At 44.7% G+C, this 72,089-nt stretch overlaps 2 long non-coding RNA genes and 1 pseudogene across 2 annotated transcripts; 1 reads left to right on the top strand and 2 right to left on the bottom strand.

Moving 5' to 3' along the window:
* Positions 1-34,555: 34,555 nt before the first annotated feature.
* On the bottom strand, positions 34,556-45,245 carry LOC138843717 (uncharacterized). The gene is made up of 3 exons (XR_011378679.1): positions 45,182-45,245; positions 44,751-44,828; positions 34,556-35,895 (listed from the first exon to the last, which is right to left on the bottom strand). It is a non-coding gene; the product is annotated as an uncharacterized lncRNA (long non-coding RNA).
* On the top strand, positions 39,268-53,943 carry LOC138843718 (uncharacterized). Its single transcript, XR_011378680.1, has 3 exons — positions 39,268-48,408; positions 52,864-52,956; positions 53,571-53,943. It is a non-coding gene; the product is annotated as an uncharacterized lncRNA (long non-coding RNA).
* A 3,323-nt stretch (positions 53,944-57,266) lies between these two features.
* On the bottom strand, positions 57,267-58,113 carry LOC100358352 (magnesium transporter protein 1 pseudogene; annotated as a pseudogene).
* Between the last annotated feature and the right edge of the window lie 13,976 nt (positions 58,114-72,089).

The following is a 72,089-nucleotide window of genomic DNA, read 5'->3' as shown; positions in this document are numbered from 1 at the left end:
GAAAGGTCAAGGCTTTTTTGAAAAAAAAAAAGTTGGAGTACAATACTAACCATTTCAAGAAATAATTTAAAGCTGCATTAATTAAATATATTTATGATACGGTCAATGAATTTTTGACAAAAAATAAGGTAATTGCCAAGGCAACCCTATATGGAAAGGATAAACAGCATTTGAACAATAAGATATCCACATAGAGAAATGAAAACTTCAATCTGTATTTCATAGCACATACTAAAATTAACTGAAAATACATCATATATCTATATAGAAAAGCAAGAGAGTATATGACTCTAAAAAAAGAGGAATTATATTGTTTGCCTGTGGGCTAAGCAAAGCTTTCCTAGATGTGACAAAAAAGGCATGAAAAAGAGAAGTTAATAAATTGAGGTTATTGAAATTAAAATTCTTTGTTTTTAAAAAAGGATGATAAAGTAGGCAAGCTACAAACTCATTGAGGCATTTAAAAAACATATATATCATACTAGTAAACTTCAAAACATTCATTGACAATGAAATGAAGGGGCCAGTGCTGTGGCGTAAATGGTTGAGTCTCCACCTGAGGTACTGGTGTCCCATGTGGGTACCAGTTCAAGTCCCAGCTGCTCCACTTCTGATCCAGCTCCCTGCAGTGCACCTGGGAAAGCAGTGAAAAACAGCCAAAGTACTTGGGTCCTGCACCCATGTGAGAAACCCACAGGAAACTCCTGGCTCCTGGCTTTAGCCTGGCCCAGCCTCAGCCACTGAGGGCATTTGGGGAGCAAGCCAGCAGAAGGAAGATCACTCTCTGTCTCCCTCTATCTCTCCTTCTCTCTCTATTTCTTCCTTTCAAATAAATAAATAAATCTTAAAAAAGATAAAATGAAAAAGTAAGTTTACTTTGGTGCAAAATATTTGATATCCATGCATACAAGGAACTTTCAAAAGGTTCATGGAAAATGCATATTATGAAAAACTGTGAATGATTTCAACATGTTTGCACCAAAATAAGTTTATTTTAATTGCATTTTTCCATGGACCTTTGAAATACTCTCAGATATTCAGAGTATAAGAACCATGGAAGAAGTCTTATAAGTCATTGAAAAGAAGACAAACATCCCAATTAAAAATATCAGCAAGAACACTGTACACCTATTAAACCAGCTAAAACTTAAACAAAAAAGACAATACTTAATTCTAACAAGAACACAGATAAATGGTTTCTTATTTGCTTGTCTGTTTGTGCTGGGCATGTAAAATGGTACAGCCATTGTGGAAAACTGTTTGACAATTTCTTATCATATTAAACATGCACTTGCCATTCAACCCAGCCATCCCTTTTCTATGCATTTATCAAAAGGAAATAAAAATCTGTGTTCACATAACAGCCTGTGAAAACAACCTGAATGAATCTCGGGGCATTATGCTGAGTGAAAAAGCCAATCAAAAAAGACTGCATATTATATGAATCTATTTCTGTGTTATCCTCAAAATGGTAAAAGTTTAGGGTTAGGGAACAGATATAGCATGAGACAAAGGCTAGGGTAGGAGGCATGCTTACAAAGTACATGAGGAGTTATTTTGGGATAATAGAAGAGCTGTGTATCTGGTGATTACACAAATCTATGTGTGGGATAAAATTACAGAGAACCCCACACACACATATCCACATACCAAAAAAATAAATAAATTCATCAAAATTGAAAATTATAGTACTTGAAATGAAAATGTCTTGGTTTTTATAATGCACGGCTGCTATCTAAGATGTCACCTTTGGAAAACCAGGTGGATGATACATGGAACTTGACTGTTTTTGAAACTTACTATGAACCTATAGTTACTTCAAAATTTAAAAACCTGTTATAAAAAGGATTTGAACTGATACTTCTTCGATTAATACATATACATGGCACATAAGCACTTGACAAAATGCTTGGCATCATTAAGTATTGGGAAAATGCAAATTAAACGATGGTGAGACACCACTACACACGTACCAGGCTGGCTAAAATTAAAAAGAGTTATAATACCTGTGTTAATAAGGATGTGTGTGCAACTGGATCTTGCATGCGTTGCTGGAGGTACAACCACTTTGGAAAAACAGTTTGGCAGTTTCTTGTAAAGTTAAACAAACATACTCTTACCGTATGACCCAGCAGTCCGTCTCTGATGTATTTACTCAAGAGAAATGAAAACATATGTCTGCACAAAGAATTGCGTGTGACAAGTTTATAGCAGCTTTATTGCCAAAAGCCAAAACTGGGAAACAGTTCAAGTATGCATTAACAGGCGAGTGAATTAACAAATCCTGGTATACCCATACAAGGAAATAAACGCATGCATGTCACAAACAGTATCCTGAACAAAAGAATACGGGCCCCAGAGCCTCCATGCTGGATACTTCCATCTGTATGAAGGCAAAGGAAAGCAAACTTCACCTACAGGGACAAAAGGAAAATGAGTGTTTGCCTAGGACGAGGGTGGGAATAGCAGGGACCAGACTGGGAGGGAACACAAGGTTCCTGAACGATGGAAATGTGCTGCATCTCGACTGTGTGGATGGTCACACAGCTATACGTGTATTCACAACCCTTTGTGCATAGCAAATATAAGCATATATGGTTAGAATGTATGCTTCAAAAAAGTTGTCTTTTAAAAGAATACAAGTTTGTGTGTGTGTGTGTGTGTGTTTTAAGTTTCTGGATTTGTAGGAACAGTAGTGAGAAGCGAGTCAAAGACAATGGTTTTTAAACTTAAGGGATAAGTTGCTATTCACAGACAAGGACCTTTTAGGAATCCCAAACTCAACAGGATCAAAATTCAGTGACAGATCTCTGTCGCCCTCCCCCAGCAAAGCCAGCTCTTCCTTGGGTGCTTCTGTCTGAGTAAGCGGTGTCTCAGACACACAAGCCGGGATGCTTCCCTGGCCCCTTCACTCCACATCTGGTCAAGCACCAGCCTGGCAGCTGGGTAAGAGTACTTCAAAAAGGTCATAGAAAACATAGTTAAAAGGTTAGTTGATTTTGATGCAAAAAAAATATTGAAATCCATGCATGTAAGAAATCCTCCAAGAGTTCACAGAAAATGTGTTTTATGAAAAAACTGTGCAGGGATTTCAACTCTTCAATGTACCAAAATAAACTTATTTTTAATTTTGTTTTTTCCATGAACTTTTTGAAGTGCCCCAGTATCTCCTGAATAGATTTTAAATGTGTCAATTTCTCTCCGGCTGCATCGTGACCACATTAGACCAAGCCATCATCATCTCTTAACTGCATAGTGGCCTACAAGATCAGTCTCCCTGCATCTCTTCTTACCCCAGTACTGTCCTGGACTTGGGTTGCAAGCGACAGAAATTCTATTCAAACTAGATTAATTTTTTAAAGTAAGGAAATTATGTCATCAAGAAGTGAACTAACCATGACTGCATCTATGCATCCTCGTCTCGGTCTCCTAGTTGCTCTTCCCTCAGCTTCCCCCAGATGAAGGGACAGCTCTCTGATCTTGCCTGACCGGCCATGGTCCTTACAGAGTGACAGGCATTACTGGTCTCCTCCCTGGGAGTTTGGACAGATTCCTGGAGCGGGTGTTGAGTTGTCTAACTTGGGTCATGTGCCCAACACTGAACTAATGAAGCAGACCAGGAGAAGGGAGAACTCCAAGAGGTGTGCCCTGGATTGCGTGCCCATCCTGTGATGGGAGAAGACGGCTCCCGAGACTTGTGCTGGGGGGGGGGGGGGAGGGCAGGGATGCAGGATGAACCAAAAGCCTGACTACCCACGTCTGCGTCCATCCATATAGAAGCCAAGGGTATTTTACTTTGTTCTTTTTCAGTTTAAATCTGATGCCATAGCATCCCTGGCTTCAAATCTTTGAACAGTTTTCTGTTGCTCTTAGAATAAAACCCACCCTCCCTCAGATGGCCTCAGGCCCTCGTGGGCCGAGCCACGCCTGCCTTCCCCAATTCAGTTGGAGTCCCTCTCTGCTCGCTGGCTTCTCCCGTCACCCCAGCTGTTCCTCAGTAGCACATGTCACATTTCCTGTCCTCCGCCTGTGTCCCTGGACGCACCGTATGAACCCCCATCCGGGGACCCAGTCATTAAGCGCTTCCCTAAGACACTGTTTCCTCAGTGGAGCTGTCCTGCCTCTCCGGTTTCAGTCCAATCCCCTCCCCAGGTAAACTCACTCATCACACCTGTGCATTTCCTTCATTTTTTTTTTTTTTTTTAAGATCTGATTTTATTTGTTGAAAAGGCAGGGCAACAGAAAGAGAGATAGATCAATCTTCCATCCTCTGGTTCACTCCCCAGATAGCTGCTATAGTGATGGGGACTGAACAAGGCAGAAGCCAGGAACTAGGAATTCTAACTGGGTCTTCTACATGAGCGGCATGGGTCCGAGCACCAGGGCCACATTCTGCTGCCTTCCCAGGCGCATTAGCAGGGAGCTGGATCAGAAGCAGAGCAGCTGGAACTCAAACCTTGCGGATGCTACGTCCCAGGCAGCAGCCTAACCCACTGCGCCACCATGCCGGCCCCTGCGTCTCCTTTGTAGAAGCCACCTCAACTGTAATCGTACAGTCACGAGGGTAATGCTTGTTTGACCTCTGAAGCCACGCTTTAGTACATGGCTGTGCAAGGGCTGGAACTGTACCCACCTCATTCATCTCTGTTGTTAGCACCTCGCCCAGTGCCTGGCACAAAGAAAATGTCCAGTTTTCTCCCAGTGAGTGAATACATTTGGTGGGGACCAGAGTGTGAGGACTGATCAGTTTGGCTTTAGCTAGGTTAAACTAGACATCATTAGAAGGCCCAAGTTGGAATATTTATAATAGACAGTTGGGAATATGGAATATGGAAATATCAGGATACTGTGTAATGTTCCATGGAATTACTACCTTTCAAAAAAGAGCAAATGTCAAAACATCAAGAATATCATGTGGGTGCCCGTGTGGGTGTTGTGCGCTGAGCCCATCCGGGAAGTCCTCCCAGTCTGCACTGTGCTGTTTGGAGAGCCTGACCCAGACAGCACTGCCAACCGTGGGCCCAAAAGGAGGAAAAAAACACTTCATTCAGAAATCTGAGGTCATGCTAGCTGTATTTACACAGGTTGTTCACCTCCGATGCTGCCGTCAAGTGGGGAGATTCCAGTAACGCCAGGAACGGGTCTGTTGTCTACCAGGCTTCCGCTGGGTAAACGGCTTTCGGAGACTCTGAAATCACAAAAGTGACTTCTGGGAAGCCAGTGTTCTCTGACTTTCTCAGCGTTCTCTCTCTCCTCCACACCCACTCTCTGCTGAACATGAAGCTGCGGCTTGTGTGCAGCTAATCCTGAGCCCCAAAGACTTCACAAGCCAGGGATGTGAAGGCTACTTCTGTTTTCTCCTTCCAGGAGTGTGTGCGTGGGAAAAGAGAAGGAAACACTACGACTGGCATTCAAGACAGGCCAGCAGTCGCCTTGCTGCTTCTGTGTTTTTCTTAATAATATTTAACAGACTGATGAGAGGCGGGCATGCTACAGCCTACGGGCATGTGCGTTCTTTAATAATGACAAATGAGGGTCTTGTTTTTGGAAACCACCTTTGGTTGTCAGAGATGTGTGTGTATGTTTGTGTGTGTGTGCATTTGTAAAATTTATTTAAATATTGCATGCTCAAATTTCAGATTTATTTATTTATTTGAAAGAGATACAAAGAGAGAGAAGGAGAGGCAGAGAGAGAGGGAAAAAAAATAAAAAATTAAAAAAAAGAAGAAGAAGGGAGTGCAGTGGAGGATGGCCCAAATGCTTGGGCCCTGCACCCCATGGGAGACCAGGAAAAGCACCTGGCTCCTGCCATCGGATCAGCGCGGTGTGCCGGCCGCAGCTAGCCAGCCGCGGTGGCCATTGGAGGGTGAACCAACGGCAAAGGAAGACCTTTCTCTCTGTCTCTCTCTCTTTCTCACTGTCCACTCTGCCTGTCCAAAAAAAAAAAAAAAAAAGAGAGAGAGAGAGAGAAAGAGGTCTTCCATCCACTGGTTGGTTCACTCCCCAATTAGCCACAACTGCTAAAGGCTGCACCAATCCAAAGCCAGGAGCCAGAGGCTTTCTCTGGATCTCGTATGCAAGTTCAGGGGCCCGAGGACCTGGGCCATCCTCCACTGCTTTCCCAGGCCACAGCAGAGAGCTGGATTGGAAGAGGAGCAGCCAGGACTCGAACTGGCGCCCATATGGGATGCCAGCACTGCAGGTGGCGACCTCACCTGCTGTGTCACTGTGCTGGCCCCATAAGCTATGTTTTTAATCTCCTATGGATCAGAAGTGGATCAGCAGGGACTCACACTAGAGTCCATATGGGATGCCAGCCCCACAGGTGGATTAATCTGAGCCACAGCGCCAGCCCCTATAGCTGATTGTTTTTATAATCTGTTTTTCACAAAATGAGTCTGCCGAGTTTGTGAGGCTGGAGAGTAAAGGAGCAGGGGACTTTGTGAAGGGCCGAGAGAGAAAGTGTAGGAAAGTCGGGATGGGCATCAAGAAGATCACGCTCTGGTGATCCCTGAGCCTAAGACGGGCTGGGACCAGCTTTGTAGTCCTCTTATCTCTCTGGTCTTTGTCTCTGCTACTGCACTTGCAGGATGGATATAGTACGTGGTGGAGCTATCCTCTAAGATGTTTATGAGCCGGTAACACCCCATTTACACAGGATCGAGATGGAAGTGTCCAGGTGGTACAGTAAGTGCGGAGAAGTGACTTCCATCAGAATCTCTAACTCCAACCCCAATGCCCTTAAAGATAAATTTAACCTAATTTCACACATTAAAGTCATGTTAATGTGGCTAATTTGTCTGTGTTCATAGACATACTAACACGTATGATATACATACTAACACTAATATCATATTTACACTATGAGTCATAAATTGTATCCATCCTACAGAAATAATGTGTCTAAAGCTATATGTATAGGAACATTGATTTTAGCAATTTGTAGCAGCAAAAATTTGGAACAACATTGTGTTACTTTCTGAGAACAGCCATAGGGGCCAGCGCTGTGGCACAGCAGGTTAACGCCCTGGCCTGAAGTGCCAGCATCCCATATTGATGCCGGTTCTAGTCCCGGCTGCTCCTCTTCCGATCCAGCTCTCTGCTGTAGCCTGGGATAGCAGTAGAAGATGACCCAAGTCCTTGGATCCCTGCACCCGCGTGGGAGACTGAAGGAAGTTGCTGGCTCCTGGCTTCGGATTGTTGCAGCTCCAGCTGTTGCAGCCAATTGGGGAGTGAACCAGCGGATCGAAGACCTCTGTCTCTCTCTCTCTCTGCCTCTCTCTCTGTGTAACTCTTTCAAATAAATAAATAAATCTTAAAAAAAAAAAAAAAAAGAACTGCCATAACAACCAGGTGGCTTAAAACAAACGAAATGTGTGGTCTCCCATTTCTGCAAGCTAGAAATCCTGAATCAAAGTGTTTGCAAAGCCATGCCACATCTGAAACCATAGGGATATCCTACCATAGCGGGTGGCACTCTTCGATGGTCTTTGGCTTCTAGGTGGATCATTTAGAAAGTTGTTGTCCCTTCATCTTGCTTCTGTGTATGTCTGTCTCTATATCTAAATTTTTTTCCTTTTTATAGGTCATAATCATATTAGAGGAGGGCCCACCTCTAATAACCTCTTTTTAACTTGGTCACCTGGTAAAGACCCTATTTCCAAATAAGGTCACATTCTAAGATGCTAAGGATTACAACTGCAGGATAGCTTTTTATGAAGGACACAACTCAATTTAGAAAGAACTGGAGAGTCCATCCTCAGGGGATCAGAAAGGGACTGCTCCACGATGGACCACACTCTCAAGCAAGGGAGGGGTGAGAGGCACTGAGCTGGGAAGTTGTCTGGGACATACTGTTCAATGGAAAAGGTGAATGTTTCAGGCAAGAGCATGTTGTGGGTTCTAAAAGACTTTATGGAATGCTGACCTCAAATCTGTATTTTGTCCAACCACACCATTTGGAACAAAGCTCACCAAAAAGTTTTAGAGTTCTTTAAACTGTGGAGAAGGCAGGATTGGAGGGTGGAAATGGCACTTTCACTTTTTAAATACTACACTTTTCATTTGGAGGTCATTGTAGATTCACATTCAGTTGAAAAAAAAAAAATACAGACTGATTCCGTGTGCTCTTACCAGGTTCTTCCAGTAGTAACATCTTACTAAACCATAGCACAGTGTCACAGCCAGGATACTGACATGGGAACACTCCCGTCACCCCAGATCCCTCACATTCTCTGCCACTCCCACTCCCAGTCACTAATCATTTGTCCATTCCTTTAATTCCATCACTTCAGGAATGTTATATAAATGCAGTCACACAATACGTAACCTTTGGGGGCTGCCTCTGTTAACCACGTGATAGAGATTCATCTAGGCAGTTGCATGGATCAGCAATGCACCCTTTTTACTGCTGCCCGGTCCTTCCTATTCCATGGTCTGCATTGTCACAGTTGACTCAAGCATTCACCCGTGAAAGACCACTGTGGGTTGTTGCTGACTTGGGGCCATCACAAATAAACTGCTATAAACACTAATGTATAGGCTTGTGTGTAAAAATAAGTCTGATTCATAAGCAAAGGATGAACCTAAGCATGGACTAGGTTGTGTGGTACTTGCGTGTTTATTTTGTGAAAAACTCCCATACTGACTTCAGAGCAATTATACCACTAGCATTATAGGAGTGATCCAGTTACAATGCATTTGATGTTACCGATTTTCATTGCAGGCATTCTTACAATTGAGGAAGGATATCATACACTGATTTGAATTTTCATTTCCCCAATGGCAAATGATGTTGAATAATTATCTGTGTTTGTCATTTGTATATCCTCTTGGGTAAAATGTTTCTTCATGACTTTTGCCCAGTTTTCTAATTGATGGGTTTGTTGACTTTTTTTTTTTTTTTTTTTTTTTTTTGACAGGCAGAGTGGACAGTGAGAGAGAGAGACAGAGAGAAAGGTCTTCCTTTGCCATTGGTTCACCCTCCAATGGCCGCTGCGGCTGGCGCGCTGTGGCCAGCACACCACGCTGACCTGAAGCCAGGAGCCAGGTGCTTCTCCTGGTCTCCCATGGGGTGCAGGGCCCAAGCGCTTGGGCCATCCTCCACTGCACTCCTGGGCCACAGCAGAGAGCTGGCCTGGAAGAGGGGCAACCGGGACAGAGTCTGGCGCCCCGACTGGGACTAGAACCCGGTGTGCCGGCGCCGCAGGCAGAGGATTAGCTTACTGAGCCATGGCGCTGGCCAGGTTTGTTGACTTTTTAAACTATCACTATATATTCTAGAAACTAGGCCTTTTTGCATGCCTCATTTGCAAGCATATTCTCACACTGTGCAACTTGTCATTTCATTGTATTTACAGTGTTTCACAGAACAAAAGTTTTAATTTTATGTGTTGTAATATAATCAATTTTTCTTTTTATGGATCACGTTTTTGCTGTCTTCTAAAACATTTTCTATAATTTTTAAAATTGTTATAACTTTATATTTTGCATTTAACTCCATGATCCATTCGGAGCTAATTTTTGAGTCAAGTGTGGGACTGTTGTCAAGAGTCTTGTTTGTTTGTTTTGCCTATGGCTGTTCACTTGCTTCAGTAGCATTTGTTGAAAAGGAGATTTTTCTTCATTGACATGATTTTGCACCTTGATAACAAGTCAGTTGGACATATTGATATGGAGGAATTTCTGGGTTCCCTGTTTTCCATGGGTCTGAACCACTGTAGCCACAAAATAAGTCTTAAAATCAAGTAGACTAATTCTTCCCGATTTACTCCTCTTTTTTTAAAACTGTTCATGCTAATAACCTTGCACATATCTGTAAGACAATTTTCAGGAATTTTTATAGGGATGGCATTAAACTAACGTATGACTTCGGAGAAATTGATAATATTTTCTATGTTGAGTCTTCCAGTTTACTTCTCCTATGATTGCCTTCATCATGCTAATCAGCCTTTTCGAAAAGTTGTTTATTTTTATTGGAAAGGCAGAGCAATAGAGACAGAGCAAGAAAGTGACAGATATCTTTCATTTGATGCTTTACTCCCCAAATTATGGATGGAAAAACTGAAGTGAGGAGCCAGCAACTCCATGCGGGTCTCACACATGAATGGCAGGGACCAACCTACTTAGACTTTACCTGCCTCCCAGGGCACACATTAGCATGAAGGTGGATGGGACATGCAGGCCGGACTTGATCCCTGGCACTCTAGTTTGGGATGCAGCCATCTGAAGCAGTGGTTTACCCCACTGTGTCACAACACCCTCCCCTGTATGCAGTCTTTAGCTTGCAAGGCCTATACGTATTCTGTTAGATTTACATCTAAGTATTTCCTCTTTTTTGAGTCATCAGCAATGGCACTGATTTTTAATTTTGGTATTTAATGAGTCTATTCATTATATGTGAAATGTAATTGATTTTCATATATTTATTGTATATCCTGTGACCTTGTTGAACTCAGTTCTAGGAGACATTTTTTGTAGATTCCTTGGGATTTTTAGTGTCAGCAATCATGTCATCGGCAAATACAGACAATTCTGTTCATTCCAGTCTACAAGCCTTTTGCTTCTTTTTCATGCTCTATTGCATTATTTTGAGTTAGAGTTTTTCCCCATTCTAAGAGTGAAGCATTGATCTCTTACCTATGAAGTGTAAGGTTAGCTATAGTTTTTGTCTGCATACTCCTTATACAGTTGAAGAAGTTTCTGTCTTTACCTGTGTGAGAGTTTTCATCACAATTGGGTGTTGAATTTTGTCACATGGATTTTCTGCATCAATGGATATGATCTGACTTTTGTTTTCAGGACTGTTAATGTGGTAGATTAGATAACATTGATTTTTTTAAATATTGAACCAGCCTTGCATTCCCAGAAATAAACATACCCAGCATATAACTTGTTTTATAGATTGTTGCATTCTTTTGGCTAATATTTTGTTAAGGATTTTTACACTGTATTCATGAGGGATACTGGTCAATCATTTCCATTTGTGTGTGTGTCGTCTTTGCTTAGTTTTGGTATCAGTTCCATAATGGTTTCATGACATGAGCTGGACAGCATCCCTTCCTTCCTCTTTTGTTTTTTCAGAGACATTATGTAGAATTAGTGTTTAATTCTTTAAGGAATTCATATAATTTCCAGTAAAACCATGTGGGTCTGGATATTTCTTTGCTTGAAGTTTTTAAACTACAGATCTAATTTTCTTAAAACTGTTAGGGATATTCAAATTATTTTGTTAGGGGTGAGTTGTGGTAGTTTGTGGGTTTTTTTTTTTTTTTTTTGAGGTATTGGTCCGTTTCTTCTAAGCCCTCAAATTTATCTGTGTCTAGTTGTTCAAGGTATTCCCTTATCTTCCTGATGTCTGCAGGGTCTATACGGATACCCCCGGGTTGTTTCCGACCTTGGTGAATTGTGTCTCTTCTTTGTTAGTCCTGCTGGAGGTTTGTCAAATTTACTGGCCTTTACCAAGAACCTGATCTTTGTTTCATTTATTTTCCTCTATTGCTTTTGTTTTCAACTTTAAGGATTTCTGCTCTTCATTATTTCTGTCTTTCTGCTTACTTTGGATTTATTCTGCTTTTCTTTCTACAGGTTTTGTAGCTGAGACCTCCATTATCAATTTGAGACTTTACCTGTTTTCTGAAGTTGGTTAGCGCTGTCATTGTCTCCGCCAGCACTGCTTTAACCGTGTGCAACAGATTTTTGACATTGCATTTGCAAGAGCAGGAGCCTCCTTCCTGTGCTGAGCAGGGTGGAAGTTGTGGCTGTCCACAGTAGCAAGGTCTCATTACTGCTGGGTGACGGTTTGTCTAAGTTCTGACTCTCTTCCAGGCCACCTCTAACTCAGTGGAAGGGGTAGGGGTCCCTTCTCTGCCTGGGGGGAGTAGACTGCTTCTTCAGTGTCCCAGCACGGTTGCACTTTGCAGCCACCAGGTTCCTCCTCTTGGCCTTTGCTGTTCTGAGAGAGGGTGGGTGCCACAGTTTCCTCACTGGAGTTTGGCAGTTCTACAGTGAGAAGTTTTTTGAGAAGTTTTCTTTGTCGACTCTTTCCTAGTCCTTTGGCTGAAGAATGCAGCCCTTTGTTGGTTTGTCTGTTTGTGAGGTTTTTTAATTTGTTTTTGTTGATACCAGTTGCATTTCTGGGCAGCCAGCTACTTGAACCCCACATTCAGGACACTAGAGGTGAAGAGGAAAAGCGAAAGCTGTCATCGCGCTGGTGTTTGTCAGATGGAAGGTTCCTGGCCAGTCTGATTTCTTCCCTCCACCCTCCGGAGTTGTCTGGTGTTTGTTTTATATATGCTGTCAATGACTTTTAGCTCTTCGCAGTAGGAAGGACCAAGAAAAGTACATGGACTCCATCTTCCTGGAAATGGAAGCTGTACTTTTATTTTTTATCTTTTACAATAAGTATTCTCTGAAAATGGGGAGAGTTGAATGATAAGCTTTAACCTTTTCTCTCCTGCTTTCTCCTACACATGCAAACAATGAAGCTGTAGCTATGCAGTCTTTCAGCTGTAAAATGCATATGTGCATGAATCATCTTAGATGGCAGATTCTTGTCCAAATTATTCTTTTACTTTTGTACAGCTGAAAAGATTTCATATAGTCTCTTATAATCTACTTTAAAAATATTAGTTAGCCTTGTAAAAGTTAAAGACAGCTTTGTAAAAAAAAAAACCAATCTGTATTCCCTCCATAAACTACACTTAAATGACAGAAAAGGATCAAGCGTTCAAATACTATCAAGAAGAACGGAGGCAGACGTCTGGATGATAGGAAGCACATGAATACTTGTGGTTACTGACTTAGCAAAGTGAGGAAGAAAGAACCCACAGTGGGGAGGAGTTGAAGGCACGTGGTGATCCTCAAAATGAGGTGGGGAGTAAGACTGGAGATGTAGTTGAAAGTCTGTGAGAAGCCATGGGACCCACCCTCATCCCCTTTTACCCTGGACAACCACGTGACTAGCTTTCCTTCGTAGGAGACAGCTTATTCTCTGGTGAAGTTGAACCCTAAAGGAGTCTCTGAACTTGAGGATTCCACTCTGAGCTGATGACTGGTATGAGTGTCTGTAAATACTGAAGAGTGAAACCTCACAGCCATTTTTCTCGGCTGGGCTCCCCAAACACTGCAGACCTGACTTTTGGCTACCAGGGAATTCCTCTTCCAAGAAACTGACCAGCCCAAACAATATCATCTGCAGATACCACAGGTGTATGATTAATAATTGTCCCAGGAAGAGAGAAAAGAAAATATCCTAGACCTAAAGAATGTGTTCTGCATTGAAAGGACCTATCATATAAATAACTATAAACATGAGAAAATCCATAATTTCTGGAATTTAATAATACCAAAAAAAAAAAACCAGAAAGACCTCAAAGTTTTCAGTGCAGAAAACAGCCTAGCCAATTTTCAAGTAAATACAATAATGTATGAAGAAATTTTCAAATCTTTGAGTTCTGAAGAGTTAATTCTCATTGACTTTTTCCAAGAAACAATAAATGGTAAAGGAAAGCAAATGGAATCCTTAGTGTGAAAGTGAAGGGAGGCCGGCGCTTCGGCTCACCAGGCTAATCCTCCGCCTTGCGGTGCTGGCACACCAGGTTCTAGTCCCGGTTGGGGCTCTGGATTCTGTTCCGGTTGCCCCTCTTCCAGTCCAGCTCTCTGCTGTGGCCCGGGAGTGCAGTGAAGGATGGCCCAAGTGCTTGGTACCTGCACCCGCATGGGAGACCAGGAGAAGCACCTGGCTCCTGGCTTCAGATCGGCGCAGCGTGCTGGCCGTAGTGGCCATTTGGGGGGTGAACCAACAGAAGGAATACCTTTCTCTCCATCTCTCTCTCTCACTGTCTAACTCTGCCTGTCAAATAAAAAAAATTCAATTCCTTAAAAATAAATAAATAAAGAGTATCATTTATCATATCTTTAGCTTTAGTTAACTCTTTTTTTCTTTTTTGTTAATTTTAATTCTTACTTCATTATATAAAATCATAATTCAAAGACAGATTAACTCAATTTAGATTCTCTTTGTTGGATGTAATTATTAAGTACTCATATATACATAATGCTTGTGTCTGTTTAGCACTTTGATAGTCATTTTGGGCAATGTTACACAATTATCTCTGCTAGTACAAATATGATTTAGATTGTGTGCTATTTGCATGTTTGCTCAAATTTAACATATATTCAGGCCGGCACCGCGGCTCAATAGGCTAATCCTCTGCCTGCGGTGCCAGCACACCAGGTTCTAGTCCCAGTCGGGGCGCCGGATTCTGTCCTGGTCGCTCCTCTTCCTGTCCAGCTCTCTGCTGTGGCCTGGGAGTGCAGTGGAGGATGGCCCAGGTACTTGGGCCCTGCACCCCATGGGAGACCAGGATAAGTACCTGGCTCCTGCCATTGGATCAGCGCGGTGCGCCGGCCACAGCGCGCTGGCCACAGCAGCCATTGGGGGGGTGAACCAACGGCAAAGGAGGACCTTCCTCTCTGTCTCTCTCTCTCTCACTGTCCACTCTGCCTGTCAAAAAAATAATAATAATAACATATATTCCGAAGCTACTCATAATGTTTAATTGGCAAATTCTTATGCTACATAGCTCAAAAATTGCTGTAATCATTGTGGTTATTCATTTTGTATTTACTTATCTGTAATAAATCATCTTTGAATTGGAGCCCTAAATCATGACACAACATTTGCAAAAGCTATTCCTCCATCATTTTTGCCTGAACTACAGCCCACCTGTTAAAAAGCACTCAAATAATCTGACCAAAGTTTTAATTTAACCACTTACTTCTTAAATGCATTTTAGAGATGTCCCATGGATTTAAATTAGTGCTTCAAAAAAACCAAGCTGTCACTTGCTTTTACAGACTATGTAAATTCTAGCACCTTGCAAGTGCCTGAAAGTTAGTGAAACAATCATTCCATGTCTAGTGTGAAACAAATTTACATTTTGGATTTTCTTATCACAAGTCGTATGATTATATTTGTAAATCTTTCTGGAAATCCAACAGTTCTTCAAAATTAAAAAAAAAAAAAAAACCACAGACTAAACTGTATAACCTTGGCTAATTCATGTACACAACAACACAAAGTGTGGTTATGCCTGTCGCAAGGCCACACTGTAAGTATTCAATACGTAGAATATGACATGCTAGTAGTTTCACTTCCTTCTCTTCCTGCTTCAAGACATCACTAAATGATCAAAAAATCAAAGAATAACCTGTCTCAAGGTAGTTATGTACACAGGGAAAAGTAATAATATTGTATTGAAGAAACCCAGGATACGCATGGCCGGGAGTAAGATCAGCAGCAAGAAGACATACCAACATCATGTGTCCCCTGCAATGGCATCCAGAGAAAGGTACCTTACTTCTGCGTTAGTCTTGCTAAAAATGTAGAAACTCAATTGGATCTGGAGGGAATATCAGACAGATTTCAAATTGAGAGTCCTTTCTTCAAAATAGCTGATTCATCAGAGGCCAAGGTCATAAAAGACAAGGCAAAAATGAGGAGCTGTGACAGGCTGGGATTCTGGAACAAAGAGAAAAGGGACTACCGGGGAAGAAGTGGTGAGATGATTGTTTACTGACTACTATTGTGACAATGGTAATTTCTTCTTTTTGATAACTCTCCTGTGATTATATAAATTATGACATTAGGGAAGGCATGTGAAGGGTATAACAGCAACTCTAAAACTCACTTTTGTAACTTGTATCTAAATATTAAATTATTTCCAGATAAAAAGAATGAAGAGAAATATCAGAGAACAAATTCCTAGCTTTTTTATGGGAACAAAAGGATTACAGTTAACTTTTCAGTTGGTGAATTATATATTCAAGTGCTGGGGTCCGGTGACCTGTGTGATAGGAAGTTGCTCACCCTCATCCCAATCACTTCCACTCTGGCTTCTGGTTGGAGCCTCAGCTTCCGAGCTAAGGCCCCCGCCGGGCTGACCAGTCTGGAAGTGGCTGGGTCACCCCTCACCACTCTCCCCGCCCTCTCTGCCCCTCAGATCCATGAAGGTTATGACTTCCCACTGGCACCAGTCCCTACGTGCCTCAGCTTCCCTAGCTGGGGCCCTGATCCCTTAATCCACCTGCAACTCTGAAAATAATCCTTTTATTAAACATCTTTTTAAAACAATCCCAGTTGAATATGCTGTCCCTTCCTTTCCTTTCCTAATACAGATTTGTTATTCAAAATACTGGGACTTTCTCATAGACTTTACTTTTTGTCTCGTCTTTTTATTTTTTGTCTTTTTTTTTTTTGGTAAAGAGTCACAAAAATTCTTAATATTAATCAATTCAAGCCACATCATTAATGGCCCTCACTGTGCTTTAAAGCAGTATCATTTATTGGTATCATTACATAAAGATTTTGAGATAATCTTTTATGAAAATTGAAGTTTGTCAAATCCTGAAGACATTTCTTTGAAACCCTACAGCGTAAATATCTAGTTCCAGTGCAGCCAGCATCAAAACACAGCAAAAATGAGAATATTCACCGAGTAACTTAAGGAGGCCGTGTAGCCCAATGGCTCACAGTAAAGGCTCAGGGGTACTGCAGACTCGGGTTCATGTCCTGTCCCAGGAGTTGGTAGCTGCTTGACCCCAGGTGCCTTACTGTCCTCGTGTCTGTGTTTCTTGATCTGTAAATTGCTAGCAATAGCTCAAACTTCAAAGAGGTATTATGAATAATTACTACATTTGAGTTTAGCTTTTAGTACAGTATCTTACACATAGCAGATGTTCATTTTTGTTGTTTTTATCAAATAGAGGATATATGGGTACTACCCAAGAGGAGGTATTATTTGGCCTAAAGTATTATTCTATCTTTGCCCAGAGATTTAGCAGAACTTGTTGGCATCCTGTAAGTCGGTGTCCATGAGAGCCTGGCCTTGTCTTGGGAGCTTCTTAGGAACTTATTAGGGTCCATTGATCCACAGAGAAGGAAAAAGCCACTGCTCAGTTGCTAGGAGAAAAATCTAACCCCAGCTCCCTTGATAGTGAGGAGATGGAGGTGGCAGAATAATCTAGAAGAAAGGATTTTATTTCCTTCTCTGAAAGAGATGAAAGTAGCTCAGAATAGCCATTTTAACTTTTCAATGGTGTGATTTTCAGATGTCTGTGATCAAAGACACGTACTCTTTATCCTTTTTATTACAAAAGGAGTAGTAATAGCAATAAATTCAAAAGTACTGAAGTATAGAAAGTGAAACACAAGAGTTGCCCTCATAATATATACTTATAAATTCCAAAATCTCTCATCTACTTTCAAATTTATCTTTATGAGTACATTAAAACAAAAATGAAAGTATGAGCAAAGGAAATTGAAATGCATTGCTTAAACTTAAAATGTTTGTTAAGTAAAAAGTGACCCAAAATAGCTCTGTCGAAATGAGAACTCAGTATTCATTGGTTCAGGAAAGATCCTTCCTCCACATTCTTGGTCTAATTGACATCTCTCTGCTCCTGCAGATGCACTCCCACTGTCTTCTCATCTCCTTTTACCCTGGACCTGATCTTACATAAACTGCCACTTCCAGGCCATTCCTGGTCTTTCCACCCTCAAAAGCCCCACCTCCTAGGAAGCGGTTCCATCCAGCTTTACAAGAGTCCGCGTGTTCTTTTAGGGTCATCTCTGATCTCTTGGTTGCCTCATGTCCCTCACTGAGGATGGCAGCACACAGCTTGCGTCTTCTCCCTGCCTGTGTCACCACGCACGCACAGACACTGCCACATCCACGTGCGGTCCCAGTCATCATCATTCCTTACACGTTTCTCACCCTCCTTCTCTCCAGTAATCTTCTCTCGTCCTCCATGTAATCCTCTTAGTCCTAAACTCTTAAGGTCACTTTACTCCCACCAGTAATTAAACCACCTCCTTAAACATTGTTTCAGACCTCCCCCAGCTTCCTACACACTTACCTCCATACCCCACTGCAGAAATTTGGGGGCTTCATTAAGAATTCTCATCTGTTGACCCTGCAACTTTTTTTGATAACCGTTACCCACTCCGTGTATCACTTCACCCTTTTCCTTTTTCAGTTTATCATTGCTCTCTCCCCAGTAAAATGGAAGCTCCCTACAGACAAAAGTCTCACCTTTTCATTCGTGTCTCTAGGGCTTGGAATAGAATCATGCGTAGTACACCGAAACCACTCAGTAAATCTTGGCCTACTATAAAAAGGTATTTGGCAAGGATAGAAACAGAATAAAACCTCTCTACCCAAGAAGTTCAAAATCTATTTATGCATGTGTATGGATGCGTGCACGTTGTTTTCAACTGTTTTTCCTTGAATCAATTGCCTATTCTTAGCTCATTGATAAAACAGTGACATGAGGCTGACGTGGCAGAGCAGGTGAGACTGCTGCTTGTGATGTATCCAATACTGGAGTCTGTATCCCGTACTGTATCCTGTACTGGAGCCAGTGGGACTCTTGGTTACCCTGCGTCTGATTCACCTTCCTGTTGATGCATCCTTTGAGGAAGCAGATGATGGATCAAGTGCTTGGGCCCCGGCCAGCCGCTTGAGAGACCCAGATGGAGTACTGCCTTCCTGGCTTCACCCTGGCTCTTTTGAGGAATGAGCTAGCAGGTGGACGACGTGTGTGTGTGTGTGTGTGTGTGTGTGTCTATGTGTCTATTTCTGCTTTCAGGTAAAATGAAAAAGTACAATAATATAAATAATACTACCTTTTCATCATCCCAGTATTCATATTCCATTTGAAATTTCTTCCTTTCCAGAAAACGTTTGGCTTCCAAGCACATCTTTTACACACATAGGGAACAGTGGACAGCAGTGTAAAACCCTAAAAATAATAAGCCGTTTTAAAAATCTACCAGGTACAAAAACTCACAAACACTAGAAAGTTAGCATGTTGGCAGTACATGAAACAGGATGACACTGGGGTGTGTTAAGAGTTTCAAACTCGGGACTGGCACTGTGGCACAGTGAGTTAAAGCCGCGGCCTGCAGCACCAGCATCCCATATGGGCGCCGGTTCGAATCCCAGCTGCTCCACTTCCCATCCAGCTCTCTGTTATGGCCTGGGAAGGCAGTAGAAGATGGCCCAACTCCTTGGGCCCCTGCACCCACATGGGAGACCCGGAGGAAGCTCCTGGCTTCTAGCTTCAGAAGCTCAGCTCTGGCCATTGTGGCCATTTGGAGAGTGAACCAGCGGATGGAAGACCTCTCTCTCTGTCTGTACCTCTCTCTCTAACTCTGTCTTTCAAGTAAATAAAATAAATCTTTAAAAAAAAGTTTCAAACTCTTCACATGTCCCATCTCTAGCCACACCCCCAAATAGCTCAAATGGCACCACTGTGCAAGTCAGTAAAAAATCTCCCTACTCAAGCTACCTGGAAAACTATGTGACGACAGTATAAACCCACAATGACTACAAGTGTCAAAGGCACCCACTAACATGGCTTAAAAGTACTGGTTTATGCCAGTATGTCTAAAACATATTTGATCATGGAACTGTTTTCTCTTGCTATTGATACATATCATATAGTACTTTTATCTTTTTGAAAAAATATTTATTATATTTAGTTCACAGAGTGATGTGGTTGGGGAGTAGGAGATCTTCCATCTATTGGTTCACTCCAGGCTGAAACCAAGAGCCATGAACTCCATCTTGTTCTCCTACATGGGTGACAAGGGCCCAGAGTACTTTGGCCATCTTCCGCTGCCTCCCCAGGTGTGTTAGCAGGGAGCTGGATGAAAGTGGAGTAGCTGAGACTCAAACTGGCAGTCTGATATGAGATGCTGACATTGCAAGGAACAGCGTAACCAGCTGTACCACAACACTGGCCTAGTACTAACATTTTCTAACAAATAATTTGTAAAGAATTACTCTAGGATGACATACAAATTGGTTAGTATTAGGTCTATTGCTTTTGTTTCTGATTTTATGTATTTGTAGTATTACCTTCTATTCTCTGAAGGTTTCTCCTGGAGTTGGATGGACTTGGATTTGAAACCTAACTCTGACACTAACTTTGGGAAAGTAATGTGATCTTATTTTATTTGTAAACTGCAGATAGCAATAGTGATTTCCTTATAAGATTGTTGTAAGGATTGTAAGAGACCTTAGAACACAAAAGGGTTCTTATCTAGCCTGAATGCCAATGGAAACACTGTGTTTGAGCTGTAAGCACAAAGGAATTTATTCAAGTTATGCAAGCCAGGAGTGCATTAGTCCTGAATGATCAAGTACCAGGCTCCCCAATAACGAGAGTTGCCAGTTTTATAGGGTTCACCTTTAGGCAAACCATAAATATGTTCATTCAGTTTCTGGGAAGTTTCTGGAAGGGTCATGCATATTAAAAATCAGGGTGGGTACACATGCCCATTAAGTGTTCATGTAACAAGCATTGCAGGTTCCATTGGGGGTAGGGATTTAGAATTACAGTGGGGAGGTTTGAGTCAGTCTGTGTCAGAAGAGCGAAGCTGAGGGCGCAGCTCTGCACATGCAGAATTCGCAGGCAGCTTTAGCCAGATCATGCTCAGATTCTTATCAGGGGAACTTGCACCCAGGAGTGTGTCTTCAACCAGTCAATGGTGACTCACGCCCACCTGCAAGGACATCTGGTAGACTTTAACTAGGATGCAAACAGGGTTGGGTCTTTCTTCTTTGGAGAGGGGAGGGTTGTTAGTGTGGTCCCTAATATCTGCTAATACTCGTTAGCTGGTAATTCTTCTGCCAATAATGTCCTTTGAATGATCTGATATATAGCAAAACTACTCAAAGGGAAGTATGTTTGAGTGGGGAAGCATGATGTTGAAGGTGTGATTGTAAAAAATGTGTCTACTGGATCATGTAAATTCATTTTTTATAAAAACTAAAGTGGCTCGGAATTTTAACAGGATACATGAGTTCCTCAACAGATAGCATGCACAAAAGTCTGATATCCACATTTAGCAAATAAGGATTTTGTGTATTTTTACCAAAGTGAATGGATATACTCCCGTATTCATGTGGTATATAATTTCATGGGTAATATAACCTCCCTGTTAGGAAGAAAAGCAAATATATTGGTCACACTGTGCAGAGGCCATCCTCAGTGGACCTGAGACACCAGCACTTAGTCCACTACACATTAATGAGCTTACTCGTCACTCTAGGTCAGGTACAAGTTGACCCAGCTGCTGGGAAGCTAGGCCAGTGTACATGCTTCTGTCATGAATAACCTGCCCCTATGAGGAACAGAGACGCAGACTGGTACCGCCTCACACAGGCACCACAAATATTAGGAAAAGAGGCACAGAATAGAGAGGAGGCAGTACACAAATCTACAGCCAGACCGAATTTATTCAGAGAAAATACATTCGTAGAGGTGGGTGACCAGCTGCCTGTGTGCACATTGATGGAACACATGGCAGAGGGCCCTGACCCTGGGGGCTGGGCCCTTTTATATTTTAGGAGGGCTAGGGATGGGGGTAGAGGTGGGTGGTAGGGGACAGCAGGCGGAGGTGAATTTCTGGAACTGGCCTTTCAGGTGGCCCTGTGGGGCCTTGGGAACCTGGGAAAGAACACAGGGGTATAAAGGCAATAGGGTGTGAGACTCAATTGAGATTCAGTGGCGAGGAATACATTCTGATGTTTATCTTTTGGGCTATGAGCGAGAATGGCTGAGGTTTATGTCTCTGTTCCATCAGCCCCTAACAATAAAGTTTTTTTTTTATCTACTATGTATGTACAGTAGAAAATGAATTTTGGGGGACCAATGTTGTGGGACAGCAGGTTAGGCCACAACTTGTAACACAGGCATCCCACATCGAAGCTCCAGTTTATTTTTTTTCTTTTTTTATATTTTATTTTATTTAATGAACATAAATTTCCAAAGTACAGCTTATGGATTACAATAGCTTCCCCCCCCCCATAACTTCCCTCCCACCCACAACACTCCCCTCTCCCACTCCCTCTTCCCTTCCATTCACATCAAGATTCATTTTCAATTATCTTTATATACAGAAGATCAATTTAGCATATATTAAGTAAAGATTTCAACAGTTTGCACCCACACAGAAACACAAAGTGTAAAATACTATTTGAGTACTAGTTATAGCATTAATTAAACACCTAAGAGTAATTGTGTATTAATTACAGAGTTCAACCAATAGTTTTAAATAGAACATAAAAAATAATAAAAGGGTAAAGTATTAAGTTCTTTCTTTTTCTTTTTTTTTTGTTTGTTATATAGTTATTTTTTTATTTAATAAATGTGAATTTACAAAGTGCAACTTTTGTATTGTTGTGGCTTCCCCTACCTAACCTCCCTCCCTCCCATGGCCCTCCCCTCTCCCACTCCCTCTCCCATCCCGCCCAGTTTAAGTCCTGGCTTCTCTGCTTCTGATCTAGCTCCCACTGATGTGCTTGGGAGACAAGCAGACGATAGCCCAAGTACTTGGGCTTCTGCCACCCGTGTGGGAAACCCGATTAGATTCCTAGCTCCTGGCTTTGGCCTGGCCCTGCTGTGACTGTTGTAGCCATTTAGGGATTGAACCAGCAGATGGAAGGGCTCTTTCTTTCTCTTTCTCTCCCTCTCTCTCTGTCATTCTGGCTTTCAAATAAATATGTTAAGCAATATGAATTTTGGAAGATAGGACAATTTGTAATTACTACTAAATAAATGAAAAAAAGGCTACTATGAATCATATATGGTTTGAATGGCTCCTAAACTTCATGTGTTGAAATTTCACCTCCATTGTGAGGCAGTAAGGGTATGGAAACTTAATCTGACTCAGTGTCTGCAAGGTGCCTTGGGAAGTGATTAGGTTTAGATAAAGTCAGTAATGTGGGGCCCACGTGCTTGAATCCTGGTGGCTATGTAAGAAGAGAAACTGAGGCCCAACAGACACACAGACTTGTACACTGCACGCTGCCTGTCTTTTACCCTGTGGAGCTCTGTGCCTCCTTGGGACTTGGCCAGCAAGTAGGCCACCACCAGCCGAGGCCCCTAGACTGTAGCTTCAGAACCATGAGTCAAAATAAAACTCTTTTCTTATGGCCTGACTCAAGTATTCCATGATAAACAAAAACCTACTCCACAAAGACAGAAACATCACCAGATAGATTCTAATGGCGCCAACATCCGATATCCATTTCCCACTTCTGGAACTGGCTGGAGGTGTGGTGACCGTACCTTGGTACTTCTGAGATGTGGCTCCTGCACATTAACTGGCAAGTGAGCCTGTATCGGTTCCCGAGAACAGCCAGCATGAAGTGCCATAGGGCAGCTTAGTGGCTTCCACAACAGAAATGGTGTGGGCAGATGTAGTTTCTCCTGAAGCCTCGCTCCTTGGTGTGCAGTGGCCTTTCCCCGTTCCCCATTTGCTTTCCATCTTGAGCTGCTCTTATAAAAACACCTGCCACACTGGATTAGGGCCCACCCTAAGGACCTCGTGTACGTTCAGTTATCTCGTTAAAGGTGCTGCTTCTAAATACACTCACACTCTAAAAAGTACTGGGGCTTAGGACTCCAACGTACGATGTTAGGGGGTGGGGGGCCACAATTTGGCCATAACAGGGTCCAAGCCACAGAGCATCAGGAGTGCTGGGTGCTTCTGTCTGGCTGGACTGTTCCTTCTAGGCTGAAATGGAGGTCAGCATCTCCCTGGTCTCGAGAGTCCCAAAGCTTGTCTAAATACATTTTCCTGCATCGTAACCAACCCTGTCTCCATTTCTGCCTATGCACCTGAGAGGGAGTGGAGAACAACAGAATAACTTGTGTTCGTTATCTGTGTTTCCGACAAGGAGGTGAAGTGCTCATTGTGAAAAATGCCACCGAGATGCCCTTGTTAGCATTGACAATGGAGACACACTACTCCTCCAGCACTTTGTGGTTTACCAGTTGTCCTTTTACCAACTGATGACTCAGAGCTGAACTAGCAGCCACCCCTGAATGCAGCTCTTTCCTCGACACAGTAGCTCTGAAAAGTGAGCAGCAGTGGAGGTGACAGCCAAGATGTGCAGTTTTCACCTCACACAGTTACATGGGCTTGTAGAAATCTTCTTCATCTGGGCATATTAATTAAGGACAAAAAAGTAAATTAGGAGGTACAACTTTTTTACTTTTTTAAAAGATTTATTTATTTATTTGAAAGGCAGAGTTAGAGAAACAGAAAGAGGGGGAGAGAGGGAGGGAGGGAGAGAGGGAGGGGGATGGTGGGGGAGGGAGGGGGGAGAGAGATTTTTCCATCCACTGGTTCACTCCGCAGATGGCCCCAACAGCCAGGGGCTTGGCCAAGCCGAAGTGGGTGCAGGGCCGAAGCACTTGGGCCATCCTCTGCTGCTTTCCCAGGCACATTAACAGGGAGCTGGATTGGAAGTGGAGCAGCTGGGTCTTGAACCGGTGCCCAGGTGGGATGAAGCACTACAAGCAGCAGCTTAATCCACTATGCCACAGTGCCAACCCCAGAAATGTAACATTTTTAAAAAGAGAAAAGCAAAGGATGATTACTAAGAAGTCAACAGTTATAAATTTTTATTCTTGGCCTGAGAAACATTGATCAAAGCAGAGGGAAATCAGCTGAGAAGGGAAAGGCAGGTTAAGACCGTTTGAAGTCCTGTGTGTTCAAATCGGTCCATTTTTGACGATTCCAAGGCACAGAGCTAACAATGTTTCTTGCATTGGTACCCATTAATGCAGACAATAATGACTGCCAAACACGTTCGTCTTTTGCTTTACTATCAATATTGGTTTTAAAGTACACGCTGGTGTTACAGCTATGGAAATGAGAAAGATATTGACGGTAATATTCACGAGTGAACGAGAACTCTTGTAAATGGTGACTTAAGAGAGATTCTCCATGAACGTGCTCAGAAAGCTCGTTTGCAGCATTGCCCTGCGCCCAGAGACGAGAGCCTCTCCAGGCGCGGTGCCCGTAAAGCATCAGACAGCAGGGGGAGCCCTTCTGTTAAAATCCGGAGTGCCTGTCTGGACGCTTGGGGGCCAGACGGCGCTGCCTGCAGAGGACCAGGGGAGATCCGAACTCTGATCCCAGTGGAGCGCTGACTTGATGTGGCTGATACGGCCTCGGCTCCCAGCGCCTGCTTAGCCTCGGGGTGGGGGTCGCAGGACGCTCCGGAGAGGCTTGGCGCCTCAGAACACGCCGGGCGCGCTTGTGAGGGCCCAGCTCTTCAAAGGAAACAATAATAATAGTAATAATAATACGAGGAAAGGCATAGAAAGCCGGTGCTCTTTCCCCGGCGCGGTGGCTGTCGGGAGCCCGCAGCGGGACGAGCGCCCGCCCGGTTCCCATCCTGAGGTAACCGAGGCGCGCGCAAGCGCACGTGAACGTGACCGGCCCGCCGGGCGCGCGGCAGCCCCTGCGCCCCCAACGCCCCGGGGAGGCGGCTCGGGCCCCTGACGGGCGCCGGGCGCGCGGGGGCCACGCGGGTTTCTCCGCCCCGAGAGCCGCGGGAGTGTCCGCGCCGACGCCTCGAGCCGCCTGGCTGGTACACTGATCGATTTTATTATTTCCGTGGTTTACACCGGGAAGCACCGTCCGCGCTCGCCTTTCCCGAACCCGCCCTGACGAGCGGCCACACAACAGCCTTTTTTTTTTTGAACACCCCGAGTCGTCAGCCATTGGACGCGGCCGTGTCCGGGTCCCACGTGGTTGAGCCTCCGAGCGCGTGCCCTCGGCTGCGCCCCTCCAAACTTTGCTTTCCGCAGAAAGCAGAGAGAGAGAGACGCCCTGTTTAAACCGATCCTGAGAAGCACCCGGCGTCCCACAGCACTTAGCAAGTTCCAGCGTTCACGCGCCGCCGCACCCCCGCGGCTCGCGCCCGCGGCCCCTCGCGCGCGCGCCCGCTGAGGGGGAGGGGCGGCGGCGCGCGCGAGCCCGGGCGGAGGTCGCCGCCCTGTTGTGCAAGCGGGACATGCAAATGAGCGGGGTTCCGCCGGCCAATGGGAAGCCTGCTGGGCCGTGACGCGCGCGCGCCATGCGCCCGTAGTATTTATAGATCGTATTTAAAGAGCCCTTGGGAGTCTCCCCGGGCTCGGCTGGGCGGCGGCGCTGCGCGGGGCGGCGGCGGGGCGACCGCTGCTCGCCCGCGGCCTGAGGGGGCGTGGGGGAGCGTCCGGGCACGTTCTCTGGTGGGTTTTGCCCACTTCCTGGCTCGGTTTCTGGAGAGGGGGAGGAAATGCCGTCTCTGACAACACTTTAGCTGCGGACAAAGCCGGCGATTTGGTTGCTCCAGAGGCCCCCGGGCAGGGGGCGCGCGCGGCCCCCAGCCCGGCCCACGCCGTGTCCCGGTGCTCGCCGCGCCGAGGCGGCCTTCCTGGGCGGAGGGCGAACAAAGCCTCCTGGCAAGCGCCGCGTCGTGGGCTTGCGGGGCCGGCGAGAGAGCATTCGTGGAAAATAAATGGATAGATAGTGGCGGTGACGATCGCGGCGTTGGGCGTCTGCGGGCTTCCCGGCCGGCGAACCGCACGCTGCAGTGCGAAAGCAGGAAATGCATTACGTCATGAGAGCCAAGAGCCAAGTGGCCGCGGCTGCATCTGCGGGGCCCGCTGGCTTCCTCTGCTAAACCCCGTCCTGCTTCCCCCGCCTTCTTGGGGGCTATTGTTTTTTCCAGAAGAGTGTGCTGGGCGCTGCCCTGGCGAGGAGAGGCCAGGCGAGGCGCACCAGGGTGGCAGGCCCAGGGGCGGGCAGTGGCGAGGGTGGGGAACTTCACCTTCCGGCCCCAGCCCCAGCCGGCCACGTGCAGCTCTCCCCCCTGGGGAGGAGGGGGGGGGGCGAGCTCTCTGGGAGCCACAGCTCAGTCCTTTGGGAGAGAGATGGCCAAAATCCCAGCAGGGGCTGGAGAGCCGCACCGGGTGCCCCACTGCGGTCCTTACAGGAGCGCGGCCCCCTGTCGACCCCAGGAGGCAGGCCGGAAACAGGGAGAGAGCCGAGCAGGAGGGGCTGGGGGCTTTCTCGACGCCTTGTCATGGGTCTCGGGTCTCTATTCATGGACCAGGCTGCCGAGGTCTTGTCGCTGCTCTTTAGGGACAAACAGGCAAGCAGTGGAGTATTGTGGATTAGCACCGTTCTACCTCTAGGAAAATTAGGAATTTGACGCTAGGCACACCTGTTCTGCTGCTCCCTCACTCCTGGGTTCAGGGTCCTTAAAAGGTAACCCTAACAACCTGTTGCCCTGGGGTCCTGGCCCACTGCACCCCTGGGTGAAGCTTAGCACACAAAGAAGGTGGTGGTACTAGTTCATGGCTATTGACTGTTCTGCACTGGGCAGCAGGCTGCGTGCCTTTGTCAGCGGTGAGCTCAAATGAGGGCAGGTGCTTACTGGCATCCCCTATTTACGTCCCCTACTGCGGAAGCGGGTCCTGAGAATTGACACATCCACCGCCTGGGAGAACCCCAGAGCCTCATTATGGCACTTGCTGATGACCTTGGTCTGGTACCTTCCACACTCAGCCACCTTGCACCTGGAAGGCAGAGGGCTTCATCGCCGTGTGTTTAACGTAAGACAGACTGTTCAGCAAAACCCAAATACAGCTCATTTTCTCATCGGCTCCAGTTTGCACAGTGTAGTGATTGAACTTTGTACAGCCGGTCAGTCCTAGCTGAGGCCTTTGCGTGGTGGTAAATCTGTTCTCCGTAAACGCGCAGGGACCTGAGAGAGGGAGTTCTTGTGTGAGGTCGGGTGAGGTGTTGCTGGGAGTTAGCCGACAACCCCAGTGAAGGTCCCCTGGGCCTGCCTTTGCGTTCCCCCTCGGTGGCCTTATCCTTGGGTCTTTAGAATCCAGACGGGGAAGGCACTGGGAAGGGAAATTGGCTGTGGTTTAGGAAGATGGGGAGGGAGAATTCAAGCGAGGAACCATTTAAAGGTTGTACGTATTCCTATCGTGGTATTTGTGAACGGGAAAACAAGGGGTGGGAAACCAGTTGCCTGCCAGACGTTGAAGTCCATTGTGCCCCCACCCCAATAGGACGGCCGCAGACAACTGTGGAGTCCCACTCAGTGTGTTCATCTGTGAACTGGGAGGCAACCAGCCACGCCTCTGCGGGTAGCCTTGCCCTCATCTGCTCTGCTACCTCCTCTCGCCCTCGAGCCTTTACACGCCCGTGTTTCTCACGGTTCCCTCCCAGGTTCCCTCCCAGGTTCCCTCCCAGGTCCTGTGGCTTTGCCGTCGGGAAGGTTACTGCAAGGTGTTAGCCTGGGGTGGTTCTGTCCAGGAGAAAACAAGGCACAGCTAGATCTGGAGTGAGGCCTGGGCCTGAGTGTAGCAGTGTGACCTGATCCTCCCTGGGTGCCCCTGGTTTCTCCATGGGTAAACTGCCTGTCGACAAAATACTCCCTTGGTGTTCAGACTACAAGTACTTCGAGAAATGTAAAGTACTATGTAAGTTACTAATACATGCGGTAGTTGTAGACCTGGGTTGCATGGCCAGCGCCGCAGCTCACTAGGCTAATCCTCCGCATGCGGCACCGGCACCCTGGATTCTGTCCCGGTTGTTCCTCTTCCAGTCCAGCTCTCTGCTGTGGCACGGGAAGACAGTGGAGGATGGCTCAGGTGCTTGGGCCCTGCACCCGCATGGGAGACCAGGAGGAAGCACCTGGCTCCTGGCTTCGGATCAGCGCAGCGCCGGCTGTAGCAGCCATTTGGGGGGTGAACCAATGGAAGGAAGACCTTTCTCTTTCTCTCTCACTGTCTAACTCTGCCTGTAAAAAAAAAAAAAAAAAAAAAAAAAGCTGGGTTGGAGAGTTATGGACTGATTGGACATCAAGACGCGTTTACTCAGTATCATGTACTTAGGTTATGAGGCCTTAAAGGAGAATGAAGAGAAAAAGAATTTATGTCCATTTATTCTGCCAACTTTCTCTTTCAAGTGCTTTACGGTTATTATCTTTTTTTTTTTTTTTAAAGATTCATTTTATTTGAAAGGCAAAGTTACACAGAGGCAGAGAGAGAGAGAAAGTCTTCCATTCACTGGTTCACTCCCCAGATGGCTGCAACAGCTGGAGCTGGGATGATTGACTCTGAAGCCAGGAGTCAGGATCTTCCTCTGGGTCTCCCATGCAAGTGCAGGGCCCCCAAGGACTTGGGCCATCCTCTGCTGCTTTCCCAGGCCATAGCAGAGAGCTGGACTGGAAGTTGAGCAGCCAGGACTCAAACTGGTGTCCATGTGGGGTGTCGGTGCCACAGGCAGCAGCTTTACCCACTATGCCGCAGCACCAGCCCTATTATTTTCCTTCCTTCCTTCCTTCCTTCCTTCCTTCCTTCCTTCCTATCTATCTATCTATCTATCTATCTATCTATCTATCTTAAATTTAAAAGGTAGACACAAGCCAGAAAATTCTTCCTTCCACTGATTTACTTCCCAAATGTCTGTAACAGCCATGACTAACCTCGAACTCAATCCAAGTCTCCCACATGGGTGACAGGGACCCAAGTACCTTAGCTCCAAGGGTAGACAAGAGCCAGAGGCTGGAATCAGAAACAGCCAGGCCTTGAACCCAGGCACTCGAAATGGGATTTGGGTGCCACCAGCCAGGGTTTGAACAGTTGTGCCAAACACCTGCCCCATTATCTCTTTTAATGATGCTGAGGACTCTGCCCTCATAGTCAGCTTATAGTCAGCCAAGTGACACAGGCACCTGGTAATATGCATATAAAGCCACTAAGAAATTCTGAATTTATCAGGTTGGAGCAGGTAACCTGCTAGTCTCAGAAGTGAGGGAAAGGTGAGGAAGGTAGAAATAACAACAGTGGCACCTGGGCCTTGCAGCCCACAGCGGGATGGACAGACTGCTAAGGAATGGAGGGATCAGCTAAGGCGAGTGCGTGGACCTAAGAAGTCAGTGGGTGAGGGGAAAGGTGGGGGTGGGCGTTTAGGGGACAGAGCGATGACAGTGGGCGGAGACGAAGGTGAGGAAGTCAAATGAGGGCTGGTTCTGGTTCTGGCTCTGGTTTCTGTACTAAGGGACATCGATTGTATTCTGTAGGTAACCTTGCTTCAGACCCCCAGGACACCCCCCGCCCCCAGGAGGAAAGTGAAACAGTTAAATCTGTTCCTGTAGAGAAGTGGTGCGTGAAAGCTACGTGATGTCCAGGAGGCAAACGGGGAAGTGATGGCGGCAGTGTAGGTGAGTGATTGTTACAAAACGGTGGTATTCAAACTGCGGGTCACACCCACTAGTGAATCTTGAAGTGATTATAGCGAGTCACATGTGCATTTGGGAAGAAATAGGCTTGACCAGACAAGGAAGTATCAGAGTATCTTATGTAGAAAGGGTAATTGGCATTTTGTCAGTCTCCCCTTTGATGTACTTGTGTGTTATACATAAATTTTCTGAGCAGTTTGAATGCTTAATAAACCCACTACTCCAAAAGGTTTCAATATTCTTCAGAGTGAAAGTGCATTTACCTAATATTTTGCATATTCAATTGTAGGAATATTATATTTCAACATAGGCACTGCCATTTTGGATGCAAAGCATGACAGCATTGAAGAAACTAAATGTAATGTAGGGTTTATTACCTGGAAGTAAAAGGAGTAAGAAAAACTGTTTATCAGATTTAACCCTTGAATAACTCCGTCTTGGTTGCATTTTTCTTTTCATCTTATATAAAAGTGAGTTTTTTTTTTAAATTGAACTTCAGAATGCATTTACTTGGTCACAATTCAAAATGTATTTCTCACCATAAAAAAAAATTGGCATAGAAGACTGAGGTAGTGACTGTGAAGTGTGAGAAGGGTCAAGCAATCAGAGAAATTTCGGAGGTACAATACTTTGGCCTGGTATCGCCATTTGTCCTAGGGTTAAGTTGTCGGTTGGGATAACCCATCGGATCCAGAGTACCTGGCTTTGAAAGGGCACCCACCCCCGACTCCAGCTTCCTGCTGTGCAGATCCTGGAAGGCAGCAGCTGATGACTCCAGTGGTTGGATTTCTGCCATCCACACAGGACACCTGGCGTGAGCTCCCAGCTCCTGCCTTCGGCCCAGCCCAGTCCTGGTCTTTGTAGACATTTAAGGAGTGAAATAGGATGGAGAGCTCACTCTCATTAGCTCGTGTCTCCTTCTCTCTCTTTCTCTGTCTCCCACCTTCTGTCAAATATGTTAAACAGATTAACAATAAGCGTTAAAAATAGTTCGGACTTGTTGAACAATTGGAGAAAGAAGTTAAGGATCACTCAGTGGGTCCTAAGTTGTAGTGTTAGGGCACAGGGGGATCAATTCGCTTTCCCCAGTATCTCTTGACAGAAACACGGATAAACAAGGAAGGCTCAGTCAGGGCTCTTGGAATGCCAGGCAGGTGAGAGAGACTCGTCAACAGGGCATGTTAATAAAATCCAGTAACTCCTATCACAAGCCACTAGGCAAGCCAGAGGCAGCCCAGCCTGGGCTTTCGCAAAAGCAAACCGGAGAAGACCGCCTGGAGCTAAGTTTGAGTTTGTTTTTTTTTAGTTTTTTAAGATTTATTTATTTACTTGAAAGTCAGAGTTACACAGAGAGAGAAGGAGAGGCGGGGGTGGGTAGAGGGATGTCTTCCATCTGCTGGTTCACTCCCCAATTGGCTGCAATGGCCGGAAATGTGCCAGTCCTAAGCCAGGAACCATGAGCTTCTTCTGGGGTCTCCCACATGGGTGCAGGGGCCCAAGGACTTGGGCCATCTTCTACTGCTTTCCCAGTCCATAGCAGAGAGCTGGATCAGAAGTGGAGCAGCTGGGACTCAAATCGGTGCCCATATGGGATGCCAGCACTGCAGGCGGTGGCTCTACCCACTACGCCACAGTGCCGGTCCCTGGAGCTGAGTTTTGAAGCCCAGAGAGTCAGCCCTAAGCAGATAGGAAACAACACGACAGAGCCCAGAGAGGTAGAACAACGGCAGGATGTATGTGTGAGTGACAAGTGTGCATGCATGTGAGTGGTCGGGTGTGAGTGAGAGTGTGAGCAAATCTTATCAGCAAGTTGGTGTTACTGGAGCATGGGAAGCCAGAGATGAAGCTGGCAGGGCAAGGAGACAGGTTATAAATAACCTTATCCATCATGTTATGGAGCTAAGCACTGAATGACAGGTTCATGGTTCCCTTCCAACTCTCTGCTGTGGCCTGGGAAAGCAGTAGAAGATGGCCCTGACATCCACGTGGGAGACCCAGAAGAAGCTCCTGGCTTGTGGCTTTGGATCAGCACTGTTCTGGCCATTGCAGCCATTTGTGGAGTGAACCAGCAGATAGAAGACTTCTCTCTCTCTCTCTCTCTCTCTCTCTCTCTGCCTCTGCCTCTGCCTCTGCCTCTGCCTTTCTGTAACTCTGCCTTTCAAATAAATAAATCAATCTTTAAAAAAAAAAAGACATTAGAAAACTTGAAAAAGCAAATAAGAAGCAGGAAGCCCTGTCATAAGGAAAAGCCGGGCTACTGCTCTGAAGGCTGCAGGGACCGAAGGGACAGTGGTGTTGGCAGAACCTAAGAGCTGCGGCTGCCCAGATGGAGATGAACCATGAAAGTGATGCAAGCAGTAGGGGAGGAGTCTGCAGAAAGAGAGCGGGGAAACACCCCTGCCCTGCAATGTGCAGTTGACTGAACCTAACTAGAAGCTTGCAGTGGTTTGAATAGGATGCGGCTCCTGAGCTTCTGTAGATGTTTAATGTTTAAACCCCGAGTCCTAGGTGAATGGTACCAGGAGCGTGGGAACTTGATCCAGTTATGGTGTCCAGGAGGTGGGCTAGTGGAAGGCCCTTACATCACTGACATGTGCCCTTGGGAGGCCGTTCCCACCAGGGGGGCGGTCGTACAAGCCTGAGAATCAGACCTGGCCCCTCTCTCTGCTTCCTCGCTCTGCGTGAGATCCTTCATCTGCGTGTTTTCTGCCATGCATCACCCTCAACAGACACCAGACCGACGGGGCCACCTGATGAACACCAACCTGTGATCCTGCAAAATCACGAACCCAACTCAGCCTGTTTTTCCTAAGTAGCCTGTGTCAAGTATCTCATTACAGCGAAGAAAAGCTGGCCAATACAAAGCGAGTTGGCCAGGGAGCCTGGAAAACATAACCTATGGTAGGAAGAAAAAAGCAGGGAAAACAGAAAATAGATTTAAGCATAAATAAGCAAGTGAATGAAGATAGAACATAGAAGAACAAGATGGGACTGGTGTTGCGGTGTAGCAGGGAAAGCACTGGGAAATGGGTTGGGTCCCAGCTGCTCCACTTCGGATCCATCTCCCTGCCTCACACCTTTCTTCAAGAAATTGTTCAGCACACCCCTGTGGCTATCTTCTGATTTATTATTCCTCAAATGGTCCGGAGGCTAAGGCATTGTTTTGCCATCAGGCATCTTTGTGTGTGTATTTTATTTTTTATTTTGCAACTGGAGATCCTCATTTAATTATCAAAGTATTTTATTCTCATTTATTTTATTAAAAAGAATGTTCTTCCATTTGCTAATTCATTCTCCAAATGCCCAACAAGAGCCAGGGTTGGGCCAAGCCAAAACCAGGAACCCAGAATTCAATCTAGGTCTCTCATGTGGGTGGTACGGACTTGAACCATCACCTGCTACCTCTCAGGGTGAACTTTATTTTTTGTTATTTATTTTATAAACATTTATTTTATTTATTTGAAAAGCAAAGTTGCTCAAAGAGAGAGGGAGAGATAGAAAGATCCTCTATCTGTTGATTTACTCCTCAAATGGCCACAACGGCCAGGGCTGGGCCAGGCAGAAGCCAGGGGCCAGGAGCTTCATCCGGGTCTCCTACATGGGTAAAGGGGACCAAGCACTTGAGCCATCTTCTGCTGCTTTCCCAGGCCAGTTAGTAGGGAGCTGGATCAGAAGCAGAGCACCTGGGACTGGAACCGGCGCCCATATGGAATGTTGGCACTGCAGGCGGTGGCTTTACAGGGGGTGGCTTTACCTACTACACCACAATGCCAGCCCCTCGGGGTGCACTTTAACAGAAAGCTGGAATGGGGAGCAGAGCTGGGACCCAAACAGGCATTCCAGCATGGGCTGTGGGCGTCCCCAGTAGCATCTTAGCTACTGTGCCCCATGCCTGCTCCTTTCAAGATAGTTTTGTCTGTTTTTATTGAGAGAGAGAAAGTGAGTGAGAGCGAAAGCAAGAGCGAGAACAAGAGCAAGAGCAAGCGAGCGAGCAAGCAAGAGAGAGAGAGAGAGCTGTCTTCTACCTGCTGGTTCACTCCCCAAATGGCTGCAGCAGCTGGGGCTGGACCAGGCTGAAGCCAGGAGCCAGGAGCTTCTGGGTCTTCCCTGTGGGTGGCAGGGACCCCAGCACTTGGGCTGTCCTCCGCTGCCTCCCCAGGCATGTTAGCAGAGAATTGGATCAGAAACACAACAGCCGGGACTCTAACAGGCACTTCAGTGTAGGATACTGGCGTTGTGAGTGGCACCCAAATCTGCTGCGCCACCACAGCAGCCCCTAGACGTCTTTTTGACAGAAGCGCTGAGCAACACTGGCTAACAGTCTTCTGTTCCATGGCCGCCTTAAATTCTATCCTAGCCTGGTTTATTTTAGAGATCAACCTGATCACCAGGATTCTTCTTTAAACCAGAAACTGTGACAACTTAGATGCCTCACACACCATGGACAGGAATTCAATCAATAGCTGATAATATTTTTGTCCTGTTAAGCATGCAGCCTAGCTGTAAAGAGTGTTACTACTGGAGATTTAAAGCTGCCAGTACATGTTGAGTATGTCCCATGCAATTATTCATAGAACTTGCTGCAACTTGCTAATAACAGCTAGCTGGATACCTGCGGCAGGTATTATTCTATTCCTGAAAATATCTGCAATGCATACAGTTGTATGCATTACTCCCTGTTGTAAGTAACAGTTGGAGTATTTCCTCCTGTAATGAAATATTTAAATATGCATCGAGCTCTCCATGGACACAACAGGGTGTCATTCCATTTTCCTGGGGTTCTCACATTGTGAACCTCTGAGCTAATCTGGCTATTTTGGAATACAAAGGTAGACCAGTTCTCAGGTGATTGTTGCAAACCTTACTGTTTGTTTAATTCTATGCTGTTACTGCCTGGGTGGTTAGGGCTTCTAGGTGTGATTTGTCTTTTATTTTTACAGCCAAGAATGCTTTTACGTGGTAAGAACTTTATTTAACCTTCTTCAGGTTAAATAAAGCCAGTTTCCTTACCATTTGTATGCCCTATTTTTTTGAGTCTTAATCACCCTTTGTGCTATGTTCTGTGTCCTTTCCAGTTTCTCCACATTCTTTTAAAAATATGAAACCTCAGACCAAATGGGAGTTTGTAACATGGGCTTCCCCAAACCTACATATATTGGGAAAATTACATCATGGTTTTTGCATGACATATTTCAGTTAATATACTGTGGAAGCATGTCCACTCCTTTAAAATAGTACTTCTGTGTTGCTGACATGTTGGCAGTGACATAAACTGAGTGTCTAGATGATAGTCTAAGACTTCCTTTTGACTATTTTAAGTTAAAGCATTGTGAAAGTTGTTACAGTGGCCATAAGTAGCATTCAAGGAAAATGTTCTTCAAAATAGATCATCATCACCATCACATTTTACATTTTGGCTACTTTGTCTTCAAAAATTTCACGATGCTAAGCACTAATTTATCAAATGGTTTCAAAGTAAAATTTTAGACATATTTCCCGGGTGTAATTTTATATTCTCAAACACAACTTTTCATGGAAGGCTCCCTTTTAATCCAGTATTCTTAAATACTTTCCTCATGTATTTTTGAGGGCTTACCTCTTTGGGGGGCTTCAAGCACAACCAACTTTGCTAAAGACTTCTCATCGCCAAATAAAATCAGCAGCTTTTCGTTCAGTTAGCATATCGGAGAAAATTTCTCTCAAAAATATTTTTATGTGATTCGATCACGTATTCACCTCTCCATTTTTGCTTAATCATGCCTCATATCACTTTTATGTAGCTCTAACAAAAGGAAAATGTCATGAATTTAGAGGTCCTGATCAATGCTTTCTTCAAGTAATGTTCTATTTGACCTTCTCTTTGGAGTTCATTAGATTACAAATAGCGTCCAACCCAATCACAGCATAAACCCATTCCTTTAGCGAGGCATTTTGATTATTGCATTAATTGACAGAATTGTGGTTGCCTCCATTTCATTTTTGTCCATAGATGACTATAATCCATTTCATTTCTGAATTGGTCAGGGTTCATTTGCAGAGAATAGCATGTACTCGAGCCATTTTAAGTGGGAACAGATTTATTGTGGGGTGTTAAATGGCTTAACAACCATTGACATGGCCAAAGAAACAAACTTGAGGTCAAGATTTAAGGTCAGCTCGCAAAGCCATTCCTCAGAACTGACCTGCTGAGGGAGCTGAAGGTACCAGAACTGTATGACTGCTCAGGTATCAGAACTCTATGACTCTGGCCACGATCAGCAAGCTGCCGCCACAGCTGCTGGCTTCAGAACCTTACACTCATTGCAATCGGCAGCAGCAAAGCCAACACCCCACCTCCTGCCTCTGGCGCCCAGGAAGCTGGTGACTGGACAGTAGCAGTGTTCTGCTAATTCTGCCACAGAAAATCCCAACTCCTCCACAACTATGTTTGCCGGTCAAGCCAACAGATGAGCCTTTGCTCTCACAAAAATGCCTCTCATTGGCTGAGTGTAAATAAGTTCTGGGTCCCAGTTGCAAAGAATCTGGGAGGCTTCCCAGCCTCTGCAGAATAGGCGAGCACACGCAAAGGATGATGGAAAAGGCCGTTGAACACCATTCTGTGGAAGTCATCAGGGCCACAGTGAAATGTCATCTTAAATGCATTGGAACTGAAACAGGCTACGCCTCCAAGCCTTGCTCTGATACATGGAACTACTTTAGTATTTGTCACTTTTAAAAAAGATAAAATGACCTTTACACTCAAGGATAAATTATGAATCACTTTTGTTATTGATGAGCATCGAAGCCCTTCTTATAAATTCTTAATATAAATATACTTCTAAGATATTTATGTACAGGATTAGGTATTATAATAGAACTCTATTTAGTGAATATTAATAAATCAGTTCTGTCCTCATGAAACAGTATTTGAGCATCTGTTATGTATATTACATTCAAGTAGGTAGAGTAGAGAATGCAACCAAATAGACATATAACATATTACACCTTCGTCTAAATCACTCAAATTATAGTGGGAAATAAAATAAACCTGATTATAGATTTTTCAAATGGAAAAAATCTAGATTCAAATCTCTCCTCCTATTTTATTTATCTAGACATATAAAATTGACACATGTGTTCATATCTATATGCTATATATGAATATACTTCAAAAAGTTTGTGGGGAAATGGAATTAAAGGATTTTGGTGCCTAAAAATTTTGACATCTGTGTATAGTTTTTTATAATATGTATTTTCCATGAAATTTTTAAAGATCTCTCATAAATCCATGTAGATATATAGAAAGAAGACTAGACATGAATAGTCCTTTGGTGAAACAGCTACTAAGTGGTTGTATTAATAAAAGCAGTAGGGGAATTACAGTATATAATAAATGATTAATAAGGGAGAGATGAAGATAAGTACCTGTAATCATTTGATCATCTGCATTGGAGCTAATTGTCGCCTTAAGAGTTAACATTTAAACCCAGTGGCTCTGTGGAGATTCACTATCACTTGACCCAGTCCTCCTCTGGTGGACATTAACTCTGATAGAGATGTGGCAGTGTTGCCTTGAGTATTGCCCTGTCACACTCCTTCAGTCGCTGCTTTCCCGGCCGCACAAGGGATCCGAGACCTCCGTCACCACATTCCCCCATCAGGTGGACAAGTGGACAGCCCTATGAAGAGGAGATGAGGCTGTGCAAGGAGAGACTGTGGGGCCAGCATGGGGTAGGCGGCAGGCATTCGTTTACTTGATGTTAAAGCAGGGATTGCCACATGTCTCTTCTGGATGGCTATGCAATATTTTGACAGTGAAGCAAGGCCACCCTTCTCCAAGTGTTTCATCACCATGGCATTGTCCAGTGTATATGATTTTTGAAAAGAATTTGAGTTACTTTTCTTGCTGTAGATGCTTTTTCACTTTGCATGGAGGGAAAAGACCACCCACATTATAATATAATTTTTTTCTGATCTAAAAGACTAATAATTTCTGATAGTTACCTAAAGCCTACTGTGTGCTAGTCATTTGTACACACTTTATGCTTTTTTTGGTCTTAATCATAATCCAATGAGTTCATTGAATTCTGGTTTTTACATATGAAGAAGTAGGCCATGAAAAAGTTTATCCTGATAACTAGTGCTGTGGTGCAGCAGGATAAGCTATTACCTGTGACACCAGCATCACACATAGGTGCCTGTTTGAGTCCCAGCTGCTCCACTTCTGATCTAGCTCCTTGCTAATGCACCTGGAAAAGTAGCAGAAGATGGCCCAAGTGCTTGTGCTCCTGCCCAAACATGGGAGACTATATGAAGCTCCTGGCCCCTGGCTTTGGCCATTTGAGTAATAAAACAATGGATAAAAGATACCATTCATTCTCTCTCTCTCTCTCTCTCTCTCTCTCTGTGTGTGTGTGTGTGTGTGTGTATAAAACTCTGCCTTTCAAAAAAATAAAAAATGAATAAAAAAAAGTGTTTTCTGTGGCTAAAAGGGTAACTGTTATAAAGCATTTTTTGTCACCAAAGCTTGTATGATAAAGATTAAAACCCTTGATTGCCAGAAAGGCTTAAAAATATAGACTTTGGGACATTTGACCTAGTTTTAAGATAAGGTTTGGTATTGCCCCTCTCCCATCCCATATCAAAATCCCAGGTTTCAGTTCTGGCTCCTCTTAGAGCTCCAGCTTCCTGCTGGTGCAGACCTAGGGACACAGCTGGGATAGTTCAAGTCCCTGGGTGCCTGCCACCAACATGGGAGACTCAGATTGACTTCCCGAATTCTAGCTTCAATCTGGCCCAGCCCTGGCTGTTGCTGACATTTGGGGTGTGAGCCGGTGGAGGAACAGTTTGCTTTCTATCTGTAATTCTCATTCTCTCGTTCTCACTGACGTTGCATAAATATAAAGCTGCCTTTTTGCCTTAAAAGACTTTCAGTTTTGTATCATAGATTTGCCTTAATAATAACTGCAAATGACTATGACTGTTAACCTCTAGTTCTGACAGCAAGTTCAAAGGCTATCAAGTTTATTGTGTGAGTGTGCACAGAAGGAAGCAAACTTTCAGGAATATATAATATATATACCTATATGTATATATCCACTGCATTTTTTGTTTGATGGCACAGCCTGCTTGAGTTTAATATCATGCTCTTTGATCTGAACAGTGAAGTCTAATATGTATAGTATAAGCATACTTAAAATTTGTATCAGATCTTGAAGTATAATTTACGTAAATTAAAATTCATTCCCTTTTATATGTACAAATCCGATGAGTTTAGACACATGTGCAGTCATGTAACGACAGCCACAATGAAGATAGGCAATGCTGTCATCATCCAGAAAGATCCCTGGCACCTGCTTTTGAAAAAATTTACTTTCAGTTTATTTGAAAGGGATGGAGATAGAGACAGTCACAAAACAGAGAGAGGTGGAGAGATCTTCCATGCAGTGGTTCACTCCCCAAATGCTCACAGCAGCCAGGGCTGGGCCAGGCCAAAGCCAGGAGCCAAGAACTGAATCCCGATTTCCCACGTGGGTGACAAGGAACCCAAGAACTTAAACCATGATTTGTTGTGCCCCCTAACCCCGCAGTGCGTATTAGCATGAAACCTAGTCAGGATAGTTACCATGCTTAGAACTTGAGCCAGGGACTCCGGGATGGGATTTGGGTGTCCGAAGCCACAGCTGAACCTCTGTGTCAGCTGCCTGCCCAGGCACCTGTGTACCATCAGTGCCCACAGCTCCTGACCAGCGCCCGTTTGATTTCTGCCCTGCAGCTTCACCTTTTCCACTACATGATATAAATCGAATCTTGGAGAAATAATCTTTAATCTCTGGCTCCCTCATTTTAAATAGTGTATTTGATTATCTTTCACGACAATTTGAGTCTAGGATAGTTAATAACAATAGGTTGCTTTTACTAATGTGTAAATGTACGAATAGTGTTGTGGTTAAGGTGTCTTCCATTATCTTTAGCCTTTTACTTAAGAAATAAACTCCACCCTAAAAAAAAAAGTTCATATTACAGACAGTAAGCAAAATCTGATCAACATAATATTTTTGCTAGGTTGCCAGATGTTTTAAAAAGCCTGAAAAAATAACTTGTAGATTTTAGACTGAGTTGCATATTTAAGATATTCTATAGGAAAACAGTTTCTTTGCAATCCTTTGAAAGAATTAAAATGAAAAATACCTAACAGACTTCGTTGTAGTTACAATATGTCTGTTGAAAGCGTGCCTTTTTCATTTGTAAAACTTTCAGTTTTGCATCAGCTTTGCCCTGATAGTAACTGCGAGTGACAGTCGCTGTTAACCTGTAGTTCTGACAGACAGTTCAAAGTCTATCAAATTTATTGTGTGAGCGAGCACAGGATGAAGCAAACGTTTAGAGTTAAAAGAGTCTCTTGGTTGTATTTCTTGTTATAGAGTTTTAAATGTAGCATTGGGGTGTCTTAAAATTGGATTTCAGCTTCCGCTCTGCACATGGAACTGAGTGGAAGCGAAAGGAAGGTGATATCTGTAACAGAAACATTCTTCCAGTGACATTTTTCACACTGCTAATTCTTCAGCAGACTATCTTCAGGGTCATCGCTATAATCTTTTAATGGCTTTGTGGAGATATAATGTAAGTATGTTAAAATTCGCTCATTTACAGTGTACACCTCAGTCATTTTGTGTGTATTTACAGAGATGGGCAGCCATCTTTCTAATTCCACTTTAGAACATTTTTATCACCCCCGAAAGAAATATTGACGCAGGAGCAGTGACTCCCCCAGTCCCAGGCAACCACTAATGAACTTTCTAAATGACAGAGATTTTTAATTTGGTAGAATCATTTTTTTAAACCCTGTAAGTAGAAAAGGATATTTTCATATTTACTCATGTTAAGTTCTCTAATTTTAGACATTAACTTATGGCAATTCCTTATTACTCTTGCTAGGATACCTAGATCAAAGTACAGTTTTTCTAAAAATAGTTCTTTTTTAAAAAATGTATCTTTGCTTTCTTCCTCCATTGCGGTGTGGAAAGCTCTTTCTTTGAATCTTTGAACACATAGGAGGGACAGCTGGTACTGAGGAAAGCAAATATTAGCCTGAGTGGTTCCAAAACCCCTTCCTTTAGCAATTAACAGGGAGTTTACATAACTAAAAATATTTCAGAAGCAGGCATTTTCTCCACAAGTGGCTTAGTGAAAGTAAACAACAAAAGTTGAAAATATATGAACAGTAGCATTTGTGTTGTGTGTGTTTTCCTAGGGTGTAGATGTGCACCGTGTCTAAATGGGCACACTCGTTGGGTAGGGTGGAGAGGGGCGTGCCTCTCAGCTGCTCTGTGCTCTGTGCTGCTGACCTCAGCTCTTGCCTGAAATTGTACTTCTGGTAGAGAAAACAGAGCTGCTAGTTCTGTCTGTGACAAAGATCTCACTGGTTGAAGACAAACGTGTGACTGTTAGAAATGCAATGCTTTCCAGATACGCACTTCTCAGAAAGTAGATTCATCGGGAAGAAGGAAACAGAAAACAGGTTCCACTGGGGTCATGGGATCTCAGTTAATGTCTTTTTTTTTTTCTCTCTTTAAGATTGTTTGTTTGTTTTGATTTTGTTTATTTGAAAGGCAGAGAGAGAGAAGGACAAAGATCTCCCCTAATGCTTGCAATAGCCTGGGCTGGGCGGGGCCGCATCAAGAACAGGGAACTGAGTTCAGTTTTCCCACATGGATGGTGGGATTCGTGTACTTTGCCATCACCCGCTGTCTCTCTGGGTGTGCATTAGCAGGAAGCTGGAGTCAGGAGGAGAGCCCGCACTCAAACCCATGCACTCTGCCATGGGAGGTGGGCGTCCCAAGCAGTGTCTTAACTGCTGGGCCAAACGCCCACTCCTCATTGGACACCTTACGGTTGACTTTAGTATTTCAAAACAAAAGGTTATGGTTCAGTTTACTCAGCTATGTTTGTTAAAATTTACTTTTCCTGCTTGCTTCTGTGGTAGCTATTTATTGCCTTCTAACAACGAATCCCCAAATTTAGTGGCTTCAAACATCCTCTTGTTTCTCACAGTAACCAAGGGGCAAGGAGGTAGGGAATGGCTTGGCTGCGGGGTGGAGGCTCAGTGGAGTTCACACCAGGAATGGCGTCTTGGAGAGGCTTCCCTGGGGCTAATGGTGACCCATTCACAAGCCAGCAAGTTGGCCGCAGCTGTTACCGAGAGATCTGTTTCCTTTTACCTGCATAGCGAGCCTTGAGTATCTCTAACCTGGCACCTGCCTTCCCCCGAGTAAGCAGCACAAGAGGACAAGGCACAGGGGCAGTCACTGGCCTTCCGAAGCCATCTGTCTTTCCTGGTCCCACAGTGCAGCCCTGGGTCACTGTGGGAACAGACATACCAGCGCCCAGGCACCGTGGAGCAGAGAATCAATCCAGGCCCTTGACAGGCCATACTTTTTCTGGGAATCCTTACAGACCATTTTTAAATCATACCGAAATGCAAAGTCATTGAGTTCTTTGCAAATATAAAAAAATTCTGTTCGGTATATATTTATACTTTTCAAATATAAAAATCTCTGCTGAACAGCAGAAACTTGATGAAAATATATATCTATTGTAGATTAGTCATCTATTTAAAAACATGCGAGGTGGGAGCAGGTGGTTCGCCTAGCAGTTGATACGCACATCCCACATCCAAGTGCTTGGCTGTGGCTCCTGACTCCAGCTTCCTGCTAATTCAGAACCTGGGAGACAGCAGTGATAGCTCAATTAATTGGGTTCCTGCCACGCATAGGAGGGGGCGTGGACTGAACTCCCAGCTGAACCAGTCCCAGCCATTGTGGGCATTTGAGAAATAAACCAGGAGATGGGAGCTTTCTCTTTGTGTATCTCTGCCTCTCAAATGAATAAGTAGAAACTGTAAAAGCACATGGCATATGCCCAGAACTGTGCTTAAGAGATGTGACAGTCATCTCAGAATTTTATCTAAAGGGTATTTGTGTAGCATCTTTTCAGAATGATATCCTCTGCCAAAAGTTAGGTACCGGTTTCAACTCTAAAGTCCCCAGGATTGTCCCTAAGCCTCCTGCTTTCTTTGGGAAATTCTGGTTTTCCTTGGTCTTGAAAAGAATCAAAATGCCACCTATTAGAGAAAGAGAAACCTAGATTCTATCCAAGCTTTGTTTCCAATATTGGAATGCATTAAGCAGATTCATTGAGCTGTTCATGTTTCTACCTTGGCTCACAAGAGAAAAAGTCTTGAAGGATCTGTACCGGAGTGTTAACAGAGGAAATCCTAGACGTTTAAGGACCATTCCACTCCTTCCTCTTGAACAACAACCCTCTCTCTGACAAACTGCTCCTTTGCCTGTTCCAGCCAATTGATCTAAATAGGAGCTACCATGTTCCTTTTGATTCCATTTCACTGGCTGCAGGCATTGGCCAACTGACCACACAGGACACCCTGGCCACAGTGACTGATGCAGAGATTAGCCAGTGACCGAAGCCTGGCTAAACCGAGGTCTTCCTCAAGGCTTTGCTAACTGACTGCTTCTAAGCGCAGGAGGCAGACTTCTCTCTCCTACAGTCACAGAGATGATTCTTGACCTGCTGAGGATCGCTTTAATCCCCAGTGGAAGAAAACCAGCCTGAGAGGATGTGGTTAACGTGAGAGAAATGTGGGGGTGAGCCAGAACTTGAGTCCCTGGTTCCCAGAGTTCCGGAGAACTCCACACTTGCCTTTCGGAGGCCTTGGCTACCTGAGCCAACAAAACTCCCTCTGTCAGATGGGCCAAGCTGGGCCTCTGGTACTCATATCCAGAAGCCCTGACTGGCACCTCTTGAGAAGGAATTGGAGATACTTCACATTCAGCTTTATTTCTTGTGCTAATCAAAAATTTTCTTTTTTTGGCAACAAGTGATAGGAAGTCTATTTGAGCTAGCATCAACAAAGAAGGGCTTATTAGCTCATTTATCCACATGTAGGATGGGCGTTAGAACCTGACCTACAGAAGACCTAGAAGCAAGGATCTAAACACCATCACAAGTGTCTATTTTTCTTTCTGACTCTCAGCCTTAGCCTCAGCTGTGGCCTTGTCCTTTTTGCCAGGTGTGTTCATGGCCGCACTCTCAGGCAGCTCACATCCTCATGATGTCTGATAAGAAAACGCTTGCTCCCCTCTTGAGTTAGCAGAAGTTTCAGGCAAGGCCAGACTGGATCACAGGCCTACGCCTGCACCAGTCACTGTGGTCGGCATCGTAGGTTCCGTCATGACCCAAACTGAGTCACACGCCCTCTGCCTAACCGTCACCGATGGCCCGCCATGACCTGTGGCAGCCTCTATCTGGAAGCAGTGTCCTGAGCGAGAGGGAAGGAATTGCCCTTCAACAAATGGAGAGAGAAACTGACTCAAATGTGGTTGACTAGAAAGTCATTATGAGTGGGCATCTGCTCTAAATTTTGTGTATACCATGTTCTACACTGTCTGTATATTTTACAACAAATAGGTAGCACTTCAAAAATATTAAAACCAAATAATCTGTATTATATTTCATATGATTTATATGTTATGTAACATGTTATATAAAGTTATAGAATATAGATTTATTTGATTTTAATATTAAATGCTTACCCCCCCCCAAATATCAAATTTATTCAAAACTACAGATGCAGAGTACCTTCTCATGTTGTCCTGGATCACGGCCTTGAGTGTCTTCCTTCTTCAGAGGTAATGAGAGGAACAAGTGAAAACATTTCTTTGGGAAACAAAGATTTGGAACACAACAGCACAGTTAATTAAACCAGGGGCTATGACTGGATCTGTAATCCTCATATTACCTTCGAAAAACAACAGTCTCTCTCCCTTTTCTTAATAAAAAATAATGATAGCAACAATAAAAACACTATTTGTGTTTTAAATATAATTACTAGACGAAGGGAAGGGGGCTGCAATGCTTTATAAATACCATCTACAAGTAGCAGTTTTAGTCATTTGCTTTATATTGTTATAAGAAGTAATCCTTTTAGCGGAGATATAAAATTATCCTGAACTGCCAAATGATTATTTCAGTTCATTTGGTATGTCATTTCGTATTCAGTGAACACCAACCTGTTCCGGAACCTCTATAAGGCACAAACTGTGGCCTGTGGCCTGGACCCTGGGGTTGCTCAGCACGAATTCTGCTGGCTCCTCTGGGACACTGCAGCCTTTTGTTCATGCAGTGTTTGCCCCTGAAGCAAACCGCAGATTTCCAAAGTGCGTGTGTGAGCGTCTGAAAGGATGTGGGTCAGCTCTGTCCATCGTGTTTAGATGCGCGTGTGAACATCTGAAAGGATGTGGGGTCAGCTATCTCCACCGTGTTTAGAATGAGAGGATGACAAGTGCAAAGCCTCTAAGAAGCTTAAAGTCAAGACGAAAGTAGAGATGAGAGACATTTGCACACAGTTGTGTTTGTCTTTTGTAGGCAAAATGATGATGATGATGATAAATGTCAGTCTCTGGAGGCGAGAAAGGAGAGCTGTGTAGTTCTGGCACCTCGGGGAATTTTGTGTACCTTTGGCAGGCTTTTCAGAAAATAGTCTGTATGGGAGGGAGGGTGGGCCCCAGCTGGCTGGGAATTCACCCAAGTGTGTGCTGGGGGACTCCAGCAGGAAGGGACATGGGCAGATTCAAATTTCATTCTGTGCTTCTGCTCCATGGGAGGTGACTTTTGATCTACATTGCTAACCCTTATAGATCTCAGTTTCCTCATCTAAATTTAAATGTATGTATGTATGATTTTATTTTTATTTTTCATTGTATTCATTTGAATGCCGACAGAGATCTCCTGTGTACTGGTTTACTTGGCCCACAGAGCCAGGGCTGGGCCAAGCTGCAGTCATGAGATGTGAACTCAGTATGAGGCTCCTACATGGGTGGCAGCGGCCCGAGTACCTTAGCTACAGCCTACTGCCTCCCAAGGTGCACGTTAGCAGGAAGCTGGAATCAGAAGCGGAGCAGGGACTCAAATCCAGGCACGTGAGGTGTGGGTATCCCAAGCAGCCTCCTAACCATTACACCAAATGCCTATTTTATACAACTCACCCACCTGCAGACGGGCGTGGACAGTCACGACTTACATGCTTCCCCTTGAGTGGGAACACTGAGTTCAGACTGCCTTCTCACTGTCTGCTTTGCTCATTCTTGTGCTGCCTCCCGGTCTGCTGGACACTTCCAAGATTCTCTGGCCCGCAACCTAGAAACCCAGTTCTTCATCACAACGGCCTGTCCTCAGCCACCACCCAGCCCCCAGGTCCTGTCTCTCTCCTTCTGGCTTAGCTGTGCCACCCACCTTAGAGAAGGCAGAGAACAGAACAGTAGGACCTACTACTTAGCGTGTGGTTGATGGAAGGCTTTAGTTGCTACAGGTTTACATTTTGAAATACCATGAGAACCAATGGAATGTGGAACTCAGGTGGTAAAATTAATGATGGTTCATTAGCAGAATGATACATGTTCAGTGATTATAGTCTAAGAGTTCTTTACAGAGAGTTTGTGGGGTACAGCTCCTTTCATCTGGCACTACCTGGCCGTGGCCATGGCTTTCCAGAGACTGGCCTGCAGCTTTGAAGAACCAGGCACTGCACAGAGAAAGAAGGAGTCTGATGTTGCCAAGTGAACTCAAAGAGATGTCTACAGGAAACTGAAGCACACATCTTGACTTACTTGGACAAATGCAGCTGACCAACGGACTGGAATCTCAGGGCACTGCCTCCCTTAGAGCGGCCCAGTGTGTTGGGGGTGGTTTAGTGAGAAGTGGAAATGCAACCAGGAGGGAAGCCAGCCTGGAGGGATTCTCATCCAGGCTGGTGAACAGGCCAGACCATCCCAGAGAGCGTGTCTTCCTCAGCCAAGACGCCACATTCACAGTCATTGGACTCCGCTTCTCAGAGCTCCACCTGCTTCTGTGGAGGGGTCTTTTCCGCTATATGTACGTCATTGTTGAAATTTTGTCCTTACTTATGGTCACATCCATTTGCACCTCCCTTAAATAATCCAAAACCTCCTGATAGGAGTCCTTTTTGTGTTTATCCCCAAAGCTATCTTCACTGTTGCCAGCACTTGGGTTATTCTATTTTTTTTAAGATTTTATTTATTTGAAAGACAGAGTTACACAGAAAGAGAGAGAGAGAGAGAGAGAGAGAGAGAGAGAGAGGTCTTCCATCTGCTGGTTCACTCCCCAAATGCCCACAATGACCAGAGCAGAGCTGATCTGAAGCCAGGAGCCAGGAGCTTCCTCTGGGTCTCCCATATGGGTGCAGGGGCCCAAGGCCTTGGGCATCCTCTGCTGCTTTCCCAGGCACATCAGCAAAGAGCTGGATCAAAAGTGGAGCAGCCAGAACACAAATTGGTGCCCATATGGGATGCTGGTGCTGCAGGCTGTGCGTTAACCAGCTGTGCCACAGTGCTGGCCCCTCTTGAGTTATTCTTTTTAATTTTTTTAAAGATGTATTTATTTATTTGAAAGACAGAGTTACAGAGAGAGAGAGAGAAAGAAAGTAAGAAAGTCTTCTATCTGCTGGTTCACTTCCGACATGGCTGCAATGGCTGCAGCTGGGCCGATCTGAAGCCAGGAGCCAGAGTTTCTTCCCAGTCTCCCACACGAGTGCAGGGGTCCAAGAAATTGGGCCATCTTCTACTGCTTTCCCACGCCATAGCAGGGAGCTGTATTGGAAGCGGAGCACCTGCGACCTGAGCTGGGGCCCATGTGGAATGCTGGCACCGCAGATGGCAGCTTTACCTGCTACATCACAGCGCCAACCCCTGGGTTATTCTTAGATATGTTCACTATCAGCAATCCTGTAGAGAAAATAATCTTATTTTCCTTGTTTCTAGTTTCACCCATCCACGTTAGGAATAAGCCACTTCAATGCTTATTCAATATCTAAGGCTCTGGAAAAAGTAATTTTCTAATTCTAGGTCCATGAATAGCAGAATCAAGTTTGTTGATGGCTTCAGGTCTTGCCTAATAGATTTGATCATACAGTATTGGGATTACCATCCAGATAGCTGGAGTCACTGATGTAAAAGCTGTTAATCAGAAACACTGTCTTGCATCACTTGGGGCCATGTCTGGGGGAAGATTTCGAAGTTCTGTTTATCAGTAATGATCACCATCATGTAAAATTCAGTGAATGATGTCAAACGTAGTTTGTGGCCAGAGTATAAAAAGGACTGAAACTTTAGAGGAAGCTCCTGGGTTCTCGGCTAACATTACCCTCATCTGGAGACCTGTGTGTGCTTCTGGTTCCTGGCTTCAGCCTGGCCCAGTCCTGGCTATCGCGGTCATTTGCAGGGTAAACCAGCAGATGGAAGAGTCTCTCTCTCTCTCTCTCTCTCTTACTCTTTCAAGTAAATAAATAAATCTTTTAATAAGAAAATTGCCGCTAACCAAAACAGCTGTTGTTTTTAAAAAGAATGCATTCTCCTACTACATTCTCATTAACCCACTTCCCATACTCACTTTTTCCTTCTTTGATTCTAACACATAATTTTAACCAGTTCCCTAAATGATATTTGAATTTATAAAATCAGAGATTTAATCAAATGATTTGTTCATCTTTCTCTTAAGCACTCAGTGTCTCCACTTGTCAGCAAGACATCTTCTTGTTCCAGCTGGTTCTTGACACTTTCAGGATCCCAAAACCGTTAAGGAGGGTAAAAGACTATGCCAACTTGAAAAGTAGCTGTTTGACAAATGAGGAACGAAGTACTACTAATAAACGGGCATAATTAGTGACAACCCCTGTGACTCCTGTGACTGAATCATGGGGACAAAGCCATCAGCTTCAACCTGTAGGTGACTGCCTGGGTCCAGTTTAGATAGGATGCTGAGCATGTTCTGTTTTTTGAAACATAGACTGTGTGAATCAGTTGTATCAAGTCATAAATTCAGTGACTCTCTGAAGCACCTGCATTTTTTTTTTTTTTTTTTTTTTTTTTTTACAGGCAGAGTGGACAGTGGGAGAGAGAGAGACAGAGAGAAAGGTCTTCCTTTGCCTTGGTTCACTTTCCAATGGCCGCCGTGGCTGGCGCACTGCGCTGATCCGAAGCCAGGAGCCAGGTATTTCTCCTGGTCTCCCATGGGGTGCAGGGCCCAAGGACATGGGCCATCCTCCACTGCCTTCCTGGGCCACAGCAGAGAGCTGGCCTGGAAGAGGGGCAACCGGGACAGAATCCAGCACCCCAACCGGGACTAGAACCCAGTGTGCCGGCGCCGCTAGGCAGAGGATTAGCCTAGTGAGCCGGGACACTGGCGCACCTGCATGTTTTAAAAAAGAGAGAGAGTGGGCATTGTGGCACCATGGGTTAAGCCTGTGCGTGGGACACCAGCATCCTGTACCTGAGCGCCACTTTGAGACCTAGCAGCTCTGCTTCTGGCACAGCTTCCTGCTAATGCATCATGGGAAGAAATAATGGCTCAATTGCTTGGGCCCCTGCCACCCACATCAGAGACCTGGGTGGAGCTCTAGACTTCTGGCTTTGGCCTCATCCAACCCTGGCTCTTGTGGGCATTTGGGGAGTGAGCTAGCAGATGGAAGATCTCTCTCTGTCTGTCACTCTGCCTTTCAAGTATATCAAAATAAATAATAAATGTTTTTAAATGATTCTATCTACATTTTTACATTTTTTTAAATGTAAACTTTGATTTTGGAATGATTTCAAATTTACAAGAAATTTTCAAGAATAATAGAGAATGTCCATATCCACTTTGTACAGATTAATTCTTGAAAATTTCATATCATTTTAGAAGCATTTCAGAATAGGTTGCATGCATCTTGTCCCTTTATCCCCTTACAACTCAGTGTGTATTTCTTATAAATAAGTACATTTTTATATAATCACAACAGTGTTAACAAATGAAGGAAATTCATTAAAACTAGAATTTTTAAAAACCTTTCTTCGAGAGGCAGAAAGAGACAGAGGGAGAGCGAGTGAGCTCCCATCCACTCATTCACGCTCTCAAATGCCCATAACAGCCCAGGTGGGCCAAAGCCAAACCTGGAGCTGGGAACCCAGTCAAGGTCTCCCATATGAGCAGCAGGAATCTGACCAGTTGAGTCATCACCTGCTGCCTCCCAAGATCTGTATTATCAGGAAACTAGAATCAGGAACCAGAGCTGGGATTCGAACCCAGGTGCTCCAGTGTGGGCCATAGCTGTTGTAACAGGTGTCTTAACCTCCAGGCCAATCACTTCCCCTTGTTAGAATATTTTGATCTACTCTAGAATTCCTGTTCCAGTTGCGTCAATGTTTTCAACAGTGAGCTCTATAGCACTTCCTTCTTCAGTACACGATTCACTCTCGATTGTGCATTACATTCAGTTGCCATTGCTGTTCATTTCACTTGCATCTGAAATGGTGCCTTAGCCTATTCTCATGACTTTGATATTTATGTTTCGCAGGTGGTTGTTTCACGGTGATAGCTCCCCTTGGGGTTGTTGGTTGTTTTCACGTGATTAGATCTAGGTTAGGCTTCGTCATATGAATGACGTTATGACCTCATGGTTTCCTTCCATGGGTACTCTCACTGAGAGTTTCATGCTGGTCACCTGGTCAAGGTGATGGATGCATAGGCAGAAAGTTAGTCTGGAAGTCACAAGCCCTCATGTGTAATTGCATCCTCATACTTGTCGATCAAAACACCGCCGTTCCCAGGATCACAGTTAACATCTTCTTAACCTGGGATGTGAGCAGAGCGCCGTGAGAATACAATATTGAGTCCACTTGTGGGGGTGGCCTTACACCTGGAGGGACACTGCCCTGACCCCTTAAAGTAGACCAACAGCTGGGAGGGGTCTCCCCTCCTCCATCTCTTCTCCTTTCAGGAGAATCTTCTTGCCTAGTGCCCATTTGTGACTGGCATTTCTCTGTGTGGGACATCCCATGGCCATGGGTATGTGTGTTTGCTGCTTCTCATCTTTTGAATAAATTCATCACTTTGTGTCTTTTATCTATATTAGCACTTAGGATGTTTGTGCATGACGAGAACCTGAAGTAGAAGTTAATATCCCCTCACCCACATCAAAAGTGTGCTCCCATTTCTCACCTGCATAGTTTACTGTTGTCCTCTTGGGGGTGCATAAGCATTTATGGGGTCACATTTTAGACCAGGGTTTGCAAAAATGTATTTTCTACAGGGGCAGGTGTTTGGCCTGCTGACTAAGTCCCTGGTTAAGATGCCCACATCCTGCTAATGCACACTCTGGAAGCCAGCAGAGATGTTTCAAGTAGTTGTATTCTTGCCACCTGGACTGAGTTCCAGGTTCCTGGCTTGGGCTCCACTCCCAACTATTATAGGCATTTGGAGAATGGACCAACATATGGGAACTCTGTCCCTCTGTGTGTCTTGCTCTGAAATAAAAATAATTAAATTTTTAAAATGTAAAAATACATTTTCTATATATGTCATGATTCCTGCCATGTGTATTCAAATCTGTGTGTATGTGTGTGTGTATATATATATATATATGTATGTAACAATGTGTAATGTAACATGTGTAATGATGTGTAACATTGGTCTATAATAGGCAGTAGAACACAGTGATTGAGACTGTAGACTCTGGAGCCAGGTGTCTTAAGTTTGAAATCAGATTCCTCCACTTTCTTGCTGGAAAACATGCTCAGTTAGCCTAATTCCCTTTACTTCAATTTCATCCTCTAGAAAAATGTAGAGGATAAAAATACTGTCCTGGGTCATGGTGTTTTTACAGGAATCAAGGAGTTAATGGCACATAGTGAGCACTCAGTAATAGTGGCTTTCCAATGGGTACTCACATGTACTTTTAAGGACACTCTTTTTAAAAGATGGTAAATAAAATTCAAATAATGTAGTCTTTTTTTAGATGTAGCCATTATTCTACCCCCAGATCCTAATATATAGCATTTAGATTAGTGCAGTTTTTATCAATGACTGATGCAACTATTTTGTCTTCCTCACTCACTCATATTCATAATAATCTCTTAGTATGTGTCAGGCACAAATGTAGACACTTGGTATACAGTGGTGAACCAGAGAGCACTCATGGAAATTATATTCTATTGAAGACTGTAGTTAAGCAATAAATATATAAATTAAGATAATTAAGATAACTTTGAATAACACTAAGAGTTCTGAATAAAACAGAACTGGGCAATGCAATAGAGTACCAGAGTGGCAACATTACCTGACTGGGTCATGGAAACTGATACTGCATACCTGCACTCTTCAATGTCTTCTTATTGCTCAACTAACAAAATTTTTATAGAATTATAATTTGAACTGAAACAATATGGCACAAATTCTTTCTGGTTCATTAAGTTCCTTATAAATAACGTATTGTCATCGTTGTGTAGTTTTTCTACTGATTGCAAAACATGTATCAGTTCAGCTGATCTGAACAGTGCTACTCTTTGTTGTAAATACACATGCCCTTGACATCATAGTTTCTTAAGATGCTGATGTTGTTGACTTCATCGTTCTACTTAGGTCACTGCATAAACACTTGTTCCTTCTTTCTTTCTGCTGTATTTTCTATCTTGTTAAGGATGAAATTATCCTTGTAAATGTGCTTCTTTGTGTCCAAAGCAAAAAGCAAAAACAAAAAGACGGGTGACACTTAGCACATAGCATTGCCATCCCTTGATTTCTTCACTCTCGGTTACCCAGTTCTGAGTTGCACGGCCTCAGGGATGCCACTGCATCTGGAGATTTTCTTATGTACCTTGAGTTGTCTTATTCCTCATTTCTCACATAAGCCTCTTGAACGCAGGGTACTCTGGGGGTTAAAAGTCAGATTGGCGTTTGAAGCTGGCACTTGGCCCTTACCGACTGTGTGACTTCGGGAATCTCTCCAAATTGTAAGGTAACTGAAGTTTGGATGGCACTAGGTTGGATTCGATGCAAGGATTCCAAAAAGTTCATGGAAAACAGAATTAAAAGTTAAGTTTATTTTGGTGTAAAAATGTTTGAAATCCATGCAATTTTCTTGTATTATACATTTTCCATGAGCTTCCTGAAATACCCTCATATAGGTGAAATCTGAAATGGCGTTTGCCTGGGGCTCAAGGTGCCCATCAAATGTGATCCCCTCTTCCTCCATGGGTACCCCTAATAACCTTTGTGGTGCTAAGGAGCTTCCCTAAGGAGCCCCTGAAACTAGCCAGCTCCCTTGGGGGCAGAGTTTCTCATCAGGAGAGGAGAAACAAATGCCTGGAGCATGAGGTCATTGCCAAAGCTACCCTGACAGGCTGGTTGGGGCTTGCTTCACCTGGGAATCAAGGGCCCAGAGGCCCAGGGACCTGGGCTGTGCTGGAGAAAGCTGGGAGGGAGGAAGGCCAGGAAGCAAGCTCTGTCCTTCTGAGCTGTGTGCTTTGTATCCTGTTGGGCAGCTGCAGATACTCTTGACCTGGCTGGGTGTGTGCCGCTGGAATTGGGAGCCTCACTCTTTTTATTATTGTTGTTGTTGTTTTTTCTTAGATTTTGCAAAAGTTTACTGTTGTGGTCAAAAAGCAAACAGCCGGGGCCAGCCTGTGGCTCAGTGGGTTAAAGCCCCAAGCTTGCAGCACCGGTATCCCATATGGGCACCGGTTCGAGTTCCTGCTGCTCCACTTCCGATCCAGCTCTCTGCTATGGCCTGGGAAAGCAGTAGAAGATGGCCCGAGTGCTTGGGCCCCTGCACCTGTATAAGAGACCTGGAAGAGGCTCCTGGCTCAGCTCAGCTGTGGCCGTTGCAGCTATTTGGGGAGTGAACTTGTGGAATGGAAGACATCTCTCTCTATCTCTGGCTCTACCTCTCTCTGTAACTCTGTCTTTCAAAAAAATAAAATCTTTTTTGAAAAAAAAAAAAAAAGCAAACAGCCAGACATTTGATCACCTCTGTAAGTCTGTCATGTTTTTATTTATGTATTTGGAAGGCAGCGTGACAGAGAGAGAGTGAGAAAGAGATCTTCCATCTGCTGGTTCATTCCCCAAATTGCCACAATGGCAGAACTGAGTCAGACCTAAACCAGGAGCCAGGAGATTTTTCTGGGTTTCCTTCATGGGTACAGGGGCCCAAGGACTTGAGCCATCTTCTACTGCTTTTTCCAGGCCACAGCTGGATCAGAAGTGAAGCAGCTGGGACTGAAACCAGCACTCATATATATTGCTGGTGTTGCAAGTGGTGGCTTAATTTTTGAATAGTATCTTAAAAATGCATATTCCAACCATTGCTAGAAAAATAAATCGAGTCTACTTAAGACACTTCAGAAGAAAGCTGACTTCAAAATTTTCACCCAAGTGACAGTGTTTTAAGTACAGTCAATCTGTCTCCCACAGATGTTAGCCAGAACACTGCCTTTCTCTTTGGAGAAGAATGTAGTGCTAAAGGGAGACAAAACACATACAAAAGACTGGCCTCCTCTCAAGCCTGCTGCTCACTGTCTGGAGCTACAGAGATTATATGACAGTAGTATTCCCCTGGGCCTTCTGTGCAAATCTGCATACAAGTTTCGTAAGAAACACAGCATAAATTTATTTGGCCTGCAACAAACACAAGAACGCAGATAAGGAATCCAGAATCACACAGTTTACAGAAGAGTAATGAGCAAAATGTGTCTCCATTAAAGAGTAAAAGTTGGACCTGGTATTGGGGTGCTGTGGGTTTTGAGCTGCCACCCACCTGTGATGCTGGCACCCCATATGGGTGCGATTCGAGTCCCAGCTGCTCTACTTCTGATCCAGCTCCCTGCTAATGCACCCAAAAAAGTAGCAAAGGATGGCCCAAGTGTTTGGGCCCCTGCCATTCATGTGGGAGACCTGGAAGAAGCTCCTAGCTTCCAATTTTGGCCTGCCCTAACCCTAGCCATTGTGATTCAGCAGATCAAGATCTCTTTGTGTGTCTTTCCCTCCCTCTCTAACTCTGCCTTTCAAATAAATACATCTTTTAAAAAATTTTCTTCTGAGACAATTATATTCATTTTGCAAACCTATACAGCATGAGAGGGTTTATAGATGGAAAAGTGGAAGATAGTGATAGTATTTTTCTTTTTTAAGATTTTATTTATATTTGTTTGAAAGGTGGGGGGCGTGAGTGAGTGAGAGAGACAGAGATCATTCTTCCATCAACTGCTTACTTTCCAAATGGCTGTGATGACCAGGGATGGGTCAGGCAGAAGCCAGGAGCCAGGAACTCCACCTGCATCTCCCACTTGGGTGGCAGGGGCCCAAGCACTTGAGCCATCATCCACTGCCTTCCTAGCAGCGTTAGCAGGAAGTTAGATTGGAAGCAGAGCAGCCAGGACTTGAACCAGCACTCAGTGTGGAATGCTGCTTTGGAAGCGGCAGCTTAACCTGCCATACCACAACATCATGCTCCCACAGTGTCTTTTTAATGAAACATTTCAAATACTTCTTTAATTTTTTCATAATTAGTATTCTGATATTTCCACAATAGTAGCATTTTAGGTTGCTTTTCACAGTGTAGGAGAAGTTACAGTTTGATGTAGCAATTACCAAGAAAACATTCTTCACAGAAATCTGGGTAGCACATATGGTTATTTCTACAGATAGAAAGGCAAAGTTCAGACAAAAGTTCAAGTTTTTACCTTGTTCTTCCCTTAGATGAAGGGAGTAGACTAAAATAGTAGCAAAAACAGGACAGGTTTCAACAAATAATGTCTATATGCAAAGGACAATTCAGTGTTTCATGATTTTCTTTGCCCATTCTCAGGGCTTTTCCTAAGCACAACTAAATCTACGTTTCTGCTGGGTGAAAATGAAATAAATGTGACTCTAATTGGTAGAACTCTGTCGATCCTATGTGGGTTACTGGGGTTTGCATTAAGCTGTATTTTTATTAGACATGGCCACCTTCAATAAAAGAAAACTAAGAATGTGAAATGAGCCTGAGGTCTTCCCAAATACAAGGCTGTTCTCACGCATTCACGCGTTCAGGGACACATTGTGATCAGGAAGCAGAGAGAGTGGGATTTCAGTGGCCAAGATGCAGGAGGGGCGCTGGCCAGACGTCCTGAAGCCTACACACACGCTCCGAAGAGTAGTGTTCATTCCAGAAGACCACGCAGCACGCATGCTTTGTCCATCCCAAAAGAAAGATGGAGGAAGTATACACATCCCCGCACAGATGGAAACACCGAGAGCCATGCCGGCTGCAGTCCCCTGTGACAGGCCCATGCCAGAACTCTTAGTCGGGATTTTCTTTTCCCACCTTTGGATAAGACGATCTAGAATCAGATGGGGCTGGCATGGTGGCGCAGTGGGTTAAACTGCCTCCTCTGACACTGGCATCTCATATAAGCTGCTCCGCTTCCAATCCAGCTCCCAGCTAAGTGCACCTGGGAACGCAGGAGATGAAGGCTGAAGTACTTGGGCCTCTGCCTCCCATTTGGGAGCCCCAGTTGGGGTTCCTGGCTTTAGCCTGGCCCAGGTCTGGCTCTTGCAGCCTTTTGAGGAATGAACCAGCAGACAGAAGATCTCTTTCTTTTTGTCTCTCCCACTGTCTCTGTACCTCTGCCTTTAAAATAAATAAAATGCATCTTTTAAAAAAATAGAAACATGACCAAGTGTTAACTAAAGCATGTACGAGTTTTGTCCTAATTAAAATAAAGTAGTAATTGGCCGGCGCCGCGGCTCACTAGGCTAATCCTCCACCTTGCGGCGCTGACACACCGGGTTCTAGTCCCGGTCGGGGCGCCGGATTCTGTCCCGGTTGCCCCTCTTCCAGGCCAGCTCTCTGCTGTGGCCAGGGAGTGCAGTGGAGGATGGCCCAAGTGCTTGGGCCCTGCACCCCATGGGAGACCAGGAAAAGTACCTGGCTCCTGTCATTGGATCAGCGCAGTGCACCGGCCGCAGCACACCGGCCGTGGCGGCCATTGGAGGGTGAGCCAATGGCAAAGGAAGACCTTTCTCTCTGTCTCTCTCTCTCACTGTCCACTCTGCCTGTCAAAAAAATAAAAATAAAAAAAAAATAAAGTAGTAGTTTAAAATTTTTTAGAATGTACTGAATTCTTCTTAGTTAAATGTTCCATAAAGAACATTTATGAAGAGAAGGTTAAGAGGAGAATAATTTCCAAATACTTGGTTATTTTGAGAGGAAATAATTAAGTATCACTTGGTAAAAGGGGATACAGGAAGAGCACATGCTGCATTCTTCTTTTCAAACACACATGTTTCTCAGTTTCCATTCCTCCATTTTCCATGTCCCTGGAATCTTTTTAAACTCATCAGGAAGTATGGATGTCCATGATGTCAGATCTGAATGTGGAGAGCATCCAACTGAAGAATGATACAGCCCGTCTAGAACCAGCCACACACCTTATCCTCTGCTTCCCGGTCCACAGGCAGCAGGTTCACGTAAAACCACCATTGAATGGAAGTGTGTGTTCCACTCACACGCTGCGCTTGGCTGCTTCCACGGATGTGATGCACATGTCCTGGGTGGGGATTCTGAGGAGCTTATGGTGGTCCTCTTCTGAGACTGTACATTTGGCCAGATGTCATAGCAAGTGCAAAACACGACGCTGCAAATGTCCACCCAGTCTTACTAAAGTGGAAGTCCAGATTGCCTCTTTGAAGATACACAAGTCCACCAATAACAGCCCAAAGCAATTCCAACACAAGGGGACCAGTGTAATTTGGGGATCTAATTATGTAATGTTGACGTCAGTGCTGTCTGCACTCTACCAGTCTGCTCAGCTGAAAAGCCATGCACCTGCAACTCCTGTGATCAGCTTGTTTGGGTTTCCCTTCTGCAAGAGAGGTGATGAAAGCTGCAGCTGAATTTACTTCAGTATTTGAAATACGTCAGAGCCTTCGTCAAAATCCACCATGGCAAAAAATAAATAAATAAATAAATAAATACCCTGTTGGTAAATGCACTCGAGTGTTGCCGAGAGTTAGCCAGGGTCTGGAACTCTTCATCAGCTTGCTTGCAAACGCTGCTGATGAAGTTGGAAAGCAGTGAATGACAGAAGTTTCTCCATGGGGATTTAATAAGATGATGAAACGTGTCTCCACTCATTTTTTTTTTTTTTTTTGGACAGGCAGGCTGGTCAGTGAGAGAGAGAGAGACAGAGAGAAAGGTCTTCCTTTGCCGTTGGTTCACCCTCCAATGGCCGCTGCGGCCTGCACGCTGTGGCCAGCGCACCACGCTGATCCGAAGGCAGGAGCCAGGTGCTTCTCCTGGTCTCCCATGGGGTGCAGGGCCCAAGTACCTGGGCCATCCTCCACTGCACTCCCTGGCCACAGCAGAGAGCTGGCCTGGAAGAGGAGTAACCGGGACAGAATCCGGCGCCCCGACTGGGACTAGAACCCGGTGTGCCGGTGCCGCAAGGCGGAGGATTAGCCTTTTGAGCCACGGTGCCGGCCTCCATGCATTTTCACTGCGGATCTTCTATTGGCCCAGTCTGTCAGTTGTCTAACCGTGTCAGATGACACCATCTCCACCTTCCTTTGGGCAGAGGTTACTCAACACTGAGCAGCACCACCATCATGGTCAGAGACAGCCCAGTACCACCCGCACGCTGCCATATTTGCTGGTCTCCATTTTGGCTTGTGCCTAATTCTCAATCATTGCCATTGAAGTCCTAACAAATTAGAATTTAATTGTCTCATTCTACTCCTTAGTTCACAATCGCACCTGCTGGTTGCACAGCCTTAAGTGGCTAAAATTCAGCAAAAAATTATGGGATAACCAGGAATTTCGTAAAATAGTTTTACTATCCTAAAGAAGCATGATTTTTCCTTTTTTAAAAGATTTTATTTATTTGTTAGGAAGGTAGAGTTACAGACAGTGAGAGGAAGAGAGAGAGAAAAAGATCTTCTATCAGCTGGTTCACTCCCCAATTGGCCGCAACAGACAGAGCTGAGCCAATCCGAAGCCAGGGGTCTTCTGCACAGGTGCAGGGGCCCAAGGACTCGGGCCATCTTCTACTGCTTTCCCAGGCCACAAAGAGAGCTGGATTGGAAGTGGAGCAGCTGGGACTAGAACCCGTGCCCATATGGGATGCTGGTGCTGCAGGCAGGGGATTAACCTACTGCGCCACAGCGCTGCCTGCATGATTTTTCTTAAAACTATTGCTTGCTTGTGACTGCAAAAATAACACATTCTTCAGGCCAACATTGTTGTGGTGCAGTGGGTTAAACCATTACCTGTGATGTGGCCTCCCATGTGAGCACTGCTTCCAGTTCCAGATGCTCCAGTTCTAATTGAACTTCCTGCTAATGCATCTGGGAAAGCAGTAAAAGATGGCCCAAGTCTTTGGGCCTGCACCTAAGTGGGAGACCTGCATGGAGTCCCAGTCTCCTGACTTCAGCCCGGCTCTGTCCCAGCTGTTGCAGCCATTTGGGGAGTCAACCAGAAAATAGAAGTTCTCTCTCCCTCTCCCTCCCTCCCTCCCTCCCTTCCTCTCTCTCTCTGTAATTCTGACTTTCAAACAAATCAATCTTTAAAAAAAAAAAAACTTAAAAAATTTAACACCTCAAAATTGGAAACATTAGAAAACAAGAAAAGCATTTAACACACACACATATATAAAGATGATCTGCTTCAGAAACTCCCAGCTGCTTATTAACTCTGCAATTCCATGGATCCTCATGGAACACTAAACCAACGTCCTTGAGTGTGAAACCCAGAGTTTATAGTTAATACACTTCACAGGTGGCTCTTTTTAAAGATTTGTTTATTTGAAAATCAGAATTACAGAGGGAGAGGGAGAGATCTTCCATCCTCTGGTTCACTCCCAAATGGCTGCAACAGCCAGGGCTGGGCCAAGCCAAAGTTAGGAGCCCAGGAGCTTCTTCCAGGTCTGCCACGTGGGTCCAGGGACCCAAGGACTTGCTTAGACCTTGTATGAGGGCACAAACCCCAGTTACAAAGCCTTTGATATAATCCCTGCCCCCAGGCCCTACTCTCTTGAAACTACCACTTTAGGGGTTAGGATTTCAACCTCTGAGTTTGGAGAGGATGCAGACACCAGACCCTGCATAGCCCTCTTCCCTACTCCCCTTCTCCCCCTCCCACGTGGCCCATCTCCCACATCCTGCTGAAAGGATTCTCCAGGCTGGCTGTGTGACTCCCGTGTGCTCTGGGTACAAATCGCAGGTACTCTTCTATGGCTCACCAAGGAGATGAACCCAGTCTCATTCTTCTGTGTCCCCCACGGTGAGGGGTCCTTACTAAGCACTCAGAAGGTTGTTAGGGATGTGACTAACTCACGGCTGGGGCTGCTGTTTGAAAAGGGAGTTTGATTTCTTCACAGCCACGCTCAGCCTTTGGACACAGAGGGTGTAATGAGTCCAGGATTTTAAAATAAGACAGTCAGAGTGATGCGCTCAGGGGGACCCTGGGAACCTCGCAGGTGGGACAGGACTGTGCAGTGATGAAGTGACTGTAGTATACTTCCTCCTTAGTGTATCCAAGGGAACTTCCGAAAATTCATGGAAATGGAACTGAAAGACAGGTCTATTTTGTTGTAAAAATTTTCAAAGTGCATGCCTCATTTCTTCACCCTGTGCATCGTCCATGACCGTTTTGAAGATTCCTCCTCATTTTAGGGAGGAGAGAGATTTTTAAGTTAAAGTTTCTTCATTTTGCAGACGGATCCAGTGTTTGGAAAGTGAGGTGACGGCCGGCGCCGCGGCTCACTAGGCTAATCCTCCGCCTTGCGGCGCCGGCACACCAGGTTCTAGTCCCGGTTGCCCCTCTTCCAGGCCAGCTCTCTGCTGTGGCCAGGGAGTGCAGTGGAGGATGGCCCAGGTGCTTGGGCCCTGCACCCCATGGGAGACCAGGAAAAGCACCTGGCTCCTGGCTCCTGCCTTCGGATCAGCGCGGTGCGCCGGCCGCAGCGCGCCGGCCGCGGCGGCCATTGGAGGGTGAACCAACGGCAAAGGAAGACCTTTCTCTCTGTCTGTCTCTCTCACTGTCCACTCTGCCTGTCAAAAAAAAAAAAAAAAAAAAAGGTGAGGTGAAAGACGGTTTACCAAAACTGGTTTGTTTTTGTTTTCAAATGTCGAGCTTGTCAGAGCAGTCTAAATTCAGTCCTCCTCTTCTTTTTCTCAGTTGTTTTTTCTTGAAATAGATCAATAATGACGTGGAAAAGCATACACACACACGTGGACACGCACACGTGGACACACACACACACCGCTGCACATAAACACACACAGCTGTTCAGAGGGGAAACAGTGAGGCCATTATAGGAAGTCAGTGTTTTGGGAATCTTGCTAAATTTGGTTTGAAGTAGACAAAAAGCGCTGGAAACTGTTGGATGTGGCAGGCAGTTCATTTCAGTTAATTGCAGATACCAGAAATAACAACAAGCAGGGAAAAAACAGCCAAAATACAAATCTACTCCCCAGACGAGTTTGCTCATAAAACATGCTGGTGTCCCGGAGGGGGTTTGTGTTAACTTTCACCGCCCTGCACCTTAGCAATCCTGAAAGAGTACAGGGCTGATGCTTGTCGCTGTCTTAAAGATAGGATCAGACCCATGTGTTTATTTTTACTCACCATTCTGTTTCTTGCTTGTGCGTAATGTATTCCCATATAGGGCCTGTTTGAAATCTAGTTCCAGAAGCATTTATTGACCCTCCACTCTCTTGCCTGGACTGTGTCTCCTTAATTTTTTGACCATGAAGACAAGTCAGAGGGTCCCTGATCTCCAGGAATTCTCAGTCTAATCAGAGAGGTAAAGAAGTGCATACAATACAGCTCATTTACTGAATCCAGGGACCTGGGGCCTTCCTTCACTAATGGGCCTAATTAGCATGGCTCTATCTTTGTTAATGAATTGTAAGCCTGCATCCTTCCCTACAAACCTCAGATTCACTTGGAAAACCCCTGTCAGTGTAAGTGCTGGTGAGCACACGCGCCAAAGACACTGCCATCTGCAAGCAGTATGAATTTGAATGTTACCGTGACTTTTCACTGGGAAATGTGGAAGATGATTTACTGCTGGCACTAGCTGTAAAATAGTGCTGCTTCATGTTGAACAAAAACTGTAAGAATTCTTCACCATGAAAATGGAAATTATATTTCTAAAGAAAGCAGAAAATAAATTTTTAAACATATGAATATTTTCCTCAAATGTTTAAGAAGCCATCGTACCAGAACTATGTCCACTTGGAAATTTTGTTTCCAGGAACTACTGAATATGAATACTCCAGGAAGAAAATCACAATGTTCCTGGAGGAACCTAGGGTCGGTGTCCCTTGGCTGAAACGTGCGTGTTCTCCTGTCTTTATCAAAAGGTCTGCAGAGAGATCACTTGTTCACTGAAAGTGTGATCAGGCTTGCCCTGCAGAATGACGGCAGTACTTGTTCTCACTGTAGCTGACTGTGCTGGGTTAGGGTTAGGTAATCCCATTCATACATCTGGTTGTGGAAAGGAAGAAAGGTGGTTTAATGATCTTACTCTGGCTTTCCACTCTACAGAAATATTTTAAATCATCTGATACACATAAAGTGGAATTACAACATCAGATCTAGATTCCTGGGAGGTTGCAGTTCCTATACTTGACATTGGATTCAAGAAAAATCATAGGGACAGACACTGTGGAGCGGTGGATTAAGTCAGCCCTTGGGATAACCCACATCGCATATTGGATCTCTGATTGGAGCCCTTGCTACTCCACTTCCATCCAGTTCCTGCCTAGGTACCCCGGGGGGTAGCAGATGATGGCTGAAGTACTTGGACCCCTGCCGTCCCAGGCCCAGACTGAATTCTGGACTTCTAGCTTCACCTCCCGCAGCCCTGGCTGTTGCAGGCAATTGGGGAGTGAAACCAGCAGATGAAAGATCTCTCTGTCCCTCCCTCCCTCCCTCCCTTCATCCCTCCCTCCCTCCCTCCCTTCATCCCTCCCTCCGTCTGTCTGTCTCTCCTCTCTCTCTCTCTTTCGCTGCTCTGCCTCTCAAGTAGGTGAAAACAAACAAACATTTTTTTCAAAAAAAGAAAGAGAAATCCTGGTGTTCTCGTTTTCCCATAGCGTGCTGAGCTTGCTCCTGTTGCCACATTTGCCTCCCTCCACTGTGCTACTGTTTCTGAAGGCCTGCTAGTGCCAACAGATTTCCCGTGACTGCACACTATCCAGTACATGGTTGTGAAAGGAACACAGTTAGTATGTTACATGTTAGTAACACATATTAGTATGTAATCTAGTGACCACTGGAGAAACTCTGCTAAAGTACATGCATGCTGGAGCACTGTTAGAAATAGCGTTTCTTGGGCCGGTGCTGCAGCTCACTAGGCTAATCCTCTGCCTTGCAGCGCCGGCACACAGGGTTCTAGTCCCTGTTTGGGAGCCGGATTCTTCCCAGGTTGCCCCTCTTCCAGGCCAGCTCTCTGCTGTGGCCAGGGAGTGCAGTGGAGGATGGCCCAAGTGCTTGGGCCCTGCACCCCATGGGAGACCAGGATAAGTACCTGGCTCCTGCCTTCGGATCAGCGCGGTGCGCCGGCCGTGGCGGCCATTGGAGGGTGAACCAACAGCAAAGGAAGACCTTTCTCTCTGTCTCTCTCTCTCACTGTCCACTCTGCCTGTCAAAAAAAAAAATAGTGTTTCTGGATTCTTTTTTATTATGAGTCTGCAAAATGAACAAAACCAGCTAATAGTATTATTGATGTAATTTAAGCTACAGTTAAGACCTGGTTCAGTGATGCAAAGCATTGCAGTGGTTTCTTACACATTACAAAGACAGAAGAGGGTTTGCATTTAAATCTTTTCTTAGGATAATCTTGGAATATCCCTGCCCATTCTTTCTTTTATAACTGCATGTGTTACTGGCTGGTTTTCCGGAGGAGAACTTTATATTCTGATCCAGTGGATTTTTTGGTTAAAAAAAAATAAGACTAGTAAGACTATATCTGGGAAAAGAAATAGATAAATGAACATTTATGGACTTTATTCTCCCAGGTGCGGTACTAAATATTTTATTTGAGTTGATCATCACTATAATCGTGTGAGCTAATTATTAAGCTCGCATTTTATGAGGAGAATTGGCATAATTATCTGTGAACTCCCAAGGAATGGCAGATATCTGGGGCAGAAGGCATCATGTGCAGAACTGTGCACACTGCGGAGATGTACCCGTATCAGAAGAAATCTAGAGCAGAAAGAAAGAAGTGAAGAGAGTGCTCCCCAAGGAGTAGCCAGTGACACAGCATCCGCCGTGATAAACTCGTGGTGTTGCCGAGGGTATTCCCATCGGGCCTGTTAAATTAATTGGAATGGATTTAGGAAAATTTACGCCTCCGTGGTGCTCTTGCTAGTGGAGAATTGGTAAATCATCTTTTTTGTCATTGTTTTTTCTGAATATTCTTCTAAATTTGAAAGGCAGAGTTACAGAGAGGCAGAGGCGAGGGGTGGGGGGAGGGAGAGAGGGAGAGGTCTTCCATATGCTGGTTCACTCCCCAGATGGCTGCAACAGCCAGAGCTGCACCAATCCAAAGCCAGGAGCCTGGAGATTGTTCTGGGTCTCCCACCTGGGTGCAGGGGCCCAAGTAGGTAGCCATCTTCTACTGCTTTCCCAGTCCATAGCAGAGAGCTGGATTGGAAGTCAAACAGCTGGGACTCGAACGTGGGATGCCGGCCCTGCAGACGGCAGCTTTACCCACCAGGCCACAGCTCTGGCCCCGGTAAATCATCTCTGAGGTCGAATTGGCCTCTGTGTGTCACAGGCAGGTATGGCGTACTGCCTTGGGCTCAGTCCTTAGAATTACTTAGATACCTTGCAGACTCGTGCCCCCTTGGTTATACATATCCCACACTTACCTCTCTAAATCGGACCTCTCCTGAGTCTGAGGCTCCATTTAACTGACATCTCAACATCCCTAAATCGTGTCCCATGTTGGACTTTGGATACTTTTTCCCTTGAATCTCTCCGCTTCCATCAGTGGCTAATCAGCTAACAGAGCCTTGCATAGTACCACCCTTCACTGCTGCTCCGTCTCCTCTCCTGCTGTCACCTCTTTGCTCAATCTGCTTTCATCACAGGACCCTATTTGCACTGCTTTAAGGGCAGTTGGCAAACTCCTGCCTCAGGACCTTTGCACCTGCAATTCTGCATGAAATATCCACACAGCTTTCTCCCTCACAGATCTGGGCACAAATGTTATCTCCTCAATGAGGTCTTCCCATCTAAAATCATAACTCCTTCGCCACCTCCTCAATTACCTGTACTTTCCATCCTGTTTCTTTGCTTTATTTTCTATTTTGCACTTGTCACTAGAAAACCATGCATGCACTTATTTCAAAAATAGTTTTGATTATAAGATACAACATTATTTTTGAATCACATGCAGATACAAGCCATTGCTGCCAGTTGTTTATGTATGATGGCATCCGTAAGTCATTCTGCAGTTGCAAAGATGCATCATTGACTTGATAGAATAAGGTATTATTTTTACTTCATTTCCCTTGCACATTTGAAAATGCAAACTCCATTTGGATGTGGATTGTTATCTGTTTAATCCTTTACTGTATTTTCTGACACATAGTAGATGCTTATAAATAGTTATTAAGTGACTGTTAAAGAACTATTGAAAAATAACCTGATATGAACACAGTATGTCTGTTCTCATTGCCTTAGAAGATTAAAATCGAAGAAGAGGATAATGGAAGATGTCAGAGTTTGGTCTGAATTTCCTAGAGTTTTCTGGAACCTCTAGAGAAGACGTGAGACCAATATTAATTCCATATGGACTTGGGCTATCTTTTCTTGAATGCATACAAAGGCCATTCAACCTCATCTGCAGGTTTGCGTGGACTCGTTTGTGTCTGCAAATCTTCCTTTAGCAAGCTCCATGTTACTCAGGTTCTCGGCTCAAGTTTTGCTTCCTTGGAGGGGAGCTCCAAGAGTAGCCCGCTCTAGAAGAGTGGCCGCCACCGTCTGCCATCGCTGCCTCATCACCCTAGTGTCTTGTCTTCGTAGAGCTTCCTGTTAGATGAAATTACAGCATCCTCCCCAGATCCTGCCAGAGTGCAGCCCCAGTGGGATAGGACATTACATCATCTCATTTCTCCCTGTTATCATCATGCCCACAGTAGTATCTGGAACACATGAAGTGTTTAATAATTAATTGTCGAATGAATGAATATACATGGGGGTTTTAGAGCCCTCTAAATCAGCTCTCCCCAACTCTGCCCTGAAAAAGTTCTGGAGCATTCTCCTGTTATTTAAATGAAGTTAGAAATATTCAGGACATCTGATTATGAGGCAAATGTGATGTTTGGGCAGAGATAGCATCAGCCAAGGGGTACCGGTGCCCACCTCCGTGTGTGCCGCCTGGTCTGATGAACAGATTTATATCCAAGGAATAGAGAAGCTTGCGAGGTGGCTTGGAATGAGAGCAGCATGGTTCCAAGCCAGCGACTGTCAGAGAGAACCCCGAGAAGCTAGATTCCTGGGAGCAGGTGTGCCCAGTGGCAGCAGGAAGAATTCAGTAGCTGCACCTGACCTCAACCATCGGCCTAGGGTTTGAGTCAGCTCAGGAGATGTTTCTTCTCTCTTCCCTGCTCCCGCCGTCACCCTGTCATTTTCTCAGCACCTTTTTATAGTCAACTCAAAGAGCCAGGAAAGCCTGCTTGTTACGCATTTCAGTTTCTTCTTCCAAAAGCAGAGATAATATATGGATATGCAATCTTAGGTCTTTTTCCCCCTACTGTTTACCTACAATCTCAATGCTGCGGTATAAGCTAATTCTGTTGGGAACTATCTCTAAAGAAAATAAAATAAATTTATCATACAAGAATGTCTCTTCCTACATCCAGAGGCCCTCCTATTCTGCCCTTCATGGGTCAGCTGAAGAATTTTCATTAAAGTCAGCTTTATCTGCTTTCTTGGCTGGGGGTAGTGATTGGAAAGACTCCAACCGGTGCTTATATTTATAAGCCAACATTATTCACCTGCATTTTCTTTAGCTTAAGTATCCCAGCTCTTTAGGCCTTTCCCTAAGTGGCGTCTTTCACAGAACCCTAATTAGCTTTGTAGTTCTCTCACAAAGTCATCTCAATTCTTTTTCCTTCTAGCAGTGGGAAGATTTTCCATCCAACAGATTTCTCTTCAATGCCCGCCTGTCTAAAGCATGCATTGATGTCCTTGCTGAAGAAAATTAGGCAACCCTCTATTTTCTTCTCTGCATCTTTAACTAATTTATTTATCTTCATCTATAATGCTGTTATGCCAATCAGCTCGTAAATTGTATCAGAGGCTGTTTCCTAGTCCCTGGTTGTTCAGCAAAATAAAAGAGAGTAAGATTAGAGCAAAGATTAAAAATGTGTTATTATTATTCTTTGTATATGAAAAGAAGCTTTTATGTACCTTTATGGGAGGATTTTGTGTGTAGAAAAGGTGGTCTAGAACTTCTTAATCAAAGTCACAGCTCTGAAGTGTTTCTGCCGTCAAGTGTTCTGCAAAGGCCAGGGGCAGGTGTTTGGTGCAGGGGTCCAGCAGCACTTGGGACGCTGCATCCCCCATCAGAGTGTGTGGGCTCACATCCTGGCCTGGACTCCGGTCCAGCTTCCTGTCATGTGCAGCCTGGGATGCAGCAGGTGATGTCTCAAGGGCTGGAATCCCTGCCACCCGTGGGCGAGACCCAAACTGAATTCCAGGGTCCTGCTTTGGCCTGAGCCAGCCAGCCATGTTGAGGGCTTTTGGGAAATGAACCAGCAAATGGAGGATCTCTGTCTGTCCCTCTTTCCCTCTCTGTAACTCTGCCTTTTGAACAAAAAATGAATTTTTTAAATTTAAGTTATTTTTTAAAAGTCTAGTAAATTTTAATAATCGTATTTAAGGGCCATCAATCAGTGTTCGCTCTTAATTTCAGATAAATTAACTCATTTGGCCATCTTAAACTCTATTTATAAACTTAAAATATTTTCTTTTCAACTATAATTTTAACTTTTTAACTATAATTAGTCTGAAAAACCAACCTTGCTGGGGCCATAAATCATAAATCTAATAAAATAAACTAAGTTTAAAGAGCTCTTTTTAGAATAGTATATGTAAATCAACTCAGTAAGATTTCAATGTAAACTTCCATTCTAAATTCACTGAGCACCGAATGTTTTAAATTGTAACTAGAAACTGATCTGTTAACTACAATAGGCCAGATGACAAACATTGAAAATACCCGAAGTGCTCCATATACACAGATTTCCTAACATAAACCACGAGAGCTCAATGAAAACTCCTAAGTTTCCTTGGAGTTGGAAGATGCGTGGTCACCCGGGGATAATGACGTCACCCCTCGGGGAGTTGCCACCGTATGTCATTTTTAGATCATGTCTTCAGCTTGTTGCTGCTTCCCAGGGACCAGGTAGCAGAGACTAAGGCGACACTGGATCCTTGGTTATGAACAGACAGGGCTGTAGCCCAGAGCCCTATTTGAAGCCTACAACAGAGATTTCATCATTTGAGACAAAAGGTATTCACTCAGCCAAAGCCCTGGGGTTTGAGTTGTTTCAGTTCCTGATTTTTAAATCAGACTAGGATTGGCAATGCCCACCCTGGAGCTGCCTCATTTGATTGTGCTTGGTATTTCCTTGGCTTTTGAGCCATTTGAGAATCTCTTTAATCAAACTCCTGCCTCCTTTTCATAGGCTTTTAAGCTTCAGAACTGCCAATTCTGATACATAGTAGATTAATAATCATTAAATTCTGGCTATGTCTCCTGATTTGTCAGGTTATTTTATAAGTTCAAAAAGCTCATCAAGCTGACACCTTAATAGTCTCCTTCTAAAAATGTATCCCCAGGGAATATTTATAAATGTGCAAGAGAATTTAACCACAGGGATTTCATCACAGTATTATTTTTAGTAGGAAATGACCTAGATGTCAAACAAAGTCCTTTTGTTATTTAAAAATCCCATAAGGTCAGGACCATTTTTTGTTGTTGTTGTTGTTGTTTTTCTCTTTTTTTTTTTTTGGTCTAAGCTCTACCCTATGTCATTGCATATAGAAGGTGCTCAATAAATGCTTGTGCCGTCAGTAAACATCTGAATAGTCTTATGGACACTCCTTGGCTGCCGTGGCAGCACTGGGAGTGTGGCCTGGGAAGCCGTTATATTTCCAAACATCTCCGTGAGCTGTTGTTTACAATGAGCACATGGTAGCTTCAAGGTCATGGGCCAAGTGCTGTGCAAACTCACAGCTTTCATCCTCTCTTTGTGGTAGGAGATGGCCCCTAAAGCCTTTCTGAGTAAAATTCTAGATGGTTCCTTTTCTCTGAGAGGCAGATTTGAAAAGAGAAAGAGGGAGAGAAACGTCTCGATCCCTTTTGTCACATTTTCCCTTCAATGGGAAAAGAGGGGTGGGAAGGAGCGTGGCCCCCAAACCTGCAAAGAAATTTCTTTGTTGTCCCTGAATCCCGTCAAATGCTTGCATTTTCCGAAGCCAGTGCAATAAACCCACATTCCTTTTCTAATGGAGTAAAAGAGGCTTTAGGCAGTATGCTCAGCTCCTTCTAACCGTGATGTCAACTAATTCAGCAGTCTGCTCTCAATTGCCACCCGACCCCATCCCCAGCTCTGTGGGTCATTGGACACTTGACTAGAGTTGGGGACCCTGAGCTTGAGGGGCTGGGCTTTTTAGGAAAGGATGTGGAAATTTACTGCTATTGAAGATGACCTGGGGCCAGCGCTGTGGCGCAGTGGCTTAATGCCCTGGCCTGAAGCACCGGCATCCTGTATGGGCACCGGATTGAGACCTGGCTGCTCCATTTCCGATCCAGCTCTCTGCCATGGCCTGGGAAAACAGTGGAAGATGGCCCAAGTGCTTGGGTCCCTGCACCCACGTGAGAGACCCAGAAGAAGCTCCCAGCTGCTGGCTTCAGATGAGCGCAGCTCTGGCTGTTGCGGCCATCTGGGGAGTGAACCAGCAGATGGAAAACCTCACTCTCTCTCTCTCTCTCTCTCTGTGTGTGTGTGTGTGTGTAACTCTGACTTTCAAATAAACAAATAAATAAATCTTAAAAAAAGAAAAAGAAAAATGACCTAGCCACACCAGGAGCGGCCCTAGTAACTAGGAGGGCAAGGGGGCATCCAGAAAATATCCCAGGGCACTATTGACAGAGCTGGTCTGGCTCCCGCCAGTTCTGCCTCCCTCCTTAAAGAGGAAATACAAGTTTGCACATTCAAGGTCTTTCCCAAACCTTCCAGTAAGTGGTGAGGGAGTTCTGACTTCCCAGGCAAGGCCGACAGGTAAACCAGATCACATGCTGCCACTATAGAGCAGGTGCAGACAATGCTGTTGTCCACACCGAGTAACAGGAAAAGGTTAACTGTGAAGAAGAAGAAATGCCAGCAGATCTGAAGTGTGACAACAGAGAGGCAGTCGCAGGAGCTGGCCACTGTCTAGACTGCTCGGAGGTTGCTCGGAGTCGTTACATATTTGTGGTAGTCCTGGAAGGATTGCTGGAAGAGGTAGGGTTTCAGTAGCGGCTTGTCTCAAACATACATATCATGGAAATCAATATGATACCAAATTACACCCTCCCTTCCCAAATCATGAGCTCTTACAGGCAAAAGAGAACAATAGTAAATATGTGTTTCTGGGGCTTCATGGGGGATCCTCAAAGCTGATGAGCTAACGTCACCTTGGCCAACCAGAGCTTTGTGGTTGGATGATCTGTGGTCTCCCCACACCCAGCCCTTCTTCGACCCCAGGGTTCGTGTGCTATTTTCCTGCAGAGCGCCTGTATCTCTCCACATCTCCATTCCCCCAGGCATAGGGTCTCCCCCCTTTCAGTTCCCCCCATTTTTGACATTTAAGAACAGCAGTAGAAAATCATTGTGATATGTAGCATGCATGTGACATGTCACCTTTTGTGGTTAGAGAAAAGCAGAATCCAGACTCAAGCCTGGCTCTGCTGGACACCCTGAGACTGTTTCGATGAGGATAGCAAAGCTCACTTCCCAGCTTTGCTGGCTGGGGAGATGAGACCATGTCTGCAAAAGCACCAAGCCTAGAGCGCAGCTGGAGACGTGCTTGGAAGGTAAGCCAGGGTCGTTTTCAAAACATGAAAATACAGCCAAAACCAGATTAGTGCCGGTGCTGTCTGATTATTTTCCCTTTTTAGTCTTACAACAGGTTTTCCCTAAGCTCTTTCTCATGGCCAAACAAAAGAAATTTTAGTCATAATAACCGTATCCAACTTGAACTTCGTGCTGGGAGCAATAGGCTACAGCACTGAGCACGAAAATGCAGATTTGGAGTTTGTCATCCTCCTGTAGGGCTTTAGACAGAGGCTTTAGGTTCTACTTAAGGTCAGAAAAGGCAGCATCCCAGCCAAGCCTCTGCTGATCCATTGCACTCCTCCTCCATCATCATCTTGCCTACCGTCTATTGGTGGCTCACATCTCACCTCTGCAAGGACAGGGTCTGTTTGGCGGGTCCACTTTTCTCTGCTTGAGAACCACTGTTACCAATTAATAGTTTGCAAACTCCCGTGGAAGTTTAGCCAAAGAAAATAATATTCATTGTGTAGTGTTGCTGAGCACTTTGCATCTCTTTAATCTTGAAACAATCCTGCAAGTTAGCTATAAATATCCCAACTTTGCAAACCAAGGCATTAGGCTAAGGGAGGTTAGGTTACAGTGTAGAGCTTGGCTTCAAAGTGTGAGGTTTTTACCACACCAAGCTGCCTTCCAAATACGTGTATTATGTATTCTTTTTGATCTTTTTTAACTTGTGTGTTAATTTATTTGTGTCCCCTTCCATAAGCTATTAATGGCAAGACCTCTGAACAGAAGTTTCATTTACCCTGCCATGTTGTTTATTTGAATTTGTTTCATCTTCACTTTTCTGTTCGAATTCTTGGTTAGACAAAGACAAGGCCCTCCAGTTTTTACATGCTGTCTTTGTATGCTTTGAAGACAAAGAGAGGATGGCGAACCCTTCTCCGTTCTCATATTAAACTAATTGAATTAATGAAACAATTGCCCATACATAATGAGAACCCAAGTCAGTATCAATCAAAATTTGAACGTAAGAGCATAAGTCAA

Source organism: Oryctolagus cuniculus, chromosome 9, assembly GCF_964237555.1.
Source record: "Oryctolagus cuniculus chromosome 9, mOryCun1.1, whole genome shotgun sequence".
Lineage (NCBI taxonomy): Eukaryota > Metazoa > Chordata > Mammalia > Lagomorpha > Leporidae > Oryctolagus > Oryctolagus cuniculus.
This window is presented reverse-complemented; position numbering and strand designations above follow the sequence as displayed.